The sequence below is a fragment of the Borostomias antarcticus genome (assembly GCF_949987555.1).
Source record: "Borostomias antarcticus genome assembly, chromosome: 26".
In the NCBI taxonomy this organism is placed as follows: Eukaryota; Metazoa; Chordata; class Actinopteri; order Stomiiformes; family Stomiidae; genus Borostomias; species Borostomias antarcticus.
Window position 1 is genome coordinate 2,873,781 of NC_140259.1, and position 72,089 is coordinate 2,945,869.

A 72,089-nucleotide genomic window follows, 5' to 3' on the forward strand; every position below is an offset into this window, starting at 1 on the left:
GCCCGGAGATGGGCGAGGTGGGTCTCCCAAGCCGGGCTGTACACGACAATGTCATCGAGGTATGCCGCCGCATATTCTCGGTGGGGTCTGAGGACTCTGTCCATTAGTCTTTGAAAGGTCGCTGGGGCCCCATGTACTCCAAACGGTAGCACCGTGTACTGAAACTGGCCCTCGGGAGTGACGAACGCTGTCTTCTCCTTGGCCTGGGGAGACAGGGGCACCTGCCAATACCCCTTGGTGAGGTCGAGGGTGGAGATGAAGCGGGCGGGGCCGAGGCGTTCAATCAATTCGTCCACGCGGGGCATAGGATAAGCGTCGAAACGAGAGAGTTCATTTAGCTTCCTAAAGTCGTTACAGAATCTCCACGTACCGTCCGGCTTGGGGACTAGCACTATGGGACTGGACCAGGGGCTGTGGGATTCCTCAATCACCCCGAGGTCCAGCATGGCCTGGACCTCCAGGTTCACGGCTTGTCTCCGGGCTTCGGGGATGCGGTAGGGTCGGAGGCGCACGTGCTGCCCAGGAGGTGTGTGGATCTCGTGGTTGATGAGCGTGGTGCGGCCCGGCAGGTCAGAGAAGACGTCCTGGTGTTGCATCACCAGCTCCCGTACGTCTTGCACCTGGTCTGGGCCCAGCTGTTCCCCATGGGGCACTTCTGGCGGTGCAGGTTTGGCCAGGAATGCTGACACCACGTCCCTGGTTGGCTCCTCTGGTTCCTGAAACGATTTCAGCAGACTCACATGGTAGATCTGGGTGGGCTTCCGCCGGCCTGGCTCGCGGACCCGATAGGTGACCTCGCTCGTTTTCTCTACCACCTCATACGGTCCCCTCCACCGGGCCAGGAATTTACACTCCACAATGGGGACTAGTACCAGCACTTGGTCGCCTACCTGGAACTCCCTTGGCTGGGCTCCGCGGTTATACGTCTGGGCCTGGCTCCGCTGGGCCCGCTCAAGGTGCTCCCGAACTACTGGCCATACCTGTCGGAGCTGCTGTTGCATGGTATCCACGTGCTCTATCACTGACCGGTGTGGGGAAGGTTGTGTCTCCCAGGCCTCTTTTGCAATGTCGAGAAGGCCCCGCGGTCTCCTCCCAAACAGCAGCTCGAAGGGGGAAAAACCTGTCGAGGCTTGGGGAACTTCCCGGACAGCGAACATCACGTATGGTAATAACTGATCCCAATCCCGTGCATCCACTTCTGTTACCTTTTTCAGCATCTGCTTGAGGGTTTTATTGAACCGCTCTACGAGGCCGTCCGTCTGCGGGTGGTATACCGATGTCCTCAGCTGCTTGACCCTCAGGAATTTCAACACCTCCTTTAAGACTGAGGACATAAAACAGGACTGTCCAGGAATTTACATCCAAACACCTTAAACCTTTGTCCTGGTAATTCATCACCTTCCCCCAAGTCCCCTGCAAACCCTAGTTTCAATCTCCCTTTGTAATTCATCACCTCCCCCTAAGTATTCACATAGCTGTGCTAACATACAAAATGGCTTCCAGAAGGCCATCTGTCTGCTCCAGAATAACCATCCTTTTGTTCCTTTGTCCCTCTTAGAAACTACCGCCTTTTTCTCATGTCACATGTCTTTACTCTTGGCCACGCCTGCCATTCATGTACAATGCAGTAGCCAATCACATCCTGGAAGCACTGTACCTTTGTTTGGACTGTACATAAGCCACAGCTAGAAGAGGCTGACTTCACTTCTCTGACGAAACCACCTTTGTTTGCGTTGTTCAGGAAGTCCTTGCGCAAGTATTTGATTTTCACAATAAACCAGACTCAACCTTTTGAACGTATCTTGGTAAATCTTTGGACTAGACCAGTCTAAAATAACTATCACAGTTTGGCGAACGGGAATGGGAGCACTGCCTGCGTGTTGCCGGGATTCCAGTGGATGAACTGATCGACAGACGTGTCGGGTCCATAGTGGGTTTTGGAAAATCAATTTTCTCTCTTGCGCTAGAGCGCACGCCGAGATTATTTCCTCAGTTCTTACACTGGATTCTTGAGGCTCACAGGTACGTTTAAACGAACCCTCTTATGGGTTGAGTTGTATTTGCCTTGATTTGGTTCAGCTTGTTGGTCTGGATTGTTTGAAAACAGGAACCCCAGCGTGGGTATTTAGTCCTACCGAGGGTAGGAAGAGCATGGTTGATGTTTCGTTTCAAGAACGATACCAACTAGCTTAAGCCTCATTGTTGATGTTTCGTTTCAAGAACGATACCAACTAGCTTAAGCCCCGTTGTTGATGTTCGTGTTAGCACGATTGCCAACTAGCTTCGAAGTGATTGTTGATGTTCGTTGAAGAACGATTACCAACGAGATGGTAGCTACGGGAGTGATTGAGAGTTTTTGCAATCCGTGTTTCTTGGAGAAACGTTTTCCCCTTTGTTCCCGGGTGACTTGGTAAACATAACGAGCGTTAGTTTTGACCAAGTGGCTGTACAGTATTTTTTTTGGTAGGATCTAGACGTCCGGTTTAGCCTGGACCAGAATTGCTAGTGCAGCCGGGCATGCTGTTTGTAAACGTGGGCCTTTGTTTCGTCTTGTGTCTTATGTGTTCTCTGTTGAGCCTCGGCTCTTGATTGTATGTTTGTTACGCGCGCCATGGATCCAGGTAAGAAGTATTGTAAGTATTTTTGTACACTTTTTAGACTGTTAAAATTCTGCTAGATTCCAGTAGGCTAGCTGGTTGCCTAGGAGACGCAGGAAAACACTGTCCCGGTGATCCGCCATTGAGCCAGAGGAGTGAGCCAGAAGAGAACAAAGCACTTCCTGACTGAGTGAGTACTAAGCGAATTTGATGTGTCTTAATGTGTGTTTCTTTCGAAATTGTATTCTTTCCCGCCGTGAGTTAACCATAAGGTTTCCTTTCATTGCTGTTTTGGGGTTTTAGGCTGCGTCGTGATTATTAGGGATTTGTTTCTTTAAATTTCCCCGCGCTGCCAAAGACAATTTCCGGGTCATACATGCAACATTTTGGGAGCACCACTAGGTGTCAATGTAACCCCGATTGTTGCGCTGAAGCATTATTCTGCGAGCGTTTGTTGGCAGAATTTCGTTATGTGCTAAAGCATTTTCGATTTCTTACATCCACATCTGACATTTAGTGTTACATTTTTAGCTAAGATTCGGGCTCAGCTAGAGGTGGTTGAGATGATTAGGTTAAGGGAAAAGCCTGTTAATTCTGTAGACTGGTCTGTTTTTAAGATTTGGGAGAGAGTAGCACGAGAGCGGGTTTTTAGGTCAGGAAGGAAAGATAATGAGGTTCAGCAAACAGTCTCTCCGCCATTTCCCCAGCAGAATAACTCTGATTTAAAATTAGATTTCCCCCCCCCCTCGACTCGATGCTCCGTGCTCACACCCAACCAGGCTGTTGCTGCTCCCGCATTTAGCCACGCCCCTTCTCTCTCCCCTCTACAATACGAGTTAAGCGCGCCCCTTTCTACGAGGTATTCGGCCGAGCAAAAGCAGGACAGGAAGAAAGAATTGGCTAGAGCCATCTCTGAGGCTAAGCTAAATTTGGAACAACTACAAATAGCTAGTAATAGTCTGGAGGAACCGCAACTCCTAGCCCCAATGGTACGATGCCCGAACCCTAATCCCCGACCGTCTCAAACAGATGATGCCTGGACCCCTGAAATCAGGGTGTACAGACCGTGGCGTTCAGACGAACTCCGTGATGTTGCTAAAACCTTGCCCGATCCAACCAAAGACATGAACGAGTTCGAGAATCTTTTTAACAGTTTAGTTCGAATGTATGAGCCTCACGCCGAGGAAATCGCCATGATCATGCGACAAGTACTTGGGTTAAAATGGATCGAAGTAAAAGACCCGTTTGATATTACGTTGCCTTTTTCTCATGTCGATTTTACTGCACAAAACGCTGCGCTGTTGAACAGAATCAAAACTCGATTCCCTAAAAAGATGGATTGGGACCGTATCACGTATTGTAAACAAAATTCCGATGAGCAGTTCGAGAAATTTTGGGAAAGACTGGAATCCGTCTTCGCGTCACACAGTGGCATGGACAAAGCGAACGCCGATTATAAAAAGATTTTGAAACAACAGTTAATGAATAACTCTCTCTCCTCTTTGTCTGACCAAGTGAGGATGATATGCCACACCTGGGAATCAACTTCTCTCGGGGAAGTTGTTGATCATTTCCGGTATTCCGAACGCCTCCGACATTACATTGAACAACGGAATTTGAAAAAAGTCAAGGATGGTGCCGCTAGACTTCAGGCTGCTCAATTGAGACAATTAGACATTCAAAATAAAGGTGCAGGTCTGAAACAAAAACGGGGACGGCGACAAAGGGAGAATAGGCAATGTAGCAGTAGGTCTAAGCATGTTCACAGGTACAGACAGAGTGGGAAAGATGAGGCATGTTTTCATTGTGGTCAATATGGTCACTGGATTGAACAGTGTCACAGTTACCGCAAGCTGAATGAAAAGGAAGAGCCTCCGATTTGGGGTCGAGCGCCACCTGCTGGAGTTCCCTTGGACAACCCATAAGGGAGATTTTTAAACTAGCCAAGATAGAGAGTTTTAATTTTTTTAAGGTAAATAAACAGGATAAAATAGATGTAGAGCGAACTCAAAAGTCTGACAGGGTTTTGAATAGGTGTTTGATTCAGGAGTTTGTTTCAATAGTCAATGAATGGCCATAAGCTGTTCGTTTTATGCATTTCTACTGTATGAATTTCATTCATATAATGATAATGTGTTTTTGAGGAGTTGACTTTAGGCCTTCTCCTCTGCTATTGAACCCAGTCTGTGTTTGAGTCTTATTTTTCAGGTGCTATGGACCCTGGGCGGCAGATCTTTGAGGAGCCCTGATCATGCCTTCCTGGGGACATTGGAACCTTCTGTTTGTCTGTTTAACTGTTTGTTTTGTCTCTCTTTCTAATATGTAGCTTAAGACATAAGGTTAGGGAGGGGGAGTGGGCACCCCTGGACCTAGCCTTAAACAGACGGGGGCGGGACCGCAAGGTCCCAACGGGCACGTTAAATTGTCTTATAGTGCTGGGGAGACGACTGAAGGCCCCCGTGTCTGAGGAAGTATGAATTAACATACTGCTCTGGTACCGTCTAGTCAGCACTGTGTCGCCGTTAAGGGGTTGGCACTGTGTGGTACGTGGACGACAGTCCACACCTAAGCAGAGGGGCGTTAGAGACGACCTCTGTGAATAGGCAAGGCTGGTGAAAACGGTCAAAGTTCTAATATTCATAGCACAAGTGGAATTAGGATCAGACCGTCGGTTCTGAGCTGGGTGACTAACAATCACTACGGTGTCCGGGATCGCTATCGACTGGGTCACCGGCCGGTCGGGTCGCATATGGCAGTAAGACCTGAGATGGCCGCCGCGCTCGGCTCAATGTACAGTCAGGCCACTACAAGCCAAAAGCGAATGCGTTAGTAGGCGAGTAGTGCTTCTGTGATCGGTGGGCTTTGAAAAGAAGACACCGGGAAGCAGAAGGCTGAGCTCTCATTCCAGGGGAGCCTGGCTTGAGGCCTCGGACGGAACGGGGTCTAGCCCGGGATTGCGCCCTGAATGGGAGGTCCGAAAGACTTAAGCGTTGTGCATAATAGTGGGGGGAATAGATAAGGGTTGCCAGTGTCTTAATCTGAATGCAGCATCTCATAACCCAATTATATTTTTTAAATGGTTATGTTAAATATCTCATGTTTATAGTTTGAGGCACATTCATCGGGCCTGAGTGTTTTTTCTGAGTGTTTTTTTACAGACAACTGTCGTTCCGGGAGTGATGGGTGAATGCCGAACCAGGAGGCGGGCACAGGACACCGGAGGTGGAGATGGAGGTTACTGGCCTGTTTCCCTACAGATGGGCGATCTGGTGTTCGTGAGATGCAAAGCCAACGCCATGTCACCAACTCACTGTGAGCAACAGATAAGTATGAAACAGAGAAGAGACCATTTTGTCCGAGGCAGTGCCCAAATACTCTGTCCTCAAATGCAGAAGAGGGAGGGTTTTAGATATACAAATTTTAGCTCTACAAATGAAGCTTTGATGGAGTTTTTTGATTAGTTAATTGTAAATGAAGCCAGTTCATTTTAGTGTCAGTTTCTTTGACCCATCTCTATTTTTATCCTGACTTCAGGAAATTTTTGTTTTCACCCTTAGGGGGTGTTGTTTTGTTGAGACGAGAATATGGTTATTTTATTTTCATAAAATCGCGGGGGTGAACCTACCCGTCAAAGAGATGTAGCGGGGTGAACCTACCCGTCAAAGAGATGTAGCGGGGTGAACCTACCCGTCAAAGATGGAACAATCAGGACCATGGCATTCTGGCCTGTGTGGAATAGCTGTCAAAAGTAGCTGAGAGGACGGTCCATGCAGCCAAACCAGAGATCTCAAGGGCAAAGCGGTCACCGCCACACTGTCCTCTCCTCTGATGAGCAATCGGAGAGTGACCTTGACGGTCACCGCCACACTGTCCTCTCCTCTGATGAGCAATCGGAGACTGACCTTGCCGGTCACCTCCTTCTCGTGGTTGTTATGACAACGTGGACAAGCTCAACAGCAATGACTGCACCTCTAACCGCACACACTGGAACCTACATTAAACATTCAGAGACGCACACATGGAAGCTATGTTCCATAGGACATCACATGCGATTATTCACAAGATTGAATGAACTTTGAAATAATCTGAAAAATATCATATTTGTTTACAAGAGTTACAATGGTTGAAACATGAGTTGATAAATAAGTTTGGGTTTTTCCTCTAAATTGACCAAGAGGTTTTTTGCCCCTCTTACACTGGTAACCATTTTATCTTTTTTTTTGCCTTGTTAAATCAAGTTTTTTTTTTTTTGGTGAATGGTTGTCCACTCTTAGACTATAAATAGTATATAATCATGTCATCTTTTTTATCTTGTTTCCTGTCAAATTTCTGAAGCAAGGGGTTTTGGTGCGTGATTTTGCACGTTGAAAGAAAATAATTTAAAAAAAAAAAAAGATTTTTTTTTTTTTTTTGCTCCACCTAGTGGAGAGATTATTTCCTTTCCACATGTATAGCATAGCTGACTGTTTACACTGTGTTTGGATTTTATATTTTATTTTTGTGTGCCTGTTCAGGCACAAATGAGGGATTGTCCAGGAATTTACATCCAAACACCTTAAACCTTTGTCCTGGTAATTCATCACCTTCCCCCAAGTCCCCTGCAAACCCTAGTTTCAATCTCCCTTTGTAATTCATCACCTCCCCCTAAGTATTCACATAGCTGTGCTAACATACAAAATGGCTTCCAGAAGGCCATCTGTCTGCTCCAGAATAACCATCCTTTTGTTCCTTTGTCCCTCTTAGAAACTACCGCCTTTTTCTCATGTCACATGTCTTTACTCTTGGCCACGCCTGCCATTCATGTACAATGCAGTAGCCAATCACATCCTGGAAGCACTGTACCTTTGTTTGGACTGTACATAAGCCACAGCTAGAAGAGGCTGACTTCACTTCTCTGACGAAACCACCTTTGTTTGCGTTGTTCAGGAAGTCCTTGCGCAAGTATTTGATTTTCACAATAAACCAGACTCAACCTTTTGAACGTATCTTGGTAAATCTTTGGACTAGACCAGTCTAAAATAACTATCACAGGACCCTTGATCGGTCAGGACCTCCCTGGCCACGCCCACCCTGCTAAATAGAAGTACCAGTTCCCTGGCTACCGCCTTGGCCGTGGCTGCCCGGAGGGGCAAAGCCTCGGGGTACCGGGTGGCATAGTCCAGTATCACCAATATATACCGGTGACCTCGCCCGGACTTAGGGAGAGGCCCAACAATGTCCATTCCTATTCGGTCAAAGGGCACCCCTATGATGGGAAGGGGAACAAGGGGATTACGGAAGTGGGGCCGTGGTGCATTCAGCTGGCAAACCTCGCAGCGCCGACAATGGTTGACGACCGCCTGCTTCACCCCGGGCCAATAGAACCGGGCGAGTATCCTCTCCCGGGTCTTGTCCATGCCGAGGTGTGCACCCAAGAGATGGTCATGTGCCATGAACAGAACCTTGGACACAAAGCACTTGGGGACAACGAGTTGTTCGACCATGGTGTTATTGTGGTTGGCGACACGATACAACTTGTTCTTGGTGCAAAAATATGGTGCAGTGGGAGGACTCACCAGGTCTATGGGGTTGCCGTCATGCGCCTTGACGTCCCCCCAGGCGTGGCGCAGGTTCTCGTCCTCCAACTGGGCGGTGGCGAACCGGCCTGGTGGTCGTTCCAGGCCTTCTGGGGGGAAGGGGAAGTCGGAAAACTCCGTCAGGGGGGAGCTATCGGCCCGTTCGGGGAGGGGGTCAGTGGCGGGGCTCCCAGAGGCGTTCTCTGCTTCCGGCGCCGACTCGGGACCATTTGCGGTCACGTGCCCTCCCGAGGAGGGGGAGGTGGTGTCCGGGCTGGTGCCAGCGGTGGGTGGGGTCACTGGGGACGCCAGACACGCTGTCTTCTTCTTGGGGTGACGCCTCGGGGCTCGGCCCCTCCCGGGGCCCGGGAGCAGGCGGGTGAAGATTGGACAGTCTCGGCCCACCAATAAGGGAACAGGGAGGTTAGGTACCACTCCAGCATTCATGGTGAAGGTGCCGCGTGGGGTGCGTACCTCTACCTGGGTTGTTGGATAGGCTCGAGTGACTCCGTGCACACACCCCACCTCGATGTCGGGGCCTGGGGTGCTGGTGGCGAGATCTGACCGGACCAGGGTGACACCGCTGCCAGTGTCCACTAGAGCGAAAGTGTCCACTCCTCCAACGCGTACGGGTAGTCGCGGGGCGGCTGCCCCCTGGTGGGCCCAACAGGTGGTGAGCAGGGTGCGGGCTGGGCCTCTGCGGTCCTCACCCCCGCTGGCTGACCTCATGGGAACGTCCTGGTGGGGACACTGACGAGCCAGGTGGCCTGCCTCGCCGCAGGCGAAACACCTCCACGCCTCAGCAGGATTGGATTCTCTCCTCCTCGAGGGCTGGGCAGCTGGTTGGTTGGGTCGGGGTGCCCGGGTGGGTTCCCGGCCAGCTCCCTCTGGGTTCTCCTCCCGTCGCCTTCTGGAGCTGGAGGCCATGAGTTGCTCCATGACCTGGAAACTCTCCAATACTTCCACCAGCACGTCAATGGAGGTGGGGTTTTGGAGAGCGGTTTGGCGTCGGGCAGCTGGGGGAAGGGCCCGCAGGGCCCGATCCATGACCAGTCGGTCGATAGCCGGAGGTCCTGTCCCACTGGTGAGCCACCTCCGGGTTAGGCGTGCCAATTGAATCAGCTGACTTCGTATGGGCTGCCGTACATCAATCTCCCACTCGTGCCACTGCTGGGCTCTTGCCTGGAGATTCACGCCGAACTGGGAGAGGATGGCTGTTTTAAGGGTGGGATAGTCGGCTGCGTCGTCGCCGGCTAGGTCGTAGCATGCCTGCTGGGCGGCCCCTGTCAGGTATGGGGCCAGGATGCCGCCCCATTCCATCCTTGGCCACCTCTCCCGGTCTGCGGTGCGCTCAAACAGCTCCAAGTAGGCCTCGATGTCGTCATCCTGTCCGAGCCTGGTCAGGAGCTGTGCGGGCGGTGGTCGGGGAACCGGAGTCGGGGTTGGGCTGGTACTTTGGGCCAGAAGATGGTTCAGGCCATCTTGCATCTGGGCCTGGGACTGGATCAAAAGGGCCACCGCGTTCTCGAGGGTACTCATGGCAGCTACAATGAGTAGTGGTGGCGTCTTCTTACTGTGCTCCTGCAGGTCTCAGCGTGCCCGCATTCTCCACCATTTGTAGCACGCCCCGCAGAGCCGTGAGGGTGGAGCACAGTGAGTGAGATCCAGGCCGGGTGCTAGTCCGCGCTAATGCGCATTTATTAACAAAACAAAGGTGAGAACAAAGGCTGGTTTGTAGATAAGGTGGGTCCCTCGGTCTCCCTCAGCCGTGCTGCGTGGGGCCGGGGTACTCCAGGGCTGCTCACTCCTGAAGAAAAACACAAACCAGGGTCAAGAGCGGTACTTGGTTATGCCTGCAAAGGTTGGTCCATCAAATAAGCACCGCTGTCACTTACTGAGCCCTAAGCCTCCTGTTTGCCTCCCTTGCTGGGCTTTTATGCTGTGGGAGCTCGTTAGCCGATCGCCTGCAGCCGGTGTCCCGGCAGTCAGAGGCTGATTGGGCAATCGGCTGCAGCTGGGTGGCAGGGTTGCCATGGGGAGTGAGAAGGGCCAGTAGACACCTCTCACTACCTGGCCGCGCTGTCCATGGTACTGGACCTTAGCTGCCAGGGGGGTGGGGCGCCGGCGGTGCTGTCCATGGTGCTGACCAGGGCTTTGGAGCGTGAAGGCGGCTTCCTGGAGCGCTCCCGTGGCAGCCTCCCGCCGACCCTCGGCGAGGCGGATGCCACAATATGTGTTGTGTTGTGTCAATGTATGCTGTTTTTCTTCAACTGTCTTATATTTAACCTTGTTTTATTTTTTCCGCCCACTAACCTCCTTCCCTCAAGAGGCTTTTTGCCAGACCGCCTTTTTAAATAAAAACTTGTTCTTAAACGCCTGCCTGGTAAATAAAGACTAAAAAAATAAAAATAAAAGCTACTGCAATACTGTACCTCAATGTGCCTTTTTTGCAGCCCAGTTTAGAATGTAGAATGTGTGGTAGACTTATATTACTAACCCTTACTGTCAGTAGGCCCTGATGGTGCCATTTTGTTACATGTAATGTATTGTAGTGTAGTATATTTTGACCTAGTAATTGTTTCAACTTTTGTCTATTCTTACTGTAACATCATTAGATACACACATGAGTGAAAGCAGAGGCCTATTGGGTTCAAGCCAGGACACTGTCAACGTAGTCACCGCATCCAGTTCTATTAATACATCCATGATCAGGGCCGTTACTAGGAATTTTGGGCCACCTTAAAGAATATTGGTGTGGGCCCCTACCCCTCCGACTTTTCGTCACCACTTTTTTCGACCCCTTTTTTTTTTTTTTTTATGTATCATTTTGTATTAATTTGTCTGTTTCTCTATGTTCTTTTTCCAATTTACCTCTCCATAGACATTTACTTGTGTACTTCCTGTGCTTGGACTGTCTCTGTCTGTAGCAGTTTCATGACTGGAACTACTATGAGCCTCTTCACTCCCTTCACTCTCTGTTTCTAACTGGCTAGGACCTGGCTCTGTAGACAGTAAGCCCAGAACATTGTCTTCTCAAGACTTGGGAATAAATCTATGTAGCACTGTAGAGTTTACAGGAAGCTGGCTAGGCGGCTGTTGATTAGCTAATGAACGCCTCTCTTATTTCACGAGCATTCATATGTAGGCTATCTTAACCTGGATTACATCTACATGTTGCTATTCAGTACAGTAGTTCAGTAATAAGTTTAACTAGCCAACCAGTGTCTACCTCACTCACTCACCGTCTAAAGCATCTTCTGGGGGTGGGTGTCTAGGTCAGATGAGGCCACAGCTGACTCTGTGAGTAGCAGGACATAAAGGATTTAAAAAGAAATCAACTCTATATGAATTTCTATTAATTAACTTAACACTATTTATTTATTAACCATGGATTTCTTTACGTAATGTAACTGTTTCATATGTAGGCTATCTTAACCTGGGTTAACTTACATCTACATTTTGCTATTCATAGCAGTACAGTAGTTTAGTAATAAGTTTAATAGCCAACCAGTGTCTACCAGTCACTCACTCACCATCTAATTCTAAAGGATCTTCTTGGGGCTGGGAGTGGGTGTCTAGATCAGAGGGGAGCACAGCTGATTCTGTGAGTAGCAGCACATAAAGGTTTTAAAAAGACATATCAACAGGACCGGCTAGCTAGCATAGCACATTATAATTTAAGCATTCATGCGAGTGGAAACATGTGTCCTGGCTGCTGCTACTGGATTTGTATGTATTTATTTGCACGGGAAGTATTTGCAAGTGTGCCAGCTGGCAAGCTAGCTAACAGTAGCCACCTCACTAGAACAGTGCAGTGGTTGAGGCTGGCTAGTGAAAGCTAGCTTACTAGAACTGTAGTAGCTGTCTAGTTAATCTGTCATTTAGTTAATGGTAGCGTAATGTTATCTAGCAGCTAGCTTACCTACAGTAGTTGGCTGGTTGCTAGAACTGTAGCTAGCAGTAGCTGTCTAGTTAATGATAGCTAACGTTAGCTAGCAGCTAGCTAACCAGATCGAGTTGTTATCAGAACATAAGCTTACTAGCTAACGTTAACTACCTAGCTTAGCACTTTCTTCACACACTAGGCTAACGATGTGTATGATTTAACGTTAGGCTATTAGTGCTAGTATTTGACAGCCAGCCTGTATAGTGACGTTAATGTCAAAAGAGGTGAGACTTGCCAGCATGAACCATGGCATGGACCAAACCATTTAAGAAGGGGGATATTGCTCAGTAAATTTACACTTTTTTCATCTGTATTGCATTATTTGTGGCTTAATTTGAATTCTGATGCAGCATTAGTGTGACTGATCTACATGCAGAATAATTTCATCATAGAAAGAGGGACCTCTTTTTTTGTGGTCCCTGCTTGCTAGTGGGCCCTTATAATCATGATCACCTTTCACCCTAAACAAGAGAGCTCCAACCCGCAGACATACATTCTTGCATTGAACCAATTAGCTACTCGTGTTTCAACGCGTCATTGTTCCCGGCTTTCACCGATTGGCTAAGGGCTTTCAAAAGAAGTAGTCAAGTAGCCGTGACTGTTTGTAATCCGTCTCTCTCTACCTTGGGACGTTTTCCCCGTTTGTCACGCCTGTAAAGATTTGGAATAGCATATCCTTTATCCATCTGAAGAAAACAAGAGACACGCTCTTCATTCTTTTTAGAGAGTAAACACACGTTTCCATCACAACCTCTTCACCAACCTTTCACTGTAGGATACAACAATCTTCAATTCGGTAAGTTGTATGTTAATTATGTGAATTTCTCATACATTTAGGGTTCGTTCTTTAAAATCATTAAAGGGTTTTAAGCCTGGAGCCAAGTCAACACGCTAGCTGATGAATCGTGATCTTAGGGACCGTTCTTAATTCATGGGAGGGGGTTTTAGTAGCTATGCATTGATCAGACGAGCCCGTGTACTTCTGCACCCGTGCCTTTGTCTTCGCGGTTCTGTTCGTCCACATGCAACCAAGCTTTCGGGCCCCTGAAACCGTGTTCGTTTGAAACCGGAGTCCAATTCCGGTTTCAGCGGTTGCGTATGTGTTAGTGGTTGAGGTAAAATGGTAAACGTAAGAAAAATGTTGTTGCTACTTATTAGCATGCTGTCGGCAGTCTTTGGGTGTCATATCCAGTTGCTTAACCTGGTCAACGAACAGAGGCGCCCGAACGAGCAAATAGTTATTTTATTTTTTATTGTGTTTACATTGTATTCATTGGTGACGTTAAGGAGCAATTCTACCTCACTATCTGTCCAAACAAAAGATTCTGCCCTGTGAGTCGCCATTGTTGTTTGTGTTTTCGTATTTCCCTTTCCGCGCTTCTGTTCCGGTATTGACTCTGGCTTCTGATTGGTTAAAAGGGCCTTTACTTTTGAAGTTATATCGCCACCTACTGCTTAGATTACATCACTTGGCGTCGGATTTTGCGGTTTCGCCACTCGTGGGGACGAAGCTCTGTACAAATAAAGCTTTGATTGATTGATTGAGCAGGGAGGAGCGAGAGCGAGCCCATAGGAGGGTGGAGCCCGAGCCCCCAGGAATCTAAAGTGAAACCCTATTGAACCGCGCCATCTTGGCTAAATTTGTAGTCATTTGGCTATTTCCGGTAGCTTTTGTACTTACGCAGTTGTGCTTTTCTGTCCTACGGGCGTCCACGAACAAGTTCACGTTTATGTGAAATGCAATGAAATGAAAACCGGCTTGCATATTAACCTGTTTTTGTCAAATATATCCATTGGAGACATTATTTTTTATCCAGGCATCTTAGTTTTAACAGGTTAATTATAGCTGAACATGTTTTGTGAATCAAATGGTAGATGTTAGATCATCTGGGAGAAAGTCTGTGTAATTGTGTATAAGTTGCATTTCCTATCACTGGAATTTGCTGGAATGCTTGTATATTTATATTGTAACAAAAAATGTTATTTTATTGCGACTTGCCACGCTATTTAGTGGTGCAGTGTAAAAAGGGGGAAGAGAAGTGTACCATACTGTTGAAAGCTCAGAGACAAACTGAGACCCACCAGGAAATACAAGTACGCCTATAGGATAGGCGGAGCATAAGTCCCCTACCTAATCTAAAATAATGGTGATTCTCCACAGAAAAGAGCAGAGCTTTTCAAATGAGGGAGGGCAATCTGCTCACTAGGGCAGACAGACCTGGAGCAAAACTAAACTCTCAAACAAAAACTCTAGTTTAAGAAGTTTGAATCAGAAATACAAAGTAGGAAAACAATGGATATACCATCACCACTGGCCATTGTGGGATGCAAACATCAAACACTATTAAAGGACATTGAGAAAACTTCTGGAAAATGTACAAAACACACTAAAAGATTTAGCTCAGCATGGCCTGAGGGTTGTACTTGAGATGTGGGTGTGTGTGAGGTTATGGAATGCCTAATAAGAGACTACAGGCCAAGAGATGCATCTTATAAAGACTACAGGCCAAGAGATGCATCTGATAAAGACTACAGGCCAAGAGATACATCTGATAAAGACTACAGGCCAAGAGATAAATCTGATGAACATCAAAAGAGAATTAGGATTAAAAATCATAAACCTGTTCAAAGATGAGGGCCAACACTACAGGAAAACTGAGACCTTGCTGGACCAGAGTGGGCTCCTTTCGTTAAATAAAAGTCAAATTAAAAAATATATACAAAATACTAAAGACCAAGAATGGATGAAAGTAAACAGCAGGAATAAAAAGAGAACTTGGGTCACTTCACACTCAACCAAAGCAAAAACCAATACGATTGAACACCTTAACCTAACTGTAAAAGACATTTGCAAAACCTGTAAAAAGGAAATCATTTAGCAGCTCAATTAGTCCATTAATTGCCAGTCCAACTATGACATGGATTTAGTGAGAAAAGAGAAGAGACAGTAAAAGAGAAAGTAGCAGAGGGACAAAACAACCCCAGAGAGGGACGCACAAGCAGACAGAACTAAACATGCTGCAGAGCAGCCAGCCAGCAGAGCTACACAGATAGATACAGACGCACAAGCAACCAGAGATAAAGAAGCTCTTAGAAAGCATACGTCTAGGCAGAGACAGATGGAGAGAGATGCACACGCAACCAGAGATGAGCATAATGCTGAACAGCATGCCACTAGAGAGACAGAAACAGCAGGATCCAGACATGATAAGGGACTGTGTGATAGAAATAATAGAAGGAAGTTCATAGGGAAGCAACTCTCAATGAATCCAGAGGCCTATATACAATCAGATGTACATAAAAAGGCTACGTGAAGGCTAAGCCTAGTGCTTTAAGCCACTATGGCGCTGCTGCTCCGGATTCATCTAATTGACACATTTTACGTTACTGTGTTTGTTGATAAAGTAGTCGGACAATAAACTGCTGTGCGAACACTTGGTCCATTTATTGTCCTTCCATAATCAATAATCCAATAATCCAGCAAACAACCCGGTACGCATGTTTGTGAGTGCATGTGTGGTCAAAAACTGTTTGCCCTCCATGCAGCAACACCTAGCCAACAACAGGTGAGTTCCTACCTAAATATCATAAGTTCCTATTAACATGGGAGGAGCAACGCATTGACCCAATTAACCTGAATTTGGCTCTTACAGGCAATGTTAAAGGAAAGATTTCATGAACAATTAAACAGGACAAAAATAGGCAGAATAGGACTTTTTAGAGATCAGGGATGGACCCATCTTTGCATGTGAAAATTGTAGAATAATTAGGCATTACAATCAGGTGAAGAAATATGAACACATGTTCATAAATCAGATTTCCAGAATCTATTCTGCTGCTCCCACTCAAAATAAACCACCTCTCCAGTCTTGAAAGTTTCCTTCCCTCCCTCCCTCCATACAGTCAGACCCTACATCTCACCCACTTGGTTTTCTCCCTCCCTCTCTTCCTTCATCCTTCCTTCCTTCCATCTTTCCCTCCCTCACCAGCTTGTTTTTAAGAAACCATCCCCCCTTTCTCCTAGGTATGTGAACTGTGCCTGTACTGAGGAAGAGCAGAACCTGGTAGCGTTTCAGTACCGTGGAGGGATCCTGTATCGCTGCTGTCGGCTGCTGGCTGTCGGGGAGGAGCTGCTGGTCTGGTACGGACAGGAGAACAGATACAAGAGCATCTCCTTCGACTACTTCTGGGACAAAAAGAGCACCACTAGAGGTAGCTGTCCTAGACTCTCCTTCCCTCTGTCTTCTCCTCCATCTCTCTCTCATCCACTTCTTTTCCTTAAAGCTGAAACAACCAGAGGTCTGCTAGTCATAATAGTAGCCGCTGTCCAAGTAGCTCTCCTCTTCCGGCCTTCCCTCTCTCCTCTGTCTTTTTCCCATGGTGCAAGAGAGCAGGCAAGACGTGGGCATACAGCGTGAAATTCAGGACACTCATGGATGCAACAATACAGGGGACAGTATGATGCACTTCAACGGCGCCTGTGCAAATTGCTGTTGTGGGGCACGCAAATTGCCAATATTAGGCAGCCACGCTATATATGAACAGAATGGAATGCTCTTAGTTGCCATGGAACATGGTAGCTTGACATAAGTTAAGGAGTGCTGGCTAGCTTATTCTAGCTATCTAAGTTAACACCGTGGGCTTCAACGTGAAACATGTTTTCTCTCCTATTTACATACTATTATATATACATAAAATCACCCTATACAGTATTTGAACTTGTAGTAAATGTGTGATAATCATTTTAATGTTTGTGTGTCTCCCTTTCACTCTCAATCCCAGAAGTGATGTCAGACTTGCCCCAGGTGTACTCCTGGTCCGAGTGCCAATTCTCCTAAAACTCCCAGATCTCACTCCACAATCACATCAAGAGCAGCCATGACAACCTCTACATCTCTCTGCTAAGGAACGGAGAGATCAGACCAGAGACTCTCCCAACCTGCTCCTCTTGATCACTCCCTTTCACCACCTCCAATACCCCGCTCACTGCAGCTCCTGGCCAGAGGCAGAGAGACATTGACAAGCCAAGATCGTACCACTGTGACCAGTGTGGGAAGAACTTCAGTCTAAAGGCTAATCTCAGGACGCACCAGTGTGTTCATTAAGGAGAGAAGCCATACCAATGTGACCAGTGTGGGAAGAGCTTCACTACATCAGGAGAGTTAAAGACACACCATTGTGTATATACAGGAGAGAAGCCATGCCACTGTGACCAGTGCGGAAAGAACTTCACTATGTCAGGAAACTTAAAGACACACCAGCATGTTCATACAGGAGAGAAGCCATATCACTGTGACCAGTGTGGAAAGAACTTCACTACGTCAGGAAATTTAAAGAAACACCAGCGTGTTCATACAGGAGAGAAGCCATACCACTGTGACCAGTGTGGGAAGAACTTCACTACGTCAGCAGAGTTAAAGACACACCAGCGTGTTCATACAGGAGAGAAGCCATACCACTGTGACCAGTGTGGAAAGAACTTCACTCAGTCAGGAAACTTAAAGACACACCAGCGTGTTCATACAGGAGAGAAGCCATACCACTGTGACCAGTGTGGGAAGAACTTCACTATGTCAGGACACTTAAAGACACACCAGTGTGTTCATACAGGAGAGAAGCCATACCACTGTGACCAGTGTGGAAAGAACTTCACTACTTCAGGAGATTTAAAGAGACACCAGCGTGTTCATACAGGAGAGAAGCCATACCACTGTGACCAGTGTGGCAAGAACTTCACTTCTTTAGGACACTTAAAGAGACACCAGCGTGTTCATACAGGACAGAAGCCATACCACTGTGACCAGTGTGGGAAGACCTTCACTCATTCAGAAAGCTTAAAGACACACCAGCGTGTTCATACAGGAGAGAAGCCATACCACTGTGACCAGTGTGGGAAGAACTTCACTACAGACACACCAGCGTGTTCATACAGGAGAGAAGCCATACCACTGTGACCAGTGTGGGAAGAACTTCACTCAGTCAGGAAACTTAAAGACACACCAGCGTGTTCATACAGGAGAGAAGCCATACCACTGTGACCAGTGTGGAAAGAACTTCACTACTTCAGGAGATTTAAAGAGACACCAGCGTGTTCATACAGGAGAGAAGCCATACCACTGTGACCAGTGTGGCAAGAACTTCACTTCTTTAGGACACTTAAAGAGACACCAGCGTGTTCATACAGGACAGAAGCCATACCACTGTGACCAGTGTGGGAAGACCTTCACTCATTCAGAAAGCTTAAAGACACACCAGCGTGTTCATACAGGAGAGAAGCCATACCACTGTGACCAGTGTGGGAAGAACTTCACTACGTCAGCAGAGTTAAAGACACACCAGCGTGTTCATACAGGAGAGAAGCCATACCACTGTGACCAGTGTGGGAAGAACTTCACTCAGTCAGGAAACTTAAAGACACACCAGCGTGTTCATACAGGAGAGAAGCCATACCACTGTGACCAGTGTGGGAAGAACTTCACTACGTCAGCAGAGTTAAAGACACACCAGCGTTTTCATACAGGAGAGAAGCCATATCACTGTGACCAGTGTGGGAAGAACTTCACTACGTCAGCAGAGTTAAAGACACACCAGCGTTTTCATACAGGAGAGAAGCCATATCACTGTGACCAGTGTGGAAAGAACTTCACTTCTTTAAGACAATTAAAGAGACACCAGTGTGTTCATACAGTTCATCCAAGAGTTGTGAGTTCACTGAAGCCTGCCTCAAAAAGGACCCTATCTTTGTAAGCAATAGTGTGCGTGTGCGTGTGTGTGTTTGATATCAATTTGATATCAAATTGACTTTTATGATCTGAAAATCAGTCTATATTCTGAACATCTTTATTGTTTATATTCAGAACATCTTTATTGTCCCTGGAAGGCAACTAGACATACTGTACAACGACACATAGAGAACAGTACAAGAAGAATTTCCACACAAACCCACCCCCTCCCTCCCTACTTTCTCTCTCTTTCTCATTTCCCCTCTCTCTCCTCTCAGGTTCACCACCAGCTATTGAAGAAGAGATAGATGAAGGAGAAGGGAGTTGGAGAAAGAGAAAGACCTGTCGTGGAATTTGGAATGGACCTGGTTTCTTAGGCCTTGATTACACTACTGCGTTTTCGCCTACATTTGTGCCTAGCAATGACAATACCGCAGCCAAAATGAAGCTCGAACCCAGAGGCCTCAGGATACGGCTGGGGCTACGTTTCAGCACTCAAAATCTGGAGCTGTGTTCTAGTGTAATAGGCAGATCCAGAGGCTTTTGAAAAAACTAGGAAAAGGCCTACATTGTAATGCTGTGTTCACTTCACATTATAACAATCAGACAGGAGATTTACGAGTTTGAGCTATATAGCATCTTAGTGGATACGATAGTTAATCAGCCAAGCGGACTTTTTGTTCCCGACCAAATAGTACCTTCCTCACACCAGTCTGAACTTTCAAGCAATCCTGCCCTTTTCTTTTTGAATAATATTCTCAATATTCTAATCTGGCCCCCGGGTGATAACTGTTTTTTTGCTTCCCTCTGGAATATGTAGAGAATGGGTCGTATGCCCACCTCCCTTGTTCTCTGTAAAGCGCATTTTGTTGCCTCTTGGTATGAAATGCGCTATACAAATAAAGCTTTGATTGATTGATTGAATTCTCCAATATATAGTCCTTACAATCAGTTTGTTTAAGTCCTTCATCCATTCCCTCACGATATAGCTCGCATATTACGACGAGACTTGAAATGTGCATCAGACATGGAACAAACAGTGGGATGGGATGGAAATGTATTTGTTGGTGACTGTTGGTTGGATGTCTGGACAGCTGCATTTTAAACTTGATCATGATGTATATTTTTTCATAAACCTTTTTTAATAAACAAACCTGAGAGAAGTACTGTAGGGAGTTCATTTGTGTGTATGGGGGTTTGTGGCTGAATTTGGCTCATTTTCTCAAAACTCATATCTCAAAAACCCTGCTGATGAATCTTAGCATCTCCTTATAATCAGAAAGATCAGACACAAGAAGACAAAGAACCTTCAGCTTCCAGAATCAGGTCAGAATTGAAAAAGGTCTCATCAGTCTCAGGACCACTGTGTCATCTGTTCTCCCAAGATGTGGAGGCACCATTCATCTCTCGTGAGCCCAGGGATCTACTGGAGTGTAGCATAAAGTATAAAGTTATACAATACCGTCTTCATCTTCCCAACCTTGTCTCCCGGTCTGTGAGAGCCTTTGCAGCCCAAACCCAGAATACCACTAAAACCGATGACTAGCCTCACATTATTGACCAGCCTCGTGAAGTCATCTGCCATCCCCAGAGGCACTGCAGCTGAGCTTTAAAAGTTTAAGTACAATATTTGAGCAGATACGCCCCAGCCCAGAAAAACCTTTTGGAAAACCTTCACATTCCAAAATCTCAACAGCAACTGTTTATGAAGAATCTCTGAAAGCCTCCGAGATGTGTGAGGGCATTGCCAAAGACCTGGAGAAGAGATTTCACCCTGGGGCCAAGGTTCGCCCCTTCTCAAAAGTCTCTAAACAGGCTACTGGTGAGACCAGCATCCATCAGACTTCCTTGATAGTCCTTGATAGATAAACTTGGGAATTTTGATTGACTTGGAATCTTGAAACATGACCATCCAAGTTCAGATAACGTAGTAATGCACACAAAAACATTTACATCCATATCATATTCATTCTTTATTCAAGGACTTTGTGATACAGTGCATTTTCTACCCTTCAAATAACACATGAAGATGTGATGGACTAGTGGGCCAGCATGCATAATATCAAAGAGGCTGATCAAACGACAACTATCTACCAGCCTTACTGCTGCAATTAAATCACCACTGTTTCATTGGAAACATATTCATAGGATATTGACTAGATGGGGTGTGCTTTTATTCAGAAGACCTTCTGGTTACAATAGTTGTCTTGTCAAAATGTAAATTTTTGCTTGTTTCTTTAGAAAACCCTTTCGACTATTACTACTAGGAGCTCATACAATACTACGCCAGCTACAGTTTATCCTGGAGGCAGTCTGTCAACATTGAAGCTTCAAAAGTAGGGATGGATGAATATTGTGCTGTTTTAGTTCTTGTGCTGTTCTTGAGTAACCAGGCCAGGTCACGCCTGGCTTATGTGTGTTGGCTGGCTTGTTTCTGTGCGGGACTGGTAGGACGGTAATGTCCGATAAATAAAGATTGGTCTTGTCACCTGGACACATCCGTTCCAATGCTTCCAATGCTAATCCAGCACAATGACAGTGGGATAGCCAGTAAGATCATGGGCTCACAACAACTAGTAGCAGCTTCCATAACATTAATGGTAGCGGTCAGTGGCTAAAGCAGTTACACTGATGATTCCTGTAATGTTAGCTATTTTGCTGCAATGGGTTCAACTTTTGTTTCTGGATAACGTTCATGACTTGCTGTTTTGCACTTCCCTTTAGGTGGTGAATAAGTAGACCCAGGACACAGTGGGTTATTTGGACATTTAGGATCTTGATATTATATTGATATGAAGATATGAAAGTAAAGTATTTGCCTTTAGAAGTAAATTGTAATTAAAATGGTTCTTAGCTAAGTAACCTAAGTGTAGGCAGACTTGAAAGGTCAATTGTAATAATATCTTCAAATTCTTATTTGAGTTGTTTTTGACCCAACACGTACAATTTGAGATTGTAGTGAGGAAAATAGCTGTATTTTCAGAGAAATGTATTGGTTTAACCTGATCCTGTTAGCTGTTTCTAATTATGATGATTGACCCCTGAGTGAAACTGTCTCCCTTCCATAGACTTATGAGATAAGGGTGACATTCCTTGGTTGGTACATTCTGTGGACAACAGCAATTGTTGTGGTTAGAGATAGAGACCAGAGCCCTGTACTACGAAACAGGATTACAGGGTTAGCGCGATAACTTCAGGTTCAAGATTGGTTTATCCGTACTACGAAGGTAGTTCATTTTTCACCGTGCTATATCGCCGTGGTAACTTATGCTGCTGAGCTAACCTGCTCCGGGGCAGGTTAAGTTCCAGATTATGGATCAAAACGTATGAAGCACTGACCGATCAATTCACTTGGAAAAAGGCATAATGAATGTTAAGATTCTATATGGAACTTCAGTGTGCGAATTAAACAATAATCTGCTGTGCGAGAACAGCGAGAGGTTCTTAAGAAGACTTTTTACAAACCGCCAAAACCCTCTTTGGCTTTCCCCGATATCATATGAAAAATTGCAGAATGACAGCTGCTTGAGCCATATTTTGCCTTGTGCATTTAGTCATAGACTGTAGGCTATGCACTGGCTTGTGTTTATTAGTCTACCTGCAGTTTCGTGTAGGCTGTGGGTGATGCGGAGAACCAAGTAAAAACACTCATTTTTTATTAAATTGTCAAGTCTTCAATGTTGATTTATTAGACTAGCCTCCCGTTCCTAGGAACAAAGAGAAGTAGGCTACATTTTAATTAAATTGTGATAGCACCTGGGAGCAACACAAAAGGACATATATATAAGGGAGGGACACCAGGCGATTGGATGATTGGGGAGGTGGGCTGGAGAACCGGAACAGGTGTGAATGATGAATGATGATTGGAACCAGGCGGCCGCATCTGCTAGAAGCTTGACAATGAAGAAACAGAAGGGGGAGACAAAAACAACACCAAGACAACACCAAACACATACTGGGCCCAAAAGAAAACAACACAGCCAACACAAACAATACGTAACACAGACATTCCAGAAGAGGGCCATGCCCGGGCCACCCTTTACTCAGAGAAGGCCTCTTCTTGCTGGGATTGCAGCTGGCCAGGCTCCCCCCGAGGGAGAAAAAGTATTTTCCAAGATTTAAAAAATAAAAAAAGGTAGAAAATGTATTTATTTTGATGACATTCGCAGTAACAGCAAGAAATTGTCAAGGTTACACGTTTTCTGTGTTACCCATGGAGGTGTTACCTAATCCGCAGTGTTCCAACACACCACCACTGCTTCCGTTTCAATTTGTTACATTTTGTCGGGGCTAAATTATACCTCCATGGGGCTGAATCGCTAGGGGAGGGGGGTTAACAAGGCAACACAGTGCAGAAACAGGACCATCCCACTCCGCAACGACGAGCTTGCGTGTTTAATAATGTGTATGTGATGTGGATGTTGATTTGGAGCCAGTGCAAAGATGCCAGGATAGGGGTGATATGGTATTTACACACTCCCATCCGGATCCTGGCAGCACTGTTCTGGATGTACTGGAGCTTTTGTGGGAGGAAGAGGATGAGTACTTTTTCTTTCCTTTTTTTCTTGAGTTACTGATATTTATTTAGCTTTTTATGTATAAGACTTTAATTTATATGTATATTTCTGTAATTCCACGGTTGCTTTGGCAATATGAACACTTGTTCTTTCATGCCAATAAAGCCCATTGAATTGAATTGAATTGAGAGAGAGGAGGAGGAGAGAGGAGGATGAGCCAGAGAGATAGAGAGAGAAGGAGGAGGAGCCAGAGAGAGAGGAGGAGGAGAGAGGAGGATGAGCCAGAGAGATAGAGAGAGAAGGAGGAGGAGCCAGAGAGAGAGGAGAAGGAGGAGGGAGGATGAGCCAGAGAGAGAGAGAGAGAGGAGGAGGAGCCAGAGAGAGAGGAGGAGGAGAGGCCCGCCGGCCCGCCTCCTCCTCCTCTCGCTCTCTGGCTCCTCCTCCCCTCTCTCTCTCTCTCTGGCTCTTCCTCCTCCTCCTATAAAAGAGAGAGATAGAGAGGATCCTCCTATAAAAGAGAGAGATAGAGAGAGAGAAAGAGAGGAAAAGAAAGAGATAGAGAGGATCCTCCTATAAAAGAGAGAGAGAGAGAGAGGAGGAGGAGCCAGAGAGAAAGATAGAGAGCGCTAGAGAGAGAGAGAGAGAGAGCGCTCTCTATCTCTCTCTCTGCCTCCTCCTCCTCCACTCTCTCCGGGGCTCTCTGGCTTTTATACACCCCCTGGCCGACGTCACAAGGGCGCTCTGTGACGTCACGATTTACAAGGCTCTTTTGACAAAACTACCAACTTTGTGAGTCACAGTTGAGTTCTAAAATCACTTGATTGGCACTTTTGGTTACATTTCTGACAGTGTACTAGACGTAGTGAGCCGTAAGCGGTCATCCGTCTTATTTCTAGCCACTAGGAAAGACGTTGCCATAAAGCAGGGCTGCCAAGTTTGACCAAAAACTTGGAGTGACAGTCTCCACTGTCTTAAGAGCATTGAGCTGGTTGTTTTGGAAGCAGAGAGAACAGCCCGTTGCCCTTCAGGATCCTGTTGGCCTTGGTCTTGCATCTTCTGGTGTAGATGTCCTCGAGGTGGGGGAGTGGTGCCCCTGGTTGGCTCTGTGGGCTGCAGGGGGTCTGTGATAGATTTGAGGTGCAGCAGAACAAGGCGAACATCGGACTAAACCAATGAGTGTGCCTGTCACTTACATCACATATTAGCCACCAGGTGGCAGTACAGGGCTGAGACACGTATCCTCCTCCCACCGGTCCTCACCCAAACAGACGGCCCTGGTGCATGGTCGGTCTAGTGCCCATGGTCTAGTGCCCTAGCCACCAAAGGTCTGTTCTTGTCTGTGGTCAAGGACCCATGGCCTAGATCAAATAGCCTAGACACTGCAGATCAACCTAAGAACACCACCCCTACCGTGAAGCATGGAGGCGGCAGCATCATGTTAGGGATGCTTCTCTGCGGCAGGGATTGGAAACTCACAAAGACAGAGGCCACATTGCTGACAAATGTGCTAGTGGCAAGTATTTTGTTTGTAATTAATTTAGGAAAATATGTCAATATGTTTTCTTTTTTGTGACATTGTAGAGTATTTTGTGTTAATCAGTGACCCAAAAAGGACATTAAATCAATTTTGATTCCACCTTGTAACACAATTAAAAGTCAAAAAGTTCAAGGGGGTGAATACTTTTTATACTGTTTATATCAGCCTATAGTTTAACACTGAACTATTTTCTTTCTTTTTTTTTTTACAATTAGGCTAATAGACTTTGGAGACTTAAAGTTACTCGTAGCACATTTGAAAGGACCCCAAGACGAGGCGCCAGGACAGCCTTGAAACCGACCGTTGTCGTTGTGAACACTAAAAATAACTGCATATTGAAAAAGTGGAGGATATCAACAAAGATATTACGACAAAACAATTCATAACAAGCCGATTTTCAATGACAAGCAAACAATCGTTCTGCATCTCTCTCTCTCTCTCTGCTGTCTCTCTCTGCTCTCAATTCAATTCAAATGACTTTATTGGCATGGGAAACGTCCGTTTATTGCCAAAGCAAACATCACAAAAATCTTCAAATATACATGTAAATACGAAATTGGTGAAATGAATGAATAAGTGTAGGAATATTTACAAATGTATTTAAACTGGTACTTTTAAGTACAGTGCGCGATGTGCAGGGATACTTATTGATAGTCTTTAAGGTGGTTGTCTTCCACGGATGTCCTTTTCCTGTCACAACTCTCTGTCTCTCTCTCTCTGCTCTCTTCATCTCTCTCTCTCTCTCTCTCTCTCTCTCTCCCTTTCTCCCTTTCTCTCTGTACTTAAAGTGACGTCTGATTCGTTTGACTATACAAGGACACAGAAAGCATTTCATATGGGACAGCGACCATAGGGGACACATTCCATTCCTAAAATATACCCCTTCGCCTACTGAACTCCCCCAATTCATGCCCCTGCTGCATTGTTGACTGCTAGAGTGGTAGAGTGTCCGCCCAGAGACTGGGAGGTTGTGGGTTCAATCCCCGGCCGAGTCATACCAAAGACTATAAAAATGGGACCTCCCTGCTTGGCACTCAGCATCAAGGGTAGGAATTGGGGGCTAGATCACCACTGCGGTTAAATGCGGAGATAAAAATTCATACACTCAGGTGTGTGACAATCAGTGGAACTTTAACTGAGATATGTCCGGGGCGGGGTCTTCCAGACATTCCAGAAGAGGGCCATGCCCGGGCCACCCTTTACTCAGAGAAGGCCTCTTCTTGCTTGGATTGCAGCTGGCCAGGCTCCCCCCGAGGGAGAAAAAGTATTTTCCAAGATTTAAAAAATAAAAAATAAAAAAAGGTAGAAAATGTATTTATTTTGATGACATTCGCAGTAACAGCAAGAAATTGTCAAGGTTACACGTTTTCTGTGTTACCCATGGAGGTGTTACCTAATCCGCAGTGTTCCAACACACCACCACTGCTTCCGTTTCAATTTGTTACATTTTCTAGCCTACAGGGCAATGAAAGGAACAGCCCCCTCCTACCTCCAGGCCATGGTCAAACCCTACACCCCTCCCGACCGCTACGCTCTGCTACCTTGGGGCGACTGGTTGCCCCGTCACTCCGAGGCCCCTGCGGTCGATCGACACGGTCACGGCTCTTCTCTGTCCTGGCCCCGCAGTGGTGGAATGAACTGCCCACTGATGTCAGGACAGTAGAGTCGCTGCCCATCTTTCATCGCAGGCTCAAAACTCATCTCTTCAAGAAGTACTACCACAATCCTCCCTTTTTAGCACTTATTGTATTTCATTGTATTGTATTGCACTGTATTTTAGATTGCTATTCTTGCACTTTGCCTTCAGCACTAGATTATGCTCTTAGTCACGTGTTTTAGAAAGAAGATGCATTTATGAGTTCTGGCAAGTAGTTGTACATTGGCTTTTCCTACATTAAATGCAATTATTGTTATTCGCTTTGGATAAAAGCGTCTGCTAAATGACTGTAATGTAATGTAATCTGTCATGTTTGTATACTCTGTACCTACTGTAATTACCTACTGTTTCATTCACATGGCATACTCCTGATTTGACATGGTACAGCTAGATTATAGACTTTGTAGATTGTTTGTATTGCTGACTCTATGTACCTGTGTACCACCTTCAAAAAACAACGGGTGAAAAATCGACACAGTCCCTGGTTCACTCACGAGTTGACAGTGCTCCTAAAGCAAAAAAAATGATGCCTGGCACAAAGCTCGGCTATCAAAGTCTGCCACGGACTGCCTCAAATTCCGTCAGATCCGAAACAAGGCCTCACAAGCTGTACGTCAGGCCAAATCTGGGTACTATAAGGAGCTCCAATCCCAACTCCTTTTGGAAAACAGTGAGAAAACTTGAGAACAAGCCGTCATCCCTCCCCCTATCACTCAGAGAGAACAATCTCATCATCACAGATAAGAACGCCATGGCTGATATATTTAATGGTCACTTCATAAAATCTGGCTTTGTCTTTGAGTCGCTAAATCCTGCATGTACATCAGAGAACAGTCTGTCCCCAGGTCCTACTGTATTGCCTTCAGTCACCCAGAGTCCTGTTTGCCCCCCCATGCCCCCCCCCCCCCTTAGTTTCTCCCTCCATCCTGTTTCAGAGGGGGAGGTTCTTAGAAAACTGTCAGCGCTAGACCCCCAAAATTCTGCTGGGCCCGATGAGATTGCTGCATTTTTTGTTAAAACTGCGGACCCCATCATTGCAGCTCCTTTGGCCGACCTTTTCAACCTCTCCCTCCATACGGCTGAAATACCTGCAGACTGGAAGGAAGCAATCCTGCTTCCCTTGTTTAATGGCAGTGAGCAATCTGACCCTAATAATTACAGGCTTATCTCCATCTTGCCCTGTGTGTCCAAGGTATTTGAGAAACTTGTGAACAAACAACTTACAGACTATCTGGACGTGTATGGCATCTTATCCGGGGTGCAGTCTGGTTTTCGCGCTGGGTATGGGTGCACTACAGCTACCCTAAAGGTTCATTGACCTTGCCAAAGCTATGGACACTGTTGACCACACCATTCTTATCAGCAGGCTGAGCAGTATTGGGGTCACAAATCACTCACTGGCATGGTTTTCTCACTATCTTTTCCACCGGGTGCAACGCGTAAGGTTTGATAGCTCTGTCTCACACCCCCTCCCAGTCACCAAGAGTGTCCCTCAAGGTTCCATACTTGGTCCTACCCTGTTTTCCATCTACATCAATAACATACCACTGGCTGCTGGCAAATCACTCATTCATCTTTATGCCAACGACACAATTCTTTATGCCACAGGCCCCTCCCCCACCACTGTTCAATCCACTCTCCATGATATTTTCCTCCAGGTACAACATGCCTTTACCCAACTCAAACTGTCACTAAATACATATAAGACAAAGGCCATGTGGTTCCACCGGAAGGGTGCTCCATCCCCTTCACCGTTAAACATCACTACCTCTGAGGGAGCTATCCTGGATCACGTCACCACCTATAAATACCTGGGCATTTGGTTAGACTCCACTCTATCTTTTTCTCACCACATCTCAAAGCTACAGTTTAAGGTCAAGGCCAAACTAGGGTTCCTCTACAGAAATTGTTCCTCCTTCGCCAAACTCACCCTTATCAATATGACCATCCTCCCCACACTTGACTTTGGTGACACAATATACAGGTCTGCATGTAAGGGCACACTCTCCAAACTCGACACTCTTTACCACTCTGCTATCCGCTTTGCCACAAACGCCCCCTTCAACATGCACCACTGCACTCTTTACTCCCTGTTAAACTGGCCCTCACTACACACCCGACGCAACATTCACTGGCTCACCCTCATCTATAAGACCCTTCTTCACCGGTCAACACCCTACATGTCTCGCCTGCTGCATTCTCTCCCTGTCACATACAACACCCGGTCCTCTCTCTACATCCAACTGAAAATACCCAATTCCAAAACCTCTCTGGGACTTGCATCATTCCAGACTGCTGCTGCCTCTGACTGGAATACTCTGCAAAACTGGACAAATTCATCTCTATTCTCACCTTCAAAAATGCCATCTCACTCACTCGCCGATTCGTGTAAATGCTTTTCCACCAGTGGAGTCTCGTCCATTGAGGCAGGGGAGGACAGTCCTCCTCAGTTTTTGGAAGAAGAGAGGGATTAAAATATAAACATATTAATTTATTTATTCATAATTAATATTATCTCAGTTTTGTTCATAAAGCAGGTTTTCCCTATGGATAAAAAACCGTTATTGTAATTCTAAAGCTCCAACAGTGACATCTATAACATGCAGCTGGAGGACCCATAGATATCTATGGAAGGGAGGCTAGCCTCCCTTAGGGCAGGTTCTTTTCTCTTAAATCAATGTAATGCCTTTTTTTCTTGCTAATTTGTGATTGGCCAAAACGCTGAAAAATTACCGCAAGGAAGGACAGTACTCCGGCCCTATACAATACAATAGCTGTACCATTGCTAGCTAGCCATGAGCGAACTGTTGGATACTGCATTAGCTGTGCAACGTATTCCATTGTCCAGTTGTCAAATCTATTTGCCAACAAACTGTTTGAGAGGGAGCACACCTCAGTGTCCCCTAATCAAAAACATTTTTCATATATCACCTAACCTCTCCAGCACCTCACCAATATCAATTATTTTCTCTCTTTAGAGAAGAGTACAATCCATTACAACAACTATTGCTTACAATGTTTTATTGTTGTTCGTAATATTTTATCATGAATATTTTATCATGAACTAGCTGCATGTAGTTAAAAAGTGTACTCCTCTTCTGTGTGATGCCTGTTTTACCATGCCTGTGTGTTGCTCGGTGTTGTGTTCTGTGTAATTGAATGCTGCATGTTATGTTATATTTGTGTTGTGATGCTTCAATGTATGCTGTCTTTAACTGTTTTTTTTTTTTAAACTGTCCTGCGTGTTTGTTGAAGAGTTTGTGGTGGTGATGCTTAGTTGTATGCTGTATGTTCCATAGGTATTGTGATGCTTCCATGTATGCTGTCTTTAACTGTCTTTTAACTGTCTTGCATGTTTGCTGATAATTTGCTGCTGCTGTATGTCTGTGCTGGTGATTGCTCATTGTAGTGTTGCATGTTGTTTTATTTATGTGTTGTGATGTGTCAATGTATGCCGTTACAAAGCAAGTACAAAAATCAGGTGTAAATGAAATAGGGTGTATCCACAATGATAAATGAGGCCCCTGGGGAGGCATAGTCTATTTCATGTTCTCTTGATTCATATCCGTGATACCCTCCTTAACTTCGAGGTGGGCGGGAGCTCCAACCCGCAGACATACATTCTTGCATTGAACCACTTAGCTACTCGTGTTTCAACGCGTCATTGTTCCCGGCTTTCACCGATTGGCTAAGGGCTTTCAAAAGAAGTAGTCAAGTAGCCGTGACTGTTTGTAATCCGTCTCTCTCTACCTTGGGACGTTTTCCCCGTTTGTCACGCCTGTAAAGATTTGGAATAGCATATCCTTTTATCCATCTGAAGGAAACAAGAGACACGCTCTTCATTCTTTTTAGAAAACACACGTTTCCATCACAACCTCTTCACCATCCTTTCACTGTAGGCTACAACAATCTTAAATTCGGTAAGTTGTATGTTCATTTTTATATTTAAGAATAGAGCTCAACGGTTTTGGGCTTCGGTTTAGAAAGTGAATTTCTCATACATTTAGGGTTCGTTCTTTAAAATCATTAAAGGGTTTTAAGCCTGGAGCCAAGTCAACACGCTAGCTGATGAATCGTGATCTTAGGGACCGTTCTTAATTCATGGGAGGGGGTTTTAGTAGCTATGCATTGATCACACGAGCCCGTGTACTTCTGCACCCGTGCCTTTGTCTTCGCGGTTCTGTTCGTCCACATGCAACCAAGCTTTCGGGCCCCTGAAACCGTGTTCGTTTGAAACCGGAGTCCAATTCCGTTTTCAGCGGTTGCGTATGTGCTAGTGGTTGAGGTAAAATGGTAAACGTAAGAAAAATGTTGTTGCTTCTTATTAGCATGCTGTCGGCAGTCTTTGGGTGTCATATCCAGCTGCTTAACCTGGTCAACGAACAGAGGCGCCTGAACGAGCAAAGATTTTTATTTATTTATTGTGTTTACATTGTATTCATTGGTGACGTTAAGGAGCAATTCTACCTCACTATCTGTCCAAACAAAAGATTCTGCCCTGTGAGTCGCCATTGTTGTTTGTGTTTTCGTATTTCCCTTTCCGCGCTTCTGTTCCGGTATTGACTCTGGCTTCTGATTGGTTAAAAGGGCCTTTACTTTTGAAGTTATATCGCCACCTACTGCTTAGATTACATCACTTGGCGTCGGATTTTGCGGTTTCGCCACTCGTGGGGACGAAGCTCTGTACAAATAAAGCTTTGATTGATTGATTGATTGATTGAGCAGGGAGGAGCGAGAGCGAGCCCATAGGAGGGTGGAGCCCAAGCCCCCAGGAATCTAAAGTGAAACCCTATTGAACCGCGCCATCTTGGCTAAATTTGTAGTCATTTGGCTATTTCTGGTGACTTTTGTACTTGCGCAGTTGTGCTTTTCTGTCCTACGGGCGTCCACGAACAAGTTCACGTTTATGTGAAATGCAATGAAATTAAAACCGGCTTGCATATTAACCTGTTTTTGTCAAATATATCCATTGGAGACATTATTTTTTATCCAGGCATCTTAGTTTTAACAGGTTAATTATAGCTGAACATGTTTTGTGAATCAAATGGTAGATGTTAGATCATCTGGGAGAAAGTCTGTGTAATTGTGTATAAGTTGCATTTCCTATCACTGGAATTTGCTGGAATGCTTGTATATTTATATTGTAACAAAAAATGATATTTTATTGCGACTTGCCACGCTATTTAGTGGCGCAGTGTAAAAAGGGAGCAGAGAAGTGTACCATACTGTTGAAAGCTCAGAGACAAACTGAGACCCACCAGGAAATACAAGTACGCCTATAGGATAGGCGGAGCATAAGTCCCCTACCTAATCTAAAATAGTGGTGATTCTCCACAGAAAAGAGCAGAGCTTTTCAAATTGGGGAGGGCTATCTGCTCACTAGGGCAGACACAGACCTGGAGCAAAACTAAACTCTCAAACAAAAACTCTAGTTTAAGAAGTTTGAATCAGAAATACAAAGTAGGAAAACAATGGATATACCATCACCACTGGCCATTGTGGGATGCAAACATCAAACACTATTAAAGGACATTGAGAGAACTTCTGGAAAATGTACAAAACACACAAAAAAATTTAGCTCAGCATGGCCTGAGGGTTGTACTTGAGATGTGGGTGTGTGTGAGGTTATGGAATGCCTAATAAGAGACTACAGGCCAAGAGATACATCTGATAAAGACTACAGGCCAAGAGATGAATCTGATAAAGACTACAGGCCAAGAGATAAATCTGATAAAGACTACAGGCCAAGAGATACATCTGATAAAGACTGATGAACATCAAAAGAGAATTAGGATTAAAAATCATAAACCTGTTCAAAGATGAGGGCCAACACTACAGGAAAACTCAGACCTTGGTGGACCAGAGTGGGCTCCCTTTGTTAAATAAAAGTCAAATTAAAAAATATATACAAAATACTAAAGACCAAGAATGGATGAAAGTAAACAGCAGGAATAAAAAGAGAACTTGGGTCACTTCACACTCAACAAAAGCAAAAACCAATACGATTGAACACCTTAACCAAACTGTAAAAGACATTTGCAAAACCTGTAAAAAGGAAATCATTTAGCAGCTCAATTAGTCCATTAATTGCCAGTCCAACTATGACATGGATTTAGTGAGAAAAGAGAAGAGATAGTAAAAGAGAAAGTAGCAGAGGGACAAAACAACCCCAGAGAGGGACGCACAAGCAGACAGAACTAAACATGCTGCAGAGCAGCCAGCCAGCAGAGCTACACAGATAGATACAGACGCACAAGCAACCAGAGATAAAGAAGCTCTTAGAAAGCATACGTCTAGGCAGAGACAGATGGAGAGAGATGCACACGCAACCAGAGATGAGCATAGTGCTGAACAGCATGCCACTAGAGAGACAGAAACAGCAGGATCCAGACATGATAAGGGACTGTGTGATAGAAATAATAGAAGGAAGTTCATAGAGAAGCAACTCTCAATGAATCCAGAGGCCTATATACAATCAGATGCAAATAAAAAGGCTACGTGAAGGCTAAGCCTAGTGCTTTAAGCCACTATGGCGCTGCTGCTCCGGATTGATCTAATTGACACATTTTACGTGACCGTGTTTGTTGATAAAGTAGTCGGACAATAAACTGCTGTGCGAATACATGGTCCATTTATTGTCCTTCCATAGTCAATAATCCAATAATCCAGCAAACAACCCGGTACGCATGTTTGTGAGTGTGTGTGTGGTCAAAAACTGCAGCAACACCTAGCCAACAACAGGTGAGTTCCTACCTAAATATCATCAGTTCCTATTAACATGGGAGGAGCAACGCATTGACCCAATTAACCTGAATTAACCGGAAAGATCAGGGATGGACCCATCTTTGCATGTGTAAACTGTAGAATAATTGGGCATTACAATCAGGTGAAGAAATATAAACACATGTTCATTTCTCAGATTTCCAGAATCTATTCTGCTGCTCCCACTCAAAATAAACCACCTCTCCAGTCTTGAAAGTTTCCTTCCCTCCCTCCCTCCATACAGTCAGACCCTACATCTCACCCACTTGGTTTTCTCCCTCCCTCTCTTCCTTCATCCTTCCTTCCTTCCATCTCTCCCTCCCTCACCAGTTTGTTTTTAAGAAACCATCCCCCCTTTCTCCTAGGTATGTGAACTGTGCCTGTACTGAGGAAGAGCAGAACCTGGTGGAGGGATCCTGTTTCGCTGCTGTCGGTTGCTGGCTGTCGGGAGGAGCTGCTGGTCTGGTACGGACAGGAGTACAGATACAAGAGAATCTCCTTCGACTACTTCTGGGACAAAAAGAGCACCACTAGAGGAAGTTGTCCTAGACTCTCCTTCCCACTGTCTTCTCCTCCATCTCTCTCTCATCCACTTCTTATCCTTAAACCTGAAACAACCAGAGGTCTGCTAGTCATAATAGTAACCGCTGTCCAAGTAGCTCTCCTCTTCCGGCCTTCCCTCTCTCCTCTGTCTTTTTCCCATGGTGCCAGACAGCAGGCAAGACGTGGGCATACAGCGTGAAATTCAGGACACTCATGGATGCAACGATACAGGGGACAGTATGATGCACTTCAATGGCGCCTGTGCAAATTGCTGTTGTGGGGCACGCAAATTGCCAATATTAGGCAGCCACGCTATATATGAACAGAATGGAATGCTCTTAGTTGCCATGGAACATGGTAGCTTGACATAAGTTAAGGAGTGCTGGCTAGCTTATGCTAGCTATCTAAGTTAACACCGTGGGCTTCAACGTATTACATGTTTTCTCTCCTCTCTCCTATTTACATACTATTATATATACATAAAATCACCCTATACAGTATTTGAACTTGTACTAAATGTGTGATAATCATTTTAATGTTTGTGTGTCTCCCTTTCACTCTCAATCCCAGAAGTGATGTCAGACTTGCCCCAGGTGTACTCCTGGTCCGAGTGCCAATTCTCCTAAAACTCCCAGATCTCACTCCACAATCACATCAAGAGCAGCCATGACAACCTCTTCATCTCTCTGCTAAGGAACGGAGAGATCAGACCAGAGACTCTCTCCTCCTGCTCCTCTTGATCACTCCCTTTCACCACCTCCAACACCCCGCTCACTGCAGCTCCTGGCCAGAGGCAGAGAGACATTGACAAGCCAAGATCGTACCACTGTGACCAGTGTGGGAAGAACTTCAGTCTAAAGGCTAATCTCAGGACGCACCAGTGTGTTCATTAAGTAGAGAAGCCATACCAATGTGGGAAGAGCTTCACTACATCAGGAGAGTTAAAGACACACCATTGTGTATATACAGGAGAGAAGCCATGCCACTGTGACCAGTGTGGAAAGAACTTCACTATGTCAGGAAACCTAAAGACACACCAGCATGTTCATACAGGAGAGAAGCTATACCACTGTGACCAGTGTGGAAAGAACTTCACTAGGTCAGGAAACTTAAAGACACACCAGCATGTTCATACAGGAGAGAAGCCATACCACTGTGACCAGTGTGGGAAGAACTTCACTACGTCAACAGATTTAAAGACACACCAGCGTGTTCATACAGGAGAGAAGCCATATCACTGTGACCAGTGTGGGAAGACCTTCACTCAGTCAGGAAACTTAAATACACACCAGCGTGTTCATACAGGAGAGAAGCCATACCACTGTGACCAATGTGGGAAGAACTTCACTACGTCAGCAGAGTTAAAGACACACCAGCGTGTTCATACAGGAGAGAAGCCATACCACTGTGACCAGTGTGGGAAGAAGTTCACTACGTCAGACAAGTTAAAGACACACCAGCGTGTTCATACAGGAGAGAAGCCATACCACTGTGACCAGTGTGGAGAGAACTTCACTACGTCAGGAGAATTAAAGACACACCAGCGTGTTCATACAGGAGAGAAGCCATACCACTGTGACCAGTGTGGAAAGAACTTCACTAGATCAGGAAACTTAAAGACACACCAGCGTGTTCATACAGGACAGAAGCCATACCACTGTGACCAGTGTGGGAAGACCTTCACTCATTCAGGAAGCTTAAAGACACACCAGCGTGTTCATACAGGAGAGAAGCCATACCACTGTGACCAGTGTGGGAAGAACTTCACTACGTCAGCAGAGTTAAAGACACACCAGCGTTTTCATACAGGAGAGAAGCCATATCTCTGTGACCAGTGTGGGAAGAACTTCACTACATCAGCAGAGTTAAAGAGACACCAGCGTGTCCATACAGGAGAGAAGCCATACCACTGTGACCAGTGTGGAAAGAACTTCACTTCTTTAGATCAATTAAAGAGACACCAGTGTGTTCATACAGGAGAGAAGCCATACCACTGTGACCAGTGTGGAACGAACTTCACTTCTTTAGGACACTTAAAGAGACACCAGCGTGTTCATACAGTTCATCCAAGATCTGTGAGTTCACTGAAGCCTGCCTCAAAAAGGACCCCATCTTTGTAAGCAATAGTGTGCGTGTGTGTGTGTGTGTGTTTGATATCAAATTGACTTTTATGATCTGAAAATCAGTCTATATTCTGAACATCTTTATTGTTTATATTCAGAACATCTTTATTGTCCCTGGAAGGCAACTAGACATACTGTACAACCCCCCCCCCCTCCCTACTTTCTCTCTCTTTCTCATTCCCCCTTTCTCTCTCCTCTCAGGTTCACCACCAGCTATTGAAGAAGAGATAGATGAAGGAGAAGGGAGTTGGAGAAAGAGAAAGACCTGTCGTGGAATTTGGAATGGACCTGGTTTCTTAGGCCTTGATTACACTACTGCGTTTTCGCCTACATTTGTGCCTAGCAATGACAATACCGCAGCCAAAATGAAGCTCAAACCCAGAGGCCTCAGGATACGGCTGGGGCTACGTTTCAGCACTCAAAATCTGGAGCTGTGTTCTAGTGTAATAGGCAGATCCAGAGGCTTTTGAAAAAACTAGGAAAAGGCCTACATTGTAATGCTGTGTTCACTTCACATTATAACAATCAGACAGGTGATTTACGAGTTTGAGCTATATAGCATCTTAGTGGATACGATAGTTAATCAGCCAAGCGGACTTTTTGTTCCCGACCAAATAGTACCTTCCTCACACCAGTCTGAACTTTCAAGCAATCCTGCCCTTTTCTTTTTGAATAATATTCTCAATATTCTAATCTGGCCCCCGGGTGATAACTGTTCTTTTGCTTCCCTCTGGAATATGTAGAGAATGGGTCGTATGCCCACCTCCCTTGTTCTCTGTAAAGCGCATTTTGTTGCCTCTGGGTATGAAATGCGCTATACAAATAAAGCTTTGATTGATTGATTGAATTCTCCAATATATAGTCCTTACAATCAGTTTGTTTAAGTCCTTCATCCATTCCCTCACGATATAGCTCGCATATTACGACGAGACTTGAAATGTGCATCAGACATGGAACAAACACTGGGATGGGATGGAAATGTATTTGGTGGTGACTGTTGGTTGGATGTCTGGACAGCTGCATTTTAAACTTGATCATGATGTATATTTTTTCATTAACCTTTTTTAATAAACAAACCTGAGAGAAGTACTGTAGGGAGTTCATTTGTGTGTACGGGGGTTTGTGGCTTAATTTGGCTCATTTTCTCAAAATTCATATCTCAAAAACCCTGCTGATGAATCTTAGCATCTCCTTATAATCAGAAAGATCAGACACAAGAAGACAAAGAACCTTCAGCTTCCAGAATCAGGTCAGAATTGAAAAAGGTCTCATCAGTCTCAGGACCACTGTGTCATCTGTTCTCCCAAGGTGTGGAGGCACCATTCATCTCTCGTGAGCCCAGGGATCTACTGGAGTGTAGTATAAAGTTATACAATACCGTCTCCATCTTCCCAACCTTGTCTCCCGGTCTGTGAGAGCCTTTGCAGCCCAAACCCAGAATACCACTAAAACAGATGACTAGCCTCACATTATTGACCAGCCTCGTGAATCATCTGCCATCCCCCGAGGCACTGCAGCTTAGCTACAAAAGTTAAAGTACAATATTTGAGCAGATACGCCCCAGCCCAGAAAAACCTTTTGGAAAACCTTCACATTCCAAAATCTTGAACAGCTAAACTGCAACTTTTTTTGAAGAATCTCTGAAAGCCTGCTAGCTGTGTGAGGGCATTGCCAAAGACCTGAAGAAGAGATTTCACCCTGGGGCCAAGGTTCGCCCCTTCTCAAAAGTCTCTAAACAGGCTACTGGTGAGACCAGCATCCATCAGACTTCCTTGATAGTCCTTGATAGATAAACTTTGGGAATTTTGATTGGCTTGGAATCTTGAAACATGACCATCCAAGTTCAGATAACGTAGTAATGCACACAAAAACATTTACATCCATATCATATTCATTCTTTATTCAAGGACTTTGTGATACAGTGCATTTTCTACCCTTCAAATAACACATGGAGATGTGATGGACTAGTGGGCCAGCCTGCATAATATCAAAGAGGCTGATAAAACGACAACTATCTACCAGCCTTACTGCTGCAATTAAATCACCACTGTTTCATTGGAAACATATTCATAGGATATTGACTAGATGGGGTGTGCTTTTATTCAGAAGACCTTCTGGTTACAATAGTTGTCCTGTCAAAATGTAAATTTTTGCTTGTGTCCTTAGAAAACCCTTTGGACTATTACTACTAGGAGCTCATACAATACTACGCCAGCTACAGTTAATCCTGGAGGCAGTCTGTCAACATGGAAGCTTCAAAAGTAGGGATGGATGAATATTGTGCTGTTTTAGTTCTTGTGCTGTTCTTGAGTAAAAAGCAGTCAGAGTGGGGCGGATCCTCCAGCTCCCAGCCCCTCCCCCACACAGATCTGACAGGATCATTCAGGTTCCAACTATAATGGTGATTGCTTCACCTTGCCTTCTTATTGGCTGCATGAAATTTCTCCCTGATGGGGCGGGGTCAGGGATTGATTTGGGGATTCAACATAAGCAGAGAGAGCAGAAGAACGGGCCTCCATTTCCTGATCACGTCAGCCCCAGTGTGAGGGTTAGAAGGAGCAGCATGGTGGTCAGCCCCAGTGTGAGGGTTAGAAGGAGCAGCATGGTGGTCAGCCCCAGTGTGAGGGTTAGAAGGAGCAGCATGGTGGTCAGCCCCAGTGTGAGGGTTAGAAGGAGCAGCATGGTGGTCAGCCCCAGTGTGAGGGTTAGAAGGAGCAGCATGGTGGTCAGCCCCAGTGTGAGGGTTAGAAGGAGCAGCATGGTGGTCAGCCCCAGTGTGAGGGTTAGAAGGAGCAGCATGGTGGTCAGCCCTGGTATCTCCTTCCAGCACATCAGCTAATGTACAGATAGAAGACTTAGATCCACCTCAGTGGGTTTATACATGGAACATGGAGCCGTTGATTTTTTGTGCTAAAAAAACAACCCTTGTGATGTGATCTCCAACACACACACACACACACACTCACTCGCCAAACACTATGAGGTGTGTGTGTGTGTGTGTCCGTGGAGCCCAGAGGGTTCTGGGCAGTGTAGTGGAACATGGAGCCGTTGAGCTCAGCCAGAACGTGCTCCAGCCCCGCTTCCTCCCATCATGCACCTCTCTCCTGTCCAACAGAGCCCCCCCGACCTCAGCCCAGGTGAACAGAGGCTCAGCGGGCACCTCCTTCTAGAGTGGGGATTTGGAGGAGAAGAAAAAATAGACCTTTAGTGTCTAGTTTAATGTCTTTCACTGAACCTCCACATTCCTCATGAACCACCTTCAGTGACATATTAATGTAATGTGTAACATTTATATAGCCAGTCAACAGTTATTAGCTTACTGTACAGTATATGAATGTGAGTGTGTAATGTGAGTGTGTAATGTGAGTGTGTAGTGTGAGTGTGTAGTGTGAGTGTGTAATGTGAGTGTGTAATGTGAGTGTGTAGTGTGAGTGTGTAATGTGAGTGTGTAGTGTGAGTGTGTAGTGTGAGTGTGTAATGTGAGTGTGTAATGTGAGTGTGTAGTGTGAGTGTGTAATGTGAGTGTGTAGTGTGAGTGTGTAATGTGAGTGTGTAGTGTGAGTGTGTAGTGTGAGTGTGTAATGTGAGTGTGTAGTGTGAGTGTGTAGTGTGAGTGTGTAATGTGAGTGTGTAGTGTGAGTGTGTAATGTGAGTGTGTAGTGTGAGTGTGTAATGTGAGTGTATAGTGTGAGTGTGTAGTGTGAGTGTGTAGTGTGAGTGTGTAGTGTGAGTGTGTAATGTGAGTGTGTAGTGTGAGTGTGTAATGTGAGTGTGTAGTGTGAGTGTGTAGTGTGAGTGTGTAGTGTGAGTGTGTAATGCTTTATGAATTGAGCTCTACCCTTTCAGAGTCAACTGAAATGCATAGAGGCTCCTGAATGGGACCATTTAGAACTATTACATTAGACATCAACATCGCATAATTAAAGAGAATGAAGTATTGGATTACTGATTATAGTGATCACATATCAATATGTGGATTCATCATGCATTTTAGCAGGCTCAACATAATCCCAGCAGTATCTCCAGTATACTGTAGCTCTATAGAGACATCTGGTGGACAACTGTTCACACTGTCTTTCTGTTGGTTAAGGGTAAGTGAGCTCTCAAGCTACCTTTGAGGCAGATGCCTTCTCGTGTACAACTCAGATACGTTTGGACAAGACTGGCTCATATTTCCATCCAAGCAAATGCTTGAATACATGAAAATTGTAGATATCCAGATGATCCTACATAATTCCTTGACTGTGACAATTCAGAGAATGTCTCCTACCTTGGCCCGACTGGTCTCATCAACAGTTTGGGCCCTCGAGGGGCTGCTACAGAGAAAGAAACTGTCTTTTAGAATTAATTCTTCATTATAGCTCAGACTAATATGTCTATCTTGCTTTACAATAGTCTTTAGAGGCCTTAGTCTTTTGACAACTTCTCGGTGTACTACACAACAATAATTCAATTTCTAAATCCATTTTGTATGTGTTCTTTCATGTTTATACTTACCTAATTTGCTACATCACACAGGAAGTACTAACACACAGTTCCTGTGTGTGTGATGATCTCTAGAAGGTCTGTCAGTGCAGCCCCATAGGATTACCGTACCAGACGAATAGAGGTCAAAGGTCATAGACAGTTTATCGACCGCAGACTATAAATGTAATTGCTATGGACTAAAAATGGAAGTGGGTGCGTGTGCATGTGTGAGGTAGATTTGGTCGGCTGGGGATCACAAGGTCCCTGGTTCGATCCCAGGTCTCGGCAGCTCCTGTCGAAGTGTCCTTCAGCAAGACACTGAACCCCACTGCCCCTGGAGGACAGCTTGGATGGGAAAATGCAGAGGACAAATCCCACCAGTGACTCCTGAAAATGCATGCGTGTTGTTGTGTGTCGCCGCACATGTGTGGTTGATAAAAAATACCTTTGAGGTCCTGTAATTATTATAAGCACCATTCTATGTGGGTGTGCTTTTGTCTTAATCTATCTGGATAAGCAGCAGAGAGTTCAGCTAGGTGCTTGAATGTGTGCAGTTTATAAACAAAAAGTAGGCCTACTCAAATGCTCTTGGGAGGCACACTTGAACAAAAGGTATGTCCCAGGCACTCAGAACACATCCAGAGGAATACTCCCAATACCTCAGATACTTTCTTGCCTTGCCTGGGACCTTGCCTTTTGTTCAAGTGAATCTATCGGAATAATTGGATAGTCTGATAGATTGGGAAAACCAAAGGAATGTTAAAATCCTGAACTGCCCCTTTAAGAGTATAGTTCAGAGAATGTCTCCGTCAATTTGACTCAGGACAGATAATGAGAGAGGCAGCATTTTTACCATCGTGACCAGAGCAGAAACATGGATAGAGTCTCTCAAACATGCCTGGTCGTCTCTACAGAACGGCTCACATGACACCCGGTCCTCCAGCCTCTCCACAGGGTGGATCAGCTTGTTTCTTCAAATAAGCCACGATTTGATGAGGCTCCAGGTGAGTCTCACAGTAAGAGGCCGGACACACCAAGCAAGACTTAAAGGACAATGCTCGTTTTTGACAACCTGGACCTTATTTACGACATATTATAAGACGTTTGACTCACCGAGATCACTTTGGTGTAGTTCGGAGGCCTGTAGAAGAAATGTAAAATCCAGCGCGAGCCAGTATATCCATGTAATGTCGGTGGTCGGGGCACTTAGAATGCAGTTTCTAAAAATCTATTTGAAACGGTTGTTTTCATCAATCTGTCTTGATGAATCGCTAGTTGTGCTTACATAGACTTTGGCCTGTTGTGGTTCTACCTCTGAGGGAGCTATCCTGGATCACGTCACCACCTATAAATACCTGGGCATTTGGTTAGACTCCACTCTTATCTTTTTCTCACCACATCTCAAAGCTACAGTCTAAGGTCAAGGCCAAACTAGGGTTCCTCTACAGAAATTGTTCCTCCTTCACCTCCTTCGCCAAACTCACCCTTATCAATATGACCATCCTCCCCACACTTGACTTTGGTGACACAATATACAGGTCTGCATGTAAGGGCACACTCTCCAAACTCCACACTCTTTACCACTCTGCTATCCGCTTTGCTATAAACGCCCCCTTCAACATGCACCACTGCACTCTTTACTCCCTGTTAAACTGGCCCTCACTACACACCCGACGCAACATTCACTGGCTCACCCTCATCTATAAGACCCTTCTTCACCGGTCAACACCCTACATGTCTCGCCTGCTGCATTCTCTCCCTGTCACATACAACACCCGGTCCTCTCTCTACATCCAACTGAAAATACCCAACTCCAAAACCTCTCTGGGACTTGCATCATTCCAGACTGCTGCTGCCTCTGACTGGAATGCTCTGCAAAACTGGACAAATTCATCTCTATTCCCACCTTCAAAAATGCCATCTCACTCACTCTCGCCGATTCGTGTAAATGCTTTCCACCATATAACATCCTCCCTCCGTTGTTTTGCCATTCATTCCACTTGTACTCCTCTTCTGTGTTATGCCTGTTTTACCATGCCTGTGTGATGCTCGGTGTTGTGTTCTGTGTAATTGTATGCTGCATGTTATGTTATATATGTGTTGTGATGCTTCAATGTGTCCTGTCCTTAACTGTTTGTTTTTTTAACTGTCCTGCGTGTTTGCTGAAGAGTTTGTGGTGGTGATGCTTAGTTGTATGCTGTATGTTCCATAGGTATTGTGATGCTTCCATGTATGCTGTCCTTAACTGTCTTTTAACTGTCTTGCATGTTTGCTGATAATTTGCTGCTGCTGTATGTCTGTGCTGGTGATTGCTCATTGTAGTGTTGCATGTTGTTTTATATGTGTTGTGTTGTGTCAATGTATGCCGTTTTTCTTCAACTGTCTTATATTTAACCTTGTTTTATTTTTTCCGCCCACTAACCGCCTTCCCTCCAGAGGCTTTTTGCCAGACCGCCTTTGTAAATAAAAACTTGTTCTTAAACGCCTGCCTGGTTAAATAAAGACTAAAAAAATAAAAATAAAAGCTACTGCAATACTGTACCTCAATGTGCCTTTTTTGCAGCCCAGTTTAGAATGTAGAATGTGTGGTAGACTTATATTACTAACCCTTACTGTCAGTAGGCCCTGATGGGGCCATTTTGTTACATGTACTGTATTGTAGTGTAGTATATTTTGACCTAGTAATTATGTTTCAACTTTTGTCTATTCTTACTGTAACATCATTAGATACACACATGAGTGAAAGCAGAGGCCTAATGTGTTCAAGCCAGGACACTGTCAATGTAGTCACCGCATCCAGTTCTATTAATACATCCATGATCAGGGCCGTTACTAGGAATTTTGGGCCACCTTATTAATATTGGTGTGGGCCCCTACCCCTCCGACTTTTCGTCCCCACTTTTTTCGACCCCTTTTTTTTTTTTTTTTTTATGTATCATTTTGTATTAATTTGTCTGTTTCTCTATGTTCTTTTTCCAATTTACCTCTCCATAGACATTTACTTGTGTACTTCCTGTGCTTGGACTGTCTCTGTCTGTAGCAGTTTCATGACTGGAACTACTATGAGCCTCTTCACTCCCTTCACTCTCTGTTTCTAACTGGCTAGGACCTGGCTCTGTAGACAGTAAGACCAGAACAGTGTCTTCTTAAGACTTATAAATCTATGTAGCACTGTAGAGTTTACAGGAAGCTGGCTACGCGGCTGTTGATTAGCTAATGAATGCCTCTCTTATTTCACGAGCATTCATATGTAGGCTATCTTAACCTGGATTACATCTACATGTTGCTATTCAGTACAGTAGTTCAGTAATAAGTTTAACTAGCCAACCAGTGTCTACCTCACTCACTCACCGTCTAAAGCAGGGGTGTCAAACTCTGGCCCGCGGGCCAAATTTGGCCCGCAGTGTAATTATATTTGGCCCGCGAGCCAATACCAAATGACTACTAGAGCTGGCCCGCCAGTATTATACAGCGCATTCACCGCTAATACTACAAATCCCATAATGCTCTGCTGTTGGTTTGGCGCGTCAATCAAGACAGGACCCAGAAACGCCCTCTCTTCTGTGACAGTAGTCATAGCAATCTATCTACCAAGCTACCTTGAGCAGCTACTCGCATTGTTCCCGGCTTTCACCGATTGGCTAAGGGCTTTCAAAAGAAGTAGTCAAGTAGCCGTGACTGTTTGTAATCCGTCTCTCTCTACCTTGGGACCTTGTCCCCGTTTGTCACGCCTGTAAAGATTTGGAATAGCATATCCTTTATCCATCTGAAGAAAACAAGAGACACGCTCTTCATTCTTTTTAGAAAACACACGTTTCAATCACACCTCTTTCACTGTAGGATACAATAATCTTCAATTCGGTAAGTTGTATGTTCATTTTTATATTTAAGAATAGAGCTCAAAGGTTTTGGGCTTCGGTTTAGAAAGTGAATTTCTCATACATTTAGGGTTCGTTCTTTAAAATCATTAAAGGGTTTTAAGCCTGGAGCCAAGTCAACACGTTAGCTGATGAATCGTGATCTTAGGGACCGTTCTTAATTCATGGGAGGGGGTTTTAGTAGCTATGCATTGATCACACGAGCCCGTGTACTTCTGCACCCGTGCCTTTGTCTTCGCGGTTCTGTTCTTCCACATGCAACCAAGCTTTCGGGCCCCTGAAACCGTGTTCGTTTGAAACCGGAGTCCAATTCCGGTTTCAGCGGTTGCGTATGTGTTAGTGGTTTAGGTAAATGGTAAACGTAAGAAAAATGTTGTTGCTACTTATTAGCATGCTGTCGGCAGTCTTTGGGTGTCATATCCAGCTGCTTAACCTGGTCAACGAACAGAGGCGCCTGAACGAGCAAATAGTTATTTTATTTTTATTGTGTTTACATTGTATTCATTTGTGACGTTAAGGAGCAATTCTACCTCACTATCTGTCCAAACAAAAGATTATGCCCTGTGAGTCGCCATTGTTGTTTGTGTTTTCGTATTTCCAGCCTTTCCGCGTTTCTGTTCCGGTATTGACTCTGGCTTCTGATCAGGGTTGCCAGATTGGTGTGATGTTTTCCAGCCCAATGAGTGCTCAAAATCCGCCGAATGTGATAAAAAAACGCCCAAATATTATAGCATATAATATATAGCAGTGCATGCTAAGAAAAATGCCTTTCAGTTGAAATACCGAAAATAATAACTCGTGGTAAACTGCAACACACGCCTACACATGTCACACACAGCCTACGACAGAGAGAAAGTTGCGTAATCCCATCAAATAGTCAAAGAAATGATAATGCAGGCAACAAATTATAATAACACATGAGAAGCATGGCTATATCATGAACAGAGGAACGGCGGTGCTGCGGTCATAGACAAGAGAGCAACTCAAGATAAGATGACAAGCTAGATAACAAGCTTTAGTGGTGACAAGAAACCGCAGAATGTGACAAGTGGACTAGGCTACACAACTTCCAATGGTAGGCCTATATAACCACCTGTATAACCACCCATGAATACCCTGCCTGCTCACCTACAATAACCGAGTCAGGAGTGTGACTCAGGCAGGCAAGCAGGCAGAGACACAAGTAATGAATCACCCAATGATGCGACATCCAGAAACACCTGCTGTATAGTATTAAGTAAAAATGTCTTACCGTCACGCCGAACAGGCCAGGAGTCCATTCCAACTTCTAACGTAACTCGTCAATGTAAAACTATGTAAATATGGTGAACTTGCTAATTAGCAAGTATTAATAGATGGTTGAGTCAAAGCTCCCCAACAACTGTCGGGAACACGCAACGTCAGGGAGACGTTCAGATCACGTCTTAATAACGTCCGTCGGTCCAGAACCCCATTTGTACGTCTGCTGGACCCCTCAATATTCAAACGTCTGGCTTGGACCCCTCTAAGACATCTGCGGACGTGCAGAACGGGTTCAATATTTGAACATCTAAAAAAAACATTCATTCTGGCTCCTAATTGGATGTCTTTGGACGTCCGAAAAAGACAAAAAAGACATCTAAAAGACGTCTTTTAGACGTGTCTTTGCTCAGTGGGTCCCATGCGATTTCTGCCATCATCTTTAGCGTCACTTGGGAAAATTCTTTCTCCACATGAGCATTTGATATGGGCAGAGTGAGCAGTATGATTGCGCCAAGTGCCACATCCTGAAATCACAGATTTCCTCCGGCATCTTTAAAGGCCTCTACCTCCAGCCAAAAGGCATCGATGCGGTGATCAGAAACCTGCTGATCCCACATCCCCAAATTGGCATCTTTAGGTTTCCTCGGGGGGTAGCGAGCTAGATTTGACTCCGACCTCGACCTTCTCCTTGACCGTGTGAATCAAGCATTGAACAGGGAGAGCTCCCTCGCCCCTATTGGACAGGTGCACATCTCCCACGTGGGAGCCTATTAACATCATTGGATAAAATTGAAACGTCTGTCCCGCCAGTTTAAACTTCTTTTTTTTTTTTTTTTTAAACGCCCGCCCAATGTTATTTTTTCCAGCCCAACCGCCCAATGCTATTTTTTCCGGCCAAACGTGATCAAAAGAAGCCCAATTGGGCGTGAACCCGCCCAATCTGGCAACACTGCTTCTGATTAGTTAAAATGGCCTTTACTTTTGAAGTTATATCGCCACCTACTGCTTAGATTACATCACTTGGCGTCGGATTTTGCGGTTTCGCCACTCGTGGGGACGAAGCGCTGTACAAATAAAGCTTTGATTGATTGAGCAGTGAGGAGCGAGAGCGAGTCCATAGGAGGATGGAGCCCAAGCCCCCAGGAATCTAAAGTGAAACCCTATTGAACCGCGCCATCTTGGCTACATTTGTAGTCATTTGGCTATTTCTGGTGACTTTTGTACTTGGGCAGTTGTGCTTTTCTGTCCTACGCGCGTCCACGAACAAGTGCAATGAAATGAAAACCGGCTTGCATATTAACCTGTTTTTGTCAAATATATCCATTGGAGACATTATTTTTTTTATCCAGGCATCTTAGTTTTAACAGGTTAATTATAGCTGAACATGTGATGGTATCCATTCTGTTCGCGATAACGTTATTGCAGCCAGGCTAAATTCCTCCAGGGAGCCAGTGACAGGCGAGTTGAAGAGCTTCACTCCCCGCCAGCAGGAGCTTTGGCCGCTGCTACCGCATCTCGGATCACCCGCCGAGTTCGTGGCTGCTATTTCACATTCGCCCTTGATCAGTCCCAATACCGATCCATGGTAATAATGAATCAAATGGTAGATGTTAGATCATCTGGGAGAAAGTCTGTGTAATTGTGTATAAGTTTCATTTCCTATCACTGGAATTAGCTGGAATGCTTGTATATTTATATTGTAAGAATTATTTTTATTTTATTGCGACTTGCCACGCTATTTAGTGGCGCAGTGTAAAAAGGGAGCAGAGAAGTGTACCATACTGTTGAGAGCTCAGAGACAAACTGAGACCCACCAGGAAATACAAGTACGCCTATAGGATAGGCGGAGCATAAGTCCCCTACCTAATCTAAAATAGTGGTGATTCTCCACAGAAAAGAGCAGAGCTTTTCAAATTGGGTTCAAATTGGGGAGGGCTATCTGCTCACTAGGGCAGACACAGACCTGGAGCAAAACTAAACTCTCAAACAAAAACTCTAGTTTAAGAAGTTTGAATCAGAAATACAAAGTAGGTAAACAATGGATATACCATCACCACTGGCCATTGTGGGATGCAAACATCAAACACTATTAAAGGACATTGAGAGAACTTCTGGAAAATGTACAAAACACACTAAAAAATTGAGCTCAGTGTGGCCTGAGGGTTGTACTTGAGATGTGGGTGTGTGTGTTGTATGGAATGCCTAATAAGAGACTACAGGCCAAGAGATGCATCTGATAAAGACTACAGGCCAAGAGATACATCGGATAAAGACTACAGGCCAAGAGATAAATCTGATGAAGATTAAAAGAGAATTAGGATAAAAAATAAATAAACCTGTTCAAAGATGAGGGCCAACACTACAGGAAAACTCTGAGACCTTGCTGGACCAGAGTGGGCTCCCTTCGTTAAATAATAGTCAAATTAAAAAATATATACAAAATACTAAAGACCAAGAATGGATGAAAGTAAACAGCAGGAATAAAAAGAGAACTTGGGTCACTTCACACTCAACAAAAGCAAAAACCAATATGTTTGAACATCTTAACCAAACTGTAAAAGACATTTGCAAAACCTGTAAAAAGGAAATAATTTAGCAGCTCAATAAGTCCATTAATTGCCAGTCCAATTATGACATGGATTTAGTGAGAAAAGAGAAGAGACAGTAAAAGAGAAAGTAGCAGAGGGACAAAACAACCCCAGAGAGGGACGCACAAGCAGACAGAACTAAACATGCTGCAGAGCAGCCAGCCAGCAGAGCTACATAGATAGATACAAACGCACAAGCAACCAGAGATAAAGAAGCTCTTAGAAAGCATACGTCTAGGCAGAGACAGATGGAGAGAGATGCACACGCAACCAGAGATGAGCATGATGCTGAACAGCATGCCACTAGAGAGACAGAAACAGCAGGATCCAGACATGATAAGGGACTGTGTGATAGAACTAATAGACGGAAGTTCATAGAGAAGCAACTCTCAATGAATCCAGACGCCTATATACAATCAGATGCAAATAAAAAGGCTACGTGAAGGCTAAGCCTAGTGCTTTAAGCCACTATGGCGCTGCTGCTCCGGATTCATCTAATTGACACATTTTACGTGACCGTGTTTGTTGATAAAGTAGTCGGACAATAAACTGCTGTGCGAATACATGGTCCATTTATTGTCCTTCCATACTCAATAATCCAATAATCCAGCAAACAACCCGGTACGCATGTTTGTGAGTGTGTGTGTGTGATCAAAAACTGCAGCAACACCTAGCCAACAACAGGTGAGTTCCTACCTAAATATCATCAGTTCCTATTAACATGAGAGGAGCAACGCATTGACCCAATTAACCTGAATTTGGCTCTTACAGGCTATGTTAAAGGAAAGATTGCATGAACAATTAAACAGGACAAAAATAGGCAGAATAGGACTTTTTAGAGATCAGGGATGGACCCATCTTTGCATGTGTAAACTGTAAAATAATTAGGCATTACAATCAGGTGAAGAAATATGAACACATGTTCATTTCTCAGATTGCTGCTCCCACTCAAAATAAACCACCTCTCCAGTCTTGAAAGTTTCCTTCCCTCCCTCCCTCCCTCCATACAGTCAGACCCTACATCTCACCCACTTCTCCCTCCCTCTCTTCCTTCATCCTTCCTTCCTTCCATCTCTCCCTCCCTCACCAGTTTGTTTTTAAGAAACCATCCCCCCTTTCTCCTAGGTATGTGAACTGTGCCTGTACTGAGGAAGAGCAGAACCTGGTAGCGTTTCAGTACCGTGGAGGGATCCTGTATCGCTGCTGTCCGCTGCTGGCTGTCGGGGAGGAGTTGCTGGTCTGGTACGGACAGGAGTACAGATACAAGAGCATCTCCTTCGACTACTTCTGGGACAAAAAGAGCAACACTAGAGGTAGCTGTCATCGACTCTCCTTCCCTCTGTCTTCTCCTCCATCTCTCTCTCATCCACTTCTTTTCCTTAAAGCTTAAACAACCAGAGGTCTACTAGTCATAATAGTAACCGCTGTCCAAGTAGCTGTCCTCTTCCGGCCTTCCCTCTCTCCTCTGTCTTTTTCCCATGGTGCCAGACAGCAGGCAAGACGTGGGCATACAGCGTGAAATTCAGGACACTCATGGATGCAACGATACAGGGGACAGTATGTGATGCGCTGCAATGGCGCCTGTGCAAATTACTGTTGTGGGGCACGCAAATTGCCGATATTAGGCAGCCACGCTATCTATGAACAGAATGGAATGTTCTTAGTTGCCATGGAACATGGTAGCTTGACATAAGTTAAGGAGTGCTGGCTTGCTTATTCTAGCTATCTAAGTTAACACCGTGGGCTTCAACGTATTACATGTTTTCTCTCCTCTCTCCTATTTATATTTTGTCAATTCTTTTTCTCTCTCCTCTGTCGCTTTCCCTCCGAGCTCAGCCAGAGGAACCTGTTGCATATCTTACTCTCTCCTGTCCACAATCTGAAGTCGTCATGTGGTTGTGTTCCCCCCCTCCCCTTCACTAGCTACATATAATCACCCTATACAGTATTTGAACTTGTACTAAATGTGTGATAATCATTTTAATGTTTGTGTGTCTCTCTTTCACTCTCAATCCCAGAAGTGATGTCAGACTTGCCCCAGGTGTGCTCCTGGTCCGAGTGCCAATTCTCCTAAAACTCCCAGATCTCCCTCCACAATCACATCAAGAGCAGCCATGACAACCTCTACATCTCTCTGCTAAGGAACGGAGAGATCTGACCAGAGACTCTCCCATCCTGCTCCTCTTGATCACTCCCTTTCACCACCTCCAACACCCCGCTCACTGCAGCTCCTGGCCAGAGGCAGAGAGACATTGACAAGCCAAGATCGTACCACTGTGACCAGTGTGGGAAGAACTTCAGTCTAAAGGCTAATCTCAGGACGCACCAGCGTGTTCATTAAGGAGAGAAGCCATACCAATGTGACCAGTGTGGGAAGAGCTTCACTACATCAGGAGAGTTAAAGACACACCATTGTATTCATACAGGAGAGAAGCCATGCCACTGTGAGCAGGGTGGAAAGAACTTCAGGGAGTCAGGAAAGTTAAAGACAGACCAGCGTGTTCATACAGGAGAGAAGCCATACCACTGTGACCAGTGTGGGAAAAACTTCACTAGATCAGGACACTTAAAGACACACCATCGTGTTCATACTGGAGAGAAGCCATACCACTGTAACCAGTGTGAGAAGAACTTCACTATTTCAGGACACTTAAAGACACACCAGCGTGTCCATACAGGAGAGAAGCCATACCACTGTGACCAGTGTGGAAAGAACTTCACTCAGTCAGGAAGCTTAAAGACACACCAGCGTGTTCATACAGAAGAGAAGCCATACCACTGTGACCAGTGTGGAAAGAACTTCACTACGTCAGTAGAGTTAAAGACACACCAGCGTTTTCATACAGGAGAGAAGCCATACCACTGTGACCAGTGTGGGAAGAACTTCACTATGTCAGGAAACTTAAAGACACACCAGCGTGTTCATACGTGAGAGAAGCCATACCACTGTGACCAGTGTGGAAAGAAATTCACTAGATCAGGAGAGTTAAAGACACACCAGCGTGTTCATACAGGACAGAAGCCATACCACTGTGACCAGTGTGGGAAGAACTTCACGACGTCAGCAGAGTTAAAGACACACCAGCGTGTTCATACAGGAGAGAAGTCATACCACTGTGACCAGTGTGGGAAGAACTTCACTACGTCAGCACACTTAAAGACACACCAGCGTGTTCATACAGGAGAGAAGCCATACCACTGTGACCAGTGTGGGAAGAACTTCACGACGTCAGCACACTTAAAGACACACCAGCGTGTTCATACAGGAGAGAAGCCATACCACTGTGACCAGTGTGGGAAGAACTTCACTATGTCAGGACACTTAAAGACACACCAGCGTGTTCATACAGGAGAGAAGCCATACCACTGTGACCAGTGTGGGAAGAGCTTCACTACGTCAGCAGAGTTAAAGACACACCAGCGTTTTCATACAGGAGAGAAGCCATATCACTGTGACCAGTGTGGGAAGAACTTCACTACGTCAGCAGATTTAAAGACACACCAGCGTTTTCATACAGGAGAGAAGCCATATCACTGTGACCAGTGTGGAAAGAACTTCACTCAGTCAGGACACTTAAAGACACACCAGCGTGTCCATACAGGAGAGAAGCCATACCACTGTGACCAGTGTGGAAAGAACTTCACTCAGTCAGGAAGCTTAAAGACACACCAGCGTGTTCATACGGGAGAGAAGCCATACCACTGTGACCAGTGTGGGAAGAACTTCACTTCGTCAGATAAGTTAAAAACACACCAGCGTGTAAATACAGGAGAGAAGCCATACCACTGTGACCAGTGTGGGAAGTACTTCACTACGTCAACAGAGTTAAAGACACACCAGCGTTTTCATACAGGAGAGAAGCCATATCACTGTGACCAGTGTGGAAAGAACTTCACTATGTCAGGACACTTAAAGACACACCAGCGTGTTCATACAGGAGAGAAGCCATACCACTGTGACCAGTGTGGAAAGAACTTCACTATGTCAGGAAGCCTAAAGAGACACCAGCGTGTTCATACAGGAGAGAAGCCATACCACTGTGACCAGTGTGAAAAGAACTTCACTACGTCAGCAGAGTTAAAGACACACCAGCGTTTTCATACAGGAGAGAAGCCATACCACTGTGACCAGTGTGAAAAGAACTTCACTACGTCAGCAGAGTTAAAGACACACCAGCGTGTTCATACAGGAGAGAAGCCATATCACTGTGACCAGTGTGGAAAGAACTTCACTACTTCAGGAGATTTAAAGAGACACCAGTGTGTTCATACGGGAGAGAAGCCATACCACTGTGACCAGTGTGGAAAGAACTTCACTTCTTTAGGACACTTAAAGAGACACCAGCGTGTTCATACAGTTCATCCAAGAGCTGTGAGTTCACTGAAGCCTGCCTCAAAAAGGACCCCATCTTTGTAAGCAATAGTGTGCATGTGTATGTGTGTGTGTTTGATATCAATTTGATATCAAATTGACTTTTATGATCTGAAAATCAGTCTATATTCTGAACATCTTTATTGTTTATATTCAGAACATCTTTATTGTCCCTGGAAGGCAACTAGACATACTGTACAATGACACATACAGAACAGTACAAGAAGAGTTTCCACACAAACCCACCCCCCCCCTCCCTACTTTCTCTCTCTCTCATTCCCCCTTTCTCTCTCCTCTCAGGTTCACCACCAGCTATTGAAGAAGAGATAGATGAAGGGAGTTGGAGAAAGAGAAAGGCCTGTCGTGGAATTTGGAATGGACCTGGTTTCTTAGGCCTTGATTACACTACTGCGTTTTCGCCTACATTTGTGCCTAGCAATGACACTACCGCAGCCAAAATGAAGCTCAAACCCAGAGTCCTCAGGATACGGCTGGGGCTACGTTTCAGCACTCAAAATCTGGAGCTGTGTTCTAGTGTAATAGGCAGATCCAGAGGCTTTTGAAAAAACTAGGAAAAGGCCTACATTGTAATGCTGTGTTCAGTTCACATTATAACAATCAGACAGGTGATTTACGGGTTTGAGCTATATAGCATCTTAGTGGATACGATAGTTAATCAGCCAAGCGGACTGATCTTTTTTGTTCCCGACCAAAAAGTACCTTCCACACACCAGTCTGAACGTTTGAGCAATCCTGTCCTTTTCTTTTTGAATAATATTCTAAATTCTCCAATATATAGTCCTTACAATCAGTTTGTTTAAGTCCTTCATCCATTCCCTCACGATATAGCTCGCATATTACGACGAGACTTGAAATGTGTACCAGACATGGAGCAAACACTGGGATGGAAATGTATTTGTTGGTGACTGTTAGTTGGATGTCTGGACAGCTGCATTTTAAACTTGATCATGATGTATATTTTTTCATAAACCTTTTTTAAAAAACATTGTATAACCTGAGAGAGGTACTGTAGGGAGTTCATTTGTGTGTATGGGGGTTTGTGGCTGAATTTTCTCAACTCATATCTCAAAAACCCAAAACGACACTGCTGATGAATCTTAGCATCTCCTTAATAATCAGAAAGATCAGACACAAGAAGACAAAGAACCTTAAGCTTCCAGAATCAGGTCAGGATTGAAAAAGGTCACATCAGTCTCAGGACCACTGTGTCATCTGTTCTCCCAAGGTGTCTAGGCACCATTCATCTCTCGTGAGCCCAGGGATCTACTGGAGTGTAGCATAAAGTATAAAGTTATACAATACCGTCTTCATCTTCCCAACCTCTCCTGGTCTGTGAGAGCCTTTGCAGCCCAAACCCAGAATAACACTAAAACAGATGACTAGTCTCACATTATTGACCAGCCTCGTGAAGTCATCTGCCATCCCCAGAGGCACTGCAGCTGAGCTTTAAAAGTTAAAAGTACAATATTTGAGCAGATACGCCCCAGCCCAGAAAAACCTTTTGGGAAACCTTCACATTCCAAAATCTTGAACAGCTCAACTGCAACTGTTTTTGAAGAATCTCTGAAAGCCTGCGAGCTGTGTGAGGGCATTGCCAAAGACCTGGAGAAGAGATTTCACCCTGGGGCCAAGGTTCGCCCCTTCTCAAAAGTCTCTAAACAGGCTAATGGTGAGACCAGCATCCATCAGACTTCCTTGATGGATAAACTTTGGGAATTTTGATTGACTTGGAATCTTGAAACATGACCATCCAAGTTCAGATAACGTAGTAATGCACACAAAAACATTTACATCCATATCATATTCATTCTTTATTCAAGGACTTTGTGATACAGTGCATTTTCTACCCTTCAAATAACACATGAAGATCTGATGGACTAGTGGGCCAGCCCGCATAATATCAAAGAGGCTGATCAAACGACAACTATCTACCAGCCTTACTGCTGCAATTAAATCACCACTGTTTCATTGGAAACATATTCATAGGATATTGACTAGATGGGGTGTGCTTTTATTCAGAAGACCTTCTGGTTACAATAGTTGTCCTGTCAAAATGTAAATTTCTGCTTGTTTCCTTAGAAAACCCTTTCGACTATTACTACTAGGAGCTCATACAATACTACGCCAGCTACAGTTAATCCTGGAGGCAGTCTGTCAACATTGAAGCTTCAAAAGTAGGGATGATGAATATTGTGCTGTTTTAGTTCTTGTGCTGTTCTTGAGTAACCAGGCCAGGTCACGCCTGGCTTATGTGTGTTGGCTGGCTTGTTTCTGTGCGGGACTGGTAGGACGGTAATGTCTGATAAATAAAGATGGGTCTTGTCACCTGGACACATCAGTTCCAATGCTTCCAATGCTAATCCAGCACAATGAGAGCGGGACAGCCAGTAAGCTCATGGGCTCACAACAACTAGTAGCAGCTTCCATAACATTAATGGTAGCGGTCAGTGGCTAAAGCAGTTACACTGATGATTCCTGTAATGTTAGCTATTTTGCTGCAATGGGTTCAACTTTTGTTTCTGGATAACGTTCATCACTTGCTGTTTTGCACTTCCCTTTAGGTGGTGAATAATAAGACCCAGGACACAGTGGGTTATTTGGACATTTAGGATCTTGATATTATATTGATATGAAGATATGAAATTAAAGTATTTGCCTTTAGAAGTAAATTGTAATTAAAATGGTTCTTAGCTAAGTAAGCTAAGTGTAGGCAGACTTGAAAGGTCAATTGTAATAATATCTTCAAATTCTTATTAGGGGCCAGGCAGCGTAGCTGCCGGAACCCTATTGTATTTGCCTATATTATTATTATTCTCCATCTTCCACTGAAGTCTAACTTCCCGTGGACAAAAAATCACCAAAATTTGCACATAGCTCCAGTACTATACCCAAAGTCCTCAACCTGCATTGTAGGTCAATAAACCTGAAGGTGGCGCTACAGCAACAGTCTAAAGTTTAAAACTTTAAAAAATCATAACAAATCAGTCATAGGTGCTATCACTGTAAAACCACCATGTGAATGTAGTCCCAAGTGAGACAAAACTTTCATATGATTTGACCTTGGAGGACTTTTGAAGTCCATCACTCTGATTTCTTCATAAACTGTAAAACCTATCAAACCTATCTCCTCCCACATTTTTGTTCAATTGACATCAAAATTGATCTACTGTATCTTCAGACTGTCCTTACCAAACAATCCTCACAGATTTTTGAAATATGAAAAATTGAGCCCACAGCACATCAAAACGTTTTACTGTTAACAGTTCTGTATACAGTTCCTATTAATTCTCGCCAAATCAATGTCTGATCATCCTCATAAAAAGTGACAACATTGGCCACATATCCAAGATCTAGTATGATTTTTCTCAGAATTATATCTCAAAAATTGAATTTTTTAAAATACGTTTAATTCTGTCCTCTGAAACCAACACTTCATACAGAGAAAACTACGTTACCCACAATCCAACGCAAGCTCCACGAATCTGAGACATCGCTGTTGGCAACCCTACCCCACCCCCGCCGAGGATTACAATGACTAAATCGATTGATTGGCAACTGACTGAGTACACAGCTGCTGAAGTTAATGTTCAATTATGAAAAAAAGCAAACAAAACCTGTAACCCACATTTTTCAATCAATTAACACTAAAGTTGCTACACTGGATCTTCAAACTGTCATTCACAAACTCATTGACCAGATTATTGAATTATCAAAATTGATCTTACAATGTATCAAAATGTTTTACTTATTATTATTATTCTCTATCTTCCACTGAAGTCTAACTTCCTGTGGACAAAAAATCACCAAAATTTGCACATAGCTCCAGTACTATACCCAAAGTCCTCAACCTGCATTGTAGGTCAATAAACCTGAAGGTGGCGCTACAACAACAGTCTTAAGTTTAAAACTTTAAAAAAATCATAACAAATCAGCCATAGGTGCTATCACTGTAAAACCACCACCTGAATGTAGTCCCAAGTGAGACAAAACTTTCATACTCTTTGACCTTGCAGGAATTTTGAAGTCCATCACTCTGATTTCTTCATAAACTGTAAAACCTATCAAACCTATCTCCTCCCACATTTTTTGTTCAATTGACACCAAAATTGATCTACTGTATCTTCAGACTGTCCTTACCAAACGATCCTCACAGATTTATGAAATATGAAAAATTGAGCCCACAGCACATCAAAATGTTTTACTGTTAACAGTTCTGTATACATTTCCTATTAATTCTCGCCAAATCAATGTCTGATCATCCTCATAAAAAGTGACAACATTGGCCACATATCCAAGATGTAGTGTGATTTATTTAAGAATTTTATCTCAAAAATTGAATTTTAAAAAATATGTTTAATTCTGTCCTCTGAAACCAACACTTCATACAGAGAAAACTACATTACCCACAATCCAACGCAAGCTCCACGAATCTGAGACATCGCTGTTGGCAACCCTACCCCACCCCCGCCGAGGATTACAATGACTAAATCGATTAATTGGCAACTGACTGAGTACACAGCTGCTGAAGTTAATGTTAAATTATGAAGAAAAGCAAACAAAACCTGTAAAAATTTATAAACATATCCCATCCCACATTTTTTATCAATTAACACCAAACTTGCTTCACTGGATCTTCAGACTGTGTTTCACAAACTCATTGACCAGATTGTTGAATTATCAAAATCAAGCTTACAATGCATCAAAATGTTTAACAAATTTTACGCTACGATACGAATGTACAAAATGAACATTGGAATGTCAACTTTCTTGTTGTCTTCCTATTCTCTCGCTTATTGCTCCTAAACTTGTCGGAAATTGCCTGGCCCCGCCTCATCGCTGCGAAGCAGCTTTAATGTTATATTTGTGTTGTGATGCTTCAATGTGTGCTGTCCTTAACTGTTTGTTTTTTTAACTGTCCTGCGTGTTTGCTGAAGAGTTTGTGGTGGTGATGCTTAGTTGTATGCTGTATGTTCCATAGGTATTGTGATGCTTCCATGTATGCTGTCCTTAACTGTCTTTTAACTGTCTTGCATGTTTGCTGATAATTTGCTGCTGCTGTATGTCTGTGCTGGTGAATGATCATTGTAGTGTTGCATGTTGTTTTATATATGTGTCGTGATGTGTCAATGTATGCTGTTTTTCTTCAACTGTCTTATATTTAACCTTGTTTTATTTTTTCCGCCCACTAACCTCCTTCCCTCAAGAGGCTTTTTGCCAGACCGCCTTTGTAAATAAAAACTTGTTGTTAAACGCCTGCCTGGTTAAATAAAGACTAAAAAAATAAAAATAAAAGCTACTGCAATACTGTACCTCAATGTGCCTTTTTTGCAGCCCAGTTTAGAATGTAGAATGTGTGGTGACTTATATTACTAACCCTTACTGTCAGTAGGCCCTGATGGGGCCATTTTGTTACATGTACTGTATTGTAGTGTAGTATATTTTGACCTAGTAATTATGTTTAAACTTTTGTCTATTCTTACTGTAACATCATTAGATTCACACATGAGCAGGACATAAAGGATTTAAAACCTCTGGAACACCCTACCGGAGTGCCTAAGAAGGGCCGAAACAACGGAGGTCTTCAAGTGAGACCTCAAGACATACCTTTTCGACCTAGCCTACAATCACTAGCTAGGACCTTGAGACACAGAAAGGCAGCCTCAAACCTACCTGTGAATCCTCTGTATACATTGGTATTTATCCTGCTATGCAATGTATGTATATCAAGTAGTGTACAGAAGCTGGTTATCCTGAAACAGGCTTGTTCTGTTCTGACAGCTGTTGCTTCAATTGTGTTGCTTCAGTGTGCTACTAACCGTTTTCTGCCTCCCCTAGTGCCTCTCTCTCTCCCTCCTATCCTCTTACCAGGTCCAGTGTCAGCTGTGGATATCATAGTATGTAGTACACACACACACGTACACACAGACACACATCAGTCCACATCCGGCTTAGGCCTGGACCTGATGCTCTTAGCCTTTCTTGCTCTGAAAATTTAAAATGTAATTTAATGTATTGATCTTTAAATGTTCTTAGCCATTAGACAAATATATTCCAGGAGCTTGCCCCAGGTTGACTGTTTCAATATCTGTGTGGTCTGTATGGCTCTATGTGCTACTAACCCTGTTCTGCTTTCCCTCTCCCCTAGTGCCTCTCTCTCTCCCTCCTATCTTCTAACCAGGTCCAGTGGATGCCCCACTGTCACCAGCAGACCTCCCGGAGTCTGATAGATACCCCCGTGTCTGCTGTGGATGTCGTAGCATGTCCGTAGAATGTTCTCTCTCCTATGATGCTTAGCCTCTTACTCTGAAATGTAATTTAATGTAATGTATTGCTTTATAAATTTTCTTAGCCGGTAGACAAACATACTCCTGGAGCTTGCTCGATCACCTTCTTGAGAGGGGAAGAATTTTTACAGCTCACTTATCTGGCCCCCGGGTGATTACTGTTTTTTTGCTTCCCTCTGGAATAAGTAGAGAGTGGGTCGTATGCCCACCTCCCTTGTTCTCTGTAAAGCGCATTGTGTTGCCTCTGGGTATGAAATGCGCTATACAAATAAAGCTTTGATTGCTTGATTGATTGATAAAAAGAAATCAACTCTATATGAATTTCTATTAATTAACTTAACACTATTTATTTATTAACCATGGATTTCTTTGTGTAATGTAACTGTTTCATATGTAAGCTATCTTAACCTGGGTTAACTTAAATCTTCATTTTGCTATTCATAGCAGTACAGTAGTTTAGTAATAAGTTTAATAGCCAACCAGTGTCTACCAGTCACTCACTCACCATCTAAAGCATCTTCTGGGGGCTGGGAGTGGGTGTCTAGATCAGAGGGGGGCACAGCTGCTGTATGTTCCATAGGTATTGTGATGCTTCCATGTATGCTGTCCTTAACTGTCTTTTAACTGTCTTGCATGTTTGCTGATAATTTGCTGCTGCTGTATGTCTGTGCTGGTGATTGCTCATTGTAGTGTTGCATGTTGTTTTATATATGTGTTGTGATGTGTCAATGTATGCCGTTACAAAGCAAGTACAAAAATCAGGTGTAAATGAAATAGGGTGTATCCACAATGATAAATGAGGCCCCTGGGGAGGCATAGGCTATTTCATGTTCTCTTGATTCATATCCGTGATACCCTCCTTAACTTCGAGGTGGGCGGGAGCTCCAACCCGCAGACATACATTCTTGCATTGAGCCACTTAGCTACTCGTGTTTCAACGCGTCATTGTTCCCGGCTTTCACCGATTGGCTAAGGGCTTTCAAAAGAAGTAGTCAAGTAGCCGTGACTGTTTGTAATCCGTCTCTCTCTACCTTGGGACGTTTTCCCCGTTTGTCACGACTGTAAAGATTTGGAATAGCATATCCTTTATCCATCTGAAGGAAACAAGAGACACGCTCTTCATTCTTTTTAGAAAACACACGTTTCCATCACAACCTCTTCACCATCCTTTCACTGTAGGCTACAACAATCTTCAATTCGGTAAGTTGTATGTTCATTTTTATATTAGAGAATAGAGCTCAACGGTTTTGGGCTTCGGTTTAGAAAGTGAATTTCTCATACATTTAGGGTTCGTTCTTTAAAATCATTAAAGGGTTTTAAGCCTGGAGCCAAGTCAACACGCTAGCTGATGAATCGTGATCTTAGGGACCGTTCTTAATTCATGGGAGGGGGTTTTAGTAGCTATGCATTGATCACACGAGCCCGTGTACTTCTGCACCCGTGCCTTTGTCTTCGCGGTTCTGTTCGTCCACATGCAACCAAGCTTTCGGGCCCCTGAAACCGTGTTCGTTTGAAACCGGAGAACAATTCCGGTTTCAGCGGTTGCTAGTGGTTGAGGTAAAATGGTAAACGTAAGAAAAATGTTGTTGCTACTTATTAGCATGCTGTCGGCAGTCTTTGGGTGTCATATCCAGCTGCTTAACCTGGTCAACGAACAGAGGCGCCTGAACGAGCAAAGATTTTTTTATTTATTTATTGTGTTAACATTGTATTCATTGGTGACATTAAGGAGCAATTCTACCTCACTATCTGTCCAAACAAAAGATTCTGCCCTGTGAGTCGCCATTGTTGTTTGTGTTTTCGTATTTCCCTTTCCGCGCTTCTGTTCCGGTATTGACTCTGGCTTCTGATTGGTTAAAATGGCCTTTACTTTTGAAGTTATATCGCCACCTACTGCTTATATTACATCACTTGGCGTCGGATTTTGCGGTTTCGCCACTCGTGGGGACGAAGCTCTGTACAAATAAAGCTTTGATTGATTGATTGAGCAGGGAGGAGCGAGAGCGAGCCCATAGGAGGGTGGAGCCCAAGCCCCCAGGAATCTAAAGTGAAACCCTATTGAACCGCGCCATCTTGGCTACATTTGTAGTCATTTGGCTATTTCCGGTAGCTTTTGTACTTAAGCAGTTGTGCTTTTCTGTCCTACGAATGCAATGAAATGAAAACCGGCTTGTATATTAACCTATTTTTGTCAAATATATCCATTGGAGACATTATTTTTTATCCAGGCATCTTAGTTTTAACAGGTTAATTATAGCTGAACATGTTTTGTGAATCAAATGGTAGATGTTAGATCATCTGGGAGAAAGTCTGTGTAATTGTGTATAAGTTGCATTTCCTATCACTGGAATTTGCTGGAATGCTTGTATATTTATATTGTAAGAAAAAATGTTATTTTATTGCAACTTGCCACGCTATTTAGTGGCGCAGTGTAAAAAGGGAGCAGAGAAGTGTACCATACTGTTGAAAGCTCAGAGACAAACTGAGACCCACCAGGAAATACAAGTACGCCTATAGGATAGGCGGAGCATAAGTCCCCTACCTAATCTAAAATAGTGGTGATTCTCCACAGAAAAGAGCAGAGCTTTTCAAATTGGGGAGGGCTATCTGCTCACTAGGGCAGACACAGACCTGGAGCAAAACTAAACTTAAACAAAAACTCTAGTTTAAGAAGTTTGAATCAGAAATACAAAGTAGGTAAACAATGGATATACCATCACCACTGGCCATTGTGGGATGCAAACATCAAACACTATTAAAGGACATTGAGAGAACTTCTGGAAAATGTACAAAACACACTAAAAAATTGAGCTCAGCGTGGCCTGAGGGTTGTACTTGAGATGTTGGTGTGTGTGTTGTATGGAATGCCTAATAAGAGACTACAGGCCAAGAGATACATCTGATAAAGACTACAGGCCAAGAGATGCATCTGATAAAGACTACAGGCCAAGAGATGCATCTGATAAAGACTACAGGCCAAGAGATACATCTGATAAAGACTACAGGCCAAGAGATGCATCTGATAAAGACTACAGGCCAAGAGATAAATCTGATAAAGACTACAGGCCAAGAGATAAATCTGATTAACATCAAAAGAGAATTATTAATGTTTCTGATTTAACGTTAGGCTATTAGTGCTAGTATTTAACAGCCAGCCTGTATAGTGACGTTAATGTCAAAAGAGGTGAGACTTGCTAGCATGAACCATGGCATGGACCAAACCATTTAAGAAGGGGGATATTGCTCAGTAAATTAAAACTTTTTTCATCTGTATTGCATTATTTGTGGCTTAATTTGAATTGTGATGCAGCATTAGTGTGACTGATCTACATGCAGAATAATTTCATCATAGAAAGAGGGACCTCTTGTTTGTTTTGTGGGCCCTGCTTGCTAGTGGGCCCTTATAATCATGATCACCTTTCATCCTAAACAAGGCGCTGGGTGGAGGTATTGGTCAACGAGGTAGAGACGCGGTAAAAGGATCTTTTTGGAACGATGATTTCACATGTGCACGACTGATAAGAGCACCTGTTAGGCCTGAGTGGTCCCATTAAGATTATAATGAATTATCTATCATGCAGGCTATGTTGGCATTCGTTTAGTGCGGTAGGCCTTATTAGGTGGCTGCTATATCCAAACTGATAATCATTATAAGCCTATAGTGTTGTTGCATGGGTAATGGGGTTTGGATCTATATTGCACGTATGCTTCACAGGGTGGTTCATGAATAAAAGGCCAAACGTATGAACGGGTCAATTTACAATGACATCCATAGCAATGCAAACATGTAGGCCTATAGTGACTACTTAAGGCAAGTATCCCCAATTTAACTGTACGACAGATCTGAGGGTTCTTTGCAGCAGCCAATTTGTGTATTTTCCGGGATATCATGCATTTCACATACTTTCTCAAAACATTCTGTAGGCATATAGAAGATGCGTGTTCTAATGGATGGATAGCCAAGCACATATTAGAACATCTGGTCCAAGTCCCGGCATATCCAAGGCCCCGTGCGTCATGGCCTACTATAATCCAGCTATATCAGTGCCTGTATCGAGGTCTTGTAAATATATGGGGTCCATGGACGGGTTTCATGTGATTCTATAAAGCTTTATTATAGCTACACACATGATGATTCGGCAAATCAATAATCTAACTTGTTGCCGTATTACTCGGTTCACCACGGATCTTTCAAACGTAAAGATCCTTTCCAGTAATCCAAACTCCATATCCAATTCCTGTTTTGATTTTTGATCATTGACTCACACGAAACAGACTAATTCCGATTCCGATTTCAGAATGATTAAACTGTAACATAGCCTAGGCTATTTGTATTCGTTGGTGTATTCGTAAAAACATTTACACACCCGAATATCACAAACAACTTCAGCGTAAGGATTGTTGACATAAACCCATTCATCGTCTCGTCATATTCAAGTCTCATCATAATATGGAGCTATAACGTGCGGGAATGGATGAAGGACTTAAAACAAATTGATAATAAGGACTGTATATTGGAACATTTTGACAGAATTAGATTATTGAAAAGAGAATATTATTTAAAACAGAAAAGGGCAGGAGTTCTGGGGAGCCTATACCCACGCCCTAGCGGCATATCTCAATAAAGACTTTTTAACTTTTGGCAGTTGCTTTATTTTGAACGAGAGAATATTATTATAATAATAACGCCAAATCCAGGATACTCGTGAAGGCGCCTGCGTTGTTATGAACGGAACGCTGCTAGGCTGATAGAATCGGCTGCTAGAATAAGCCAGCTAATTTATGGCAACAAAGTCTTTATTGAGATATGCCGCTGTGCGCGTGGGTGGGCTCCCCAGCTCAGTCTTGTTGTTCTGACCATGGTTTAATTTGCAATAGCACCTTCATCACACTGAAAGTGCCAATCAAGTGATTTACAGTGATTTTAGAAAGTTGGTGGTTTTGTCAAAAGAGCCTTGCAAACCGTGACGTCACAGAGCGCCCTTGTGACGTGGGCCAGGAGGTGTATAAAAGCCAGAGAGCGACAGAGGAAGAGCAGCCAGAGAGAGAGCGAGGGGGACGTCTCCCTCTCTTTCCCTGACTCTCTCGTGGGCTAGAGAGAGAGAGAGGAGAAGGAGGTATCATTTCGACATTTCCCCCCCCCCCTCTCTGTCTCACTGAGAGAGATTCACTCACTCTTTCGCTGAGTCTCTCTCAGTGAGCTAGAGAGGGTAGAGAGGGGGGGAGGGGTGATGTCAGGATGGTATCTCCTTCTCCTCTCTCTCTCTCTGGACCACTGAGAGAGAGTCAGGGAGAGAGAGGGAGATGTCCTCTTCTCTCTCTCTCCTCTTCCCTGGCTCGGAGGAGGAGGCGGTGGAGGTGGCAAATTTAAAAAATAAATAAAAACCGATTTTAATCATAAAAACTGATTCTGATTCTCATTGTAAGCTAAAGTGTTGTTATTAAGATATCCATGTTAGCATATAGGAGTACTGTTACTATAGTTACTGTTAGCACTTCAGACTTAGGGGCTGGGAAGCCTCAGCTCTCCACCTCTGACCAGCGCTCCACCACTGACCAGACCTCCCCCTCTGACCAGACCTCCACCTCTGACCTGACCTCCACCTCTGACCAGACCTCCACCTCTGTCCCATTTAGATTATAATGAATTATCTATCATGCAGGCTATGTTGGCATTCGTTTAGTGCGGTAGGCCTTATTAGGTGGCTGCTATATCCAAACTGATAATCATTATAAGCCTATAGTGTTGTTGCATGGGTAATGGGGTTTGGATCTATATTGCACGTAATCTAATGCTTCACAGGGTGGCCCATGAATAAAAGGCCAAACTTATCAACGTATAAACGGGTCAATTTACAATGACATCCATAGCAATGCAAACATGTAGGCCTATAGTGACTACTTAAGGCAAGTATCCCCAATTTAACTGTACGACAGATCTGAGGGTTCTTTGCAGCAGCCAATTTGTGTATTTTCCGGGATATCATATTTCACATACTTTCTCAAAACATTCTGTAGGCCTATAGAAGCTGCGTGTTTAATGGATGTTGCGGGATAGAAGCACATATTAGAACATCTGTGCCAAATCCCGGCATATCCAAGGCCCCGTGCGTCATGGCCTACTATAATCCAGCTATATCAGTGCCTGTATCGAGGTCTTGTAAATATATGGGGTCCATGGACGGGTTTCATGTGATTCTATAAAGCTTTATTATAGCTACACACATGATGATTCGGCAAATCAATAATCTAATTTGTTGCCGTATTACTCGGTTCACCACGGATCTTTCAAACGTAAAGATCCTTTCCAGTAATCCAAACTCCATATCCAATTCCTGTTTTGATTTTTGATCATTGACTCACACGAAACAGACTAATTCCGATTCCGATTTCAGAATGATTAAACTGTAACATAGCCTAGGCTATTTGTATTCGTTGGTGTATTCGTAAAAACATTTACACACCCGAATATCACAAACAACTTCAGCGTAAGGATTGTTGACATAAACCCATTCATCGTCTCGTCATATTCAAGTCTCATCATAATATGGGAGCTATAACGTGCGGGAATGGATGAAGGACTTAAAACAAATTGATAATAAGGACTGTATATTGGAACATTTTGACAGAATTAGATTATTGAAAAGAGAATATTATTTAAAAAAGAAAAGGGCAGGAGTTCTGGGGAGCCTATACCCACGCCCTAGCGGCATATCTCAATAAAGACTTTTTAACTTTTGGCAGTTGCTTTATTTTGAACGAGAGAATATTATTATAATATTAACGCCAAATCCAGGATACTCGTGAAGGCGCCTGCGTTGTTATGAACGGAACGCTGCTAGGCTGCTAGAATCGGCTGCTAGAATATAGCCAGCTAATTTATGGCAACAAAGTCTTTATTGAGATATGCCGCTGTGCGCGTGGGTGGGCTCCCCAGCTCAGTCTTGTTGTTCCGACCATGGTTTAATTTGCAATAGCACCTTCATCACACTGAAAGTGCCAATCAAGTGATTTACAGTGATTTTAGAAAGTTGGTGGTTTTGTCAAAAGAGCCTTGCAAACCGTGACGTCACAGAGCAAACCGTGACGTCACAGAGCGCCCTTGTGACGTGGGCCAGGAGGTGTATAAAAGCCAAAGAGCGACAGAGGAAGAGCAGCCAGAGAGAGAGCGAGGGGGACGTCTCCCTCTCTTTCCCTGACTCTCTCTCGTGGGCTAGAGAGAGAGAGAGGAGAAGGAGGTATCATTTCGACATCTCTCCCCCCCCCCCCTCTCTGTCTCACAGAGATTCAGTGAGAGAGTCGTCCTCTCTTTCGCTGAGTCTCTCTCAGTGAGCTAGAGAGGGTAGAGAGGGGGGGAGGGGAGATATCAGGATGGTATCTCCTTCTCCTCTCTCTCTCTCTGGACCACTGAGAGAGAGTCAGTGAGAGAGAGGGAGATGTCCTCTTCTCTCTCTCTCCTCTTCCCTGGCTCGGAGGAGGAGGCGGTGGCAAATTTAAAAATAAATAAAAACCGATTTTAATCATAAAAACTGATTCTGATTCTCATTGTAAGCTAAAGTGTTGTTATTAAGATATCCATGTTAGCATATATGAGTACTGTTACTATAGTTACTGTTAGCACTTCAGACTTGGGGGCTGGGAAGCCTCAGCTCTCTACCTCTGACCAGACCTCCACCTCTGACCAGACCTCCCCCTCTGACCAGACCTCCACCTCTGTCCCATTTAGATTATAATGAATTATCTATCATGCAGGCTATGTTGGCATTCGTTTAGTGCGGTAGGCCTTATTAGGTGGCTGCTATATCCAAACTGATAATCATTATAAGCCTATAGTGTTGTTGCATGGGTAATGGGGTTTGGATCTATATTGCACGTATGCTTCACAGGGTGGTTCATGAATAAAAGGCCAAACGTATGAACGGGTCAATTTACAATGACATCCATAGCAATGCAAACATGTAGGCCTATAGTGACTACTTAAGGCAAGTATCCCCAATTTAACTGTACGACAGATCTGAGGGTTCTTTGCAGCAGCCAATTTGTGTATTTTCCGGGATATCATATTTCACATACTTTCTCAAAACATTCTGTAGGCCTATAGAAGCTGCGTGTTTAATGGATGTTGCGGGATAGCCAAGCACATATTAGAACATCTGGTCCAAGTCCCGGCATATCCAAGGCCCCGTGCGTCATGGCCTACTATAATCCAGCTATATCAGTGCCTGTATCGAGGTCTTGTAAATATATGGGGTCCATGGACGGGTTTCATGTGATTCTATAAAGCTTTATTATAGCTACACACATGATGATTCGGCAAATCAATAATCTAACTTGTTGCCGTATTACTCGGTTCACCACGGATCTTTCAAACGTAAAGATCCTTTCCAGTAATCCAAACTCCATATCCAATTCCTGTTTTGATTTTTGATCATTGACTCACACGAAACAGACTAATTCCGATTTCAGAATGATTAAACTGTAACATAGCCTAGGCTATTTGTATTCGTTGGTGTATTCGTAAAAACATTTACACACCCGAATATCACAAACAACTTCAGCGTAGGGATTGTTGACATAAACCCATTCATCGTCTCGTCATATTCAAGTCTCATCATAATATGGGAGCTATAACGTGCGGGAATGGATGAAGGACTTAAAACAAATTGATAATAAGGACTGTATATTGGAACATTGACAGAATTAGATTATTGAAAAGAGAATATTATTTAAAACAGAAAAGGGCAGGAGTTCTGGGGAGCCTATACCCACGCCCTAGCGGCATATCTCAATAAAGACTTTTTAACTTTTGGCAGTTGCTTTATTTTGAACGAGAGAATATTATTATAATATTAACGCCAAATCCAGGATACTCGTGAAGGCGCCTGCGTTGTTATGAACGGAACGCTGCTAGGCTGCTAGAATCGGCTGCTAGAATATAGCCAGCTAATTTATGGCAACAAAGTCTTTATTGAGATATGCCGCTGTGCGCGTGGGTGGGCTCCCCAGCTCAGTCTTGTTGTTCCGACCATGGTTTAATTTGCAATAGCACCTTCATCACACTGAAAGTGCCAATCAAGTGATTTACAGTGATTTTAGAAAGTTGGTGGTTTTGTCAAAAGAGCCTTGCAAACCGTGACGTCACAGAGCAAACCGTGATGTCACAGAGCGCCCTTGTGACGTGGGCCAGGAGGTGTATAAAAGCCAAAGAGCGACAGAGGAAGAGCAGCCAGAGAGAGAGCGAGGGGGACGTCTCCCTCTCTTTCCCTGACTCTCTCTCGTGGGCTAGAGAGAGAGAGAGGAGAAGGAGGTATCATTTCGACATCTCTCCCCCCCCCTCTCTGTCTCACTGAGAGAGATTCAGTCACTCTTTCGCTGAGTCTCTCTCAGTGAGCTAGAGAGGGTAGAGAGGGGGGGAGGGGAGATGTCAGGATGGTATCTCCTTCTCCTCTCTCTCTCTCTGGACCACTAGAGTCAGGGAGAGAGAGGGAGATGTCCTCTTCTCTCTCTCTCCTCTTCCCTGGCTCGGAGGAGGAGGCGGTGGAGGTGGCAAATTTAAAAATAAATAAAAACCGATTTTAATCATAAAAACTGATTCTGATTCTCATTGTAAGCTAAAGTGTTGTTATTAAGATATCCATGTTAGCATATAGGAGTACTGTTACTATAGTTACTGATTATGAGCATCGAGGTGGGCGGAGCTCCAACCCGCAGACATACATTCTTGCATTGAGCCACTTAGCTACTCGTGTTTCAACGCGTCATTGTTCCCGGCTTTCACCGATTGGCTAAGGGCTTTCAAAAGAAGTAGTCAAGTAGCCGTGACTGTTTGTAATCCGTCTCTCTCTACCTTGGGACCTTTCCCCCGTTTGTCACGCCTGTAAAGATTTGGAATAGCATATCCTTTATCCATCTGAAGAAAACAAGAGACACGCTCTTCATTCTTTTTAGAAAACACACGTTTCCATCACAACCTCTTCACCAACCTTTCACTGTAGGCTACAACAATCTTCAATTCGGTAAGTTGTATGTTCATTTTAATATTTAAGAATAGAGCTCAACGGTTTTGGGCTTCGGTTTAGAAAGTGAATTTCTCATACATTTAGGGTTCGTTCTTTAAAATCATTAAAGGGTTTTAAGCCTGGAGCCAAGTCAACACGCTAGCTGATGAATCGTGATCTTAGGGACCGTTCTTAATTCATGGGAGGGGGTTTTAGTAGCTATGCATTGATCACACGAGCCCGTGTACTTCTGCACCCGTGCCTTTGTCTTCGCGGTTCTGTTCGTCCACATGCAACCAAGCTTTCGGGCCCCTGAAACCGTGTTCGTTTGAAACCGGAGTCCAATTCCGGTTTCAGCGGTTGCGTATGTGTTAGTGGTTGAGGTAAAATGGTAAACGTAAGAAAAATGTTGTTGCTACTTATTAGCATGCTGTCGGCAGTCTTTGGGTGTCATATCCAGCTGCTTAACCTGGTCAACAAACAGAGGCGCCCGAACGAGCAAATAGTTATTTTATTTTTTGTATTGTGTTTACATTGTATTCATTGGTGACGTTAAGGAGCAATTCTACCTCACTATCTGTCTAAACAAAAGATTCTGCCCTGTGAGTCGCCATTGTTGTTTGTGTTTCGTATTTCCAGCCTTTCCGCGTTTCTGTTCCGGTATTGACTCTGGCTGCTGATCAGGGTTGCCAGATTGGTGTGATGTTTTCCAGCCCAATGAGTGCTCAAAATCCGCCGAATGTGATAAAAAACCGCCCAAATATTATAGCATATAATATATAGCAGTGCATGCTAAGAAAAATGCCTTTCAGTTGAAATACCGAAAATAATAACTCGTATTAAACTGCAACACACGCCTACACATGTCACACACAGCCTACGACAGAGAGGAAGTTGCGTAATCCCATCAAATAGTCAAAGAAATGATAATGCAGGCAACAAATTATAATAACACATGAGAAGCATGGCTATATCATGAACAGAGGAACGGCGGTGCTGCGGTCATAGACAAGAGCAACTCAAGATAAGATGACAAGCTAGATAAAAAGCTTTAGTGGTGACAAGAAACCGCAGAATGTGACAAGTGGACTAGGCTACACAAGTTCCAATGGTAGGCCTATATAACCACCTGTATAACCACCCATGAATACCCTGCCTGCTCGCCTACAATAACCGAGTCAGGAGTGTGACACTCAGGCAGGCAAGCAGGCAGAGACACAAGTAATGCATCACTCAATGATGCGACATCCAGAAACACCTGCTGTATAGTATTAAGTAAAAATGTCTTACCTTCACGCCGAACAGGTGTCACGGTCGGATCCGTCTAGTCTCTGTGTCTGTCATTGTGTGGGATGGTGATTGGTCTGAAGAGGCTTAGGGGCGGGTCTGACTCAGGGAGGGTTTGAACTTAACCCGGCAGGAGACGGAAGAGAAGGCCCCCGTGGATCCAGCGTCGCCGGGAAGCCAAACCTTTCACTGAGGACATTGATTACGACCGTGACTGAACCCTGTAGAGATCCCGTGTCCGTTGTTTCGTTAGCCGCTTCGGTGGCTCTTCGCGCTACACTGAGAGTAGCAACCCAAGGATTGGGCTGGCCGCTTATGGAAGCCAGGCTGCCCTCCCAAGAAGGCTTGGATCGATTACTGGAGCGACCATCAGTAGCCTACTGCGTCCAGGTAGGACCCGCCTAAGCCAACCTGTTCAGGTACAACATATTCCACGCCGATGACAGACCGGAGCTTAGAGTGCACGGCTCAGTTTCTAGCCCGAGGTAACCCCTAGACTACCGAGTTCGCATTAATGATTCTCGGGTGGTATCTGGCCGTGACATTGTGGGTGGCTCGTCCGGGACTGAACGTGAGTGAATGTTAGCTAACAGGTTGGGGAGTTAGCCCTAAGTGGCGTTGCACTAGCTATTAGCCGCTAGCTATTAGTTAGCTTTATTTAGTATGGTGCTAGCTTTTGTTAGTATTTAGCATCAGAACGTCTGGTTGCTGGGACGAAAGACGCATTGAGTTGGGTTGGCCAGCTTGGATGGTTCAGACGCCGCCAGTTAGTTAGAGGGGCGTTGAATTCAAATGGCAGATTAGCTGCTGCGTCAAGTAGTCCCAATTCCCAGACCAAACATAGTAGATTAAAGCTAAAGTTATAGTAGTCTGATTTGTAGATGGTAAATGGGATTTGACGGGGAATTAGTATACGGTTGCACAGAGTTGGCGTTAGTTTGATGTCTTGGGTTCTGGCTGTGCTTGAGGTGATTTGTAAATTGGTTGGATAGACTGGGCTAAGTGTGGAGCATAGGAGTGCTGCTACATTAGCGCCAGTAGTGTTGTTGCGATAGCCTGGTAACGTTAGTGAGTGGGGAGCGAATTCCCAATGCCACAATCGATCATGGGAGAGCATGTCGATGTGTGGGGGTTAACCCCAGAACAATGTAAGAGGCTGAGCAAGGACCAGTTGATCACAATAGCACAGGAGGAGGATATAGACTTGGCCAAAGATCTGAGAAAGCTAGCTATAGCTGAAATTATTATAGAGCATTGTCAGTTAGAAGAGAATAAGAGACTGAAGGAAAGAGTAACACAGACTGAGCGAGAAGAAAGAATAGAAAGAGAGAGTAGAGAGCATGACGCCAAGATGGCAGGGCACAAAGCCCAAATGGCCAAGATGGAACTAGAGAAATTAGTCTTTAACAAGAAATCTACAAGCTTTGACATAAACCGGGCGCGTCACTTCATACCACCCTTTGAAGAGGGAGAAGTAGATATCTTCTTTGAGATGTTTGAGAAGGTAGCGAAAGACAGTGAATGGCCAGAGGAGAAATGGCCGCTCCTTGTACAGAGTGTATTAAAGGGAAAAGCCCAGAGAGCTGTAGCTGCATTGGATTGCAGAACAGGGCTGGAATATGATGCACTTAGAGCGGCGGTCCTGCAGGCCTATGGTAGTGTACCTGAGTCATATAGGAAGCAGTTTCGTGAGTTGAGGCGCCAGCCAGGAGAGTCATATCTAGACTTATGGAGGAAACAAGTGATAGCAATTGACCGATGGCTTAGCTCCACTGAGACTTTTACCTATCAGGAGCTAAGAGAACTATTCATATTGGAGCAGTTTAAGAATAGTGCCCCCCGAGAGATAGAAATATATCTAAGTGAGAAGGACGTGAAAAGCCCAGAACGAGCGGCCGAGTTAGCTGATAGTTATGAGATCATTCATGGCAGAGTCACTGGGGGCGGAGTTAGTCGGAGACGACCCCATGAGGAGAGATCGAGTGGGGCGTTT